Consider the following 72,089-nt stretch of genomic DNA (forward strand, 5'->3'; position numbering starts at 1 on the left):
TCATCCCCCAAACTGACACTCAATGTGCAGATATCATGCCTTTGCTCACACTGACTTATACCTAGAATACACTCTCTGTTCACCTCTATCTCTTAAAATTTTTACCTTTACACATGCAAAACTTTGCTTATGTGAAACGTGGCATAAGAAACCTCTCCTAATCACCCTAGTTAATTGCCTCTCCCTACTCTTCAGATTATTATGTACACATCTATTAATCTGATTACATATTCCATGATTTTAATAGTATATAAATTCCTTTTCTTAAATCTTTGTCACAAGAAATAGGTGATGAAAGGGGCAACCAGGTGTTTTGGTGGATAGAGAGCCAAGCCTAGCATGGAAGGTCCTTGTTCAAGTTTGACAGGATATACTTCTTAGCTGTGTGACCCTGGGCATGTCACTTAACTCCCACTGCCTAGCTCTTACCACTCTTCTGACTTGGAACTAATAGTATTAATTCTAAGATAGAAGGTTAGGGTTAATTAAAAAGTAAGCAAACAGGAAGAAATGGGTGATGATGAGGGAAGGGAAAGTTATCTAAAATTGTTATGTAAAAGTTTCTTAAATACATTATTAAATAATGTAACTTCGTTGTGGGAACAATGAAGCTATAACATTTGTCTCTGAATCCTTAAATCTTAACATAGGGCCTTGTGCACAGTAGGTGCTTAATGAATTCTGATTGCACTGGATTAGTTCAGATATATTATGTAACTTTCTTGCCTATCAACCTTGGACAAGTCTTCTGAGGATACGTGACCAGGTTTTATTTTAGTTAGTTAGTTTAAACAGGCCAAAGCACAAGGCCGTCTTGCACCTGATCATCAGTTCTTCACAGCCAATATCAAATGCCTGAACAAGATGAATGTGATTTATATGCAGATTACTGGAAGTAAGGCGAACTCCTGACCCCCATCTTCATTGTCTGGAATCTCCCCTGACTCTGGAACAGGGAATTTAAAATATTAATGCTTTGAATAATAAATCACAGCACATAGCAAATGAGGTACAGCTATAACAATTCTAAATTAGTTTCAGGTCCATTTTAACGATTGTTTGGCCATTAACTTGGGTAAACATAAAAATGCAGGGGGGAAGATGTATGATTTCCTTATTACTTAGCATTGTTTTAACTGAAGCCTTTGCAGAGATGTATATCATTTTAATTTTGGTTCCAGAGGCTTTTATGTAAATTAATTGCATTGGAGAATTGGCAAGAACATTTTATTCAATTTAGAACAGCAGTGATTATAAGCTTTACATTAATATAACAACAATTTAACAATGGTTGATAGATGGGCCACCGCCATGTAATTATCAAAAGTGAACCACTCTCTTGATCTCTAATTAGGTCTATAAGCAAATATAGTTTTGCTGGCACTAATTGCTATATTACAGGCTGCCAGTGAGGTAGCAGGTTAAGGTAGCAAGCTCAGGGTGTTGAACATCCAAAGATTTTTCCCATTTTCTGATTTAATCGGATATGTAATCCAATTATATGTGTTGGAGGGAAATAGACATTTTGGTGGATTAGAAAAGCTTTTTCCTCCTTGCTCTATTGCAACTGCATGTCTTGATAACTACATATGCCAATGCTTAGTTTAGAGAAACTATATTTGGCTAAATTTTCTTGTCCCTATCCCTACTCCCACCCCAAATACCTACTCTTTCTAAGAGACCTTCTGGAATAGGTTGACTGTGAGAATAGACTAGGATCATGTTGGTCTGAATATAGGCAGCATTTCCCCTCATATTTGACTTCCATAAAATCTTATTGGAACATATTCATTATTACTTTAAAGCATATTGTTTCTCTCTGTATCTTTCTCCTTCCCTCCTTTATTCCTTCTGTGTCTCTTCCTTTCAAAGAGAGATCATTTTAGAAGCAAGGATGATATTCAAATATTCCTTATATTTGTATCAATATGGCACAAAAATGGAGAAGTATGTGTAATAATGACCAAGTGGATTCATGTTGATTGGATATTAAAAAACACTATGAAGGGATTAGGAAAGTATTTTCACAACAGGTTGAAATTGGTGGTCCAATTTGAAGACCCCAAGGGCATCCCCTTTCCCCAGGCCTTCCTTCTTTAACTAAAAACTGTAAATTGTGAAACATAGTCCAATTTATTTTATTTTATGTGTTTTTCCTTGTGGTTGTTCAAGTGGACACATAATGAGATTTGTAAGGCAAAAAGGATGTAGAATGAGCAACTGAATTAATTTTAGAACTGGGAAAAACAGTCATGGGATCTAGAGCTGGATGTGATCCTAGAGTCAACCTTATCATATTCAATCACTAAGGAAGTAGAAGCCCCAAGAGGTTAAGTGACTTGTCCAAAGTGGAATACAATTAATTTGACTCCAAATTCTCTTATCATTTTACATTACTATGGCTTATCATATTCCCAGGTGACAAAATTGTTCTTTTCCTTTATAAGGGAGAGAGATTAGAAGGAGAAAAACATTGTGAAAGTGAATTTCAATTTGTACCATGTTTTTACATCCATGATCTTTTTCATTTCTATTTGGTCAGAACTGAAGTTCTTAATGAGAGCCTTTAAGTACTTCTATATCCTTAGGACCTAAAAGGAATGATTGTTGAAAGAAGCTCTACTATAGGGAAATCATATCATTTCAGAGTCTCCTCAATGAAGAATTTTTGGCACTTTGGGTTAGATTGGAATTTATCTTAAAAATCTAAATTAAGGCCCTCATAACACAGTTTACTAGCTATTGTTGGATCAGAGTAGGATACAGGGATTGTATAAGCTCCTTCTCTAGACATTATACTTCTTTTAATCATTGTATCGAGGAAAAAATACTAGACTTGTAATGAGAAAGAAATTGGTGAAAATTCCTCTGTGTCACTCTATCACCATAAAGGCAAGTCACTTAGCTTCTACTCTATGAGCTTTAGTTCCACCATCTGTAAATTAGTGCTAATAACATCTGTATTATTTATCATACTGGGTTGCTGTGAGACTCAATGGAAATGGGTCACTTTATGAGAAATACAGAATCATCTAGATGTCACTTATTTGTATTATTAATATAATCATAGGATCTGAGATCCAGAGCACAACATTAATGTTGTTTTATAAATAAGGAAACTGAGGCCCAAAAAGTTAAGTAACCGACTCAGAGTGACACAGTAGTTTTTCAGACAACCATATTACATAGTTTATTATTATTGTGCTTGTAATCCACTTAAAACCACCAGACCTTTTTTCATGAATTATCCAACCATATTCCATCAATACTGATTATTTTGTACTATTGATTTTTGTTAGGTCAGGTATAATACTTAATTTTTTATTTGTTCAATTTCATCTTATTAGCTTTAGTCCGTAGTCTATGGAAATATTTTGGAAATTGTTTCTATCATCTAGAATTTTGTGGTATCTATTTTTCCATCCCTAGTTCATCTACCTTATGATTAATCATTAAATATTCATTAAATGCCTACTATGTGCCAAGTGCTGTACTAAGCATTTTGGATACAAAAAGAGGCAAAAGATAGTTCCTTATCTCAAAGGGATCATAATCTAATGGGGGAAACAATAAACAAATATTTACAAACTATATGCAATATACATAGGAAATAATTAACAAAAGGAAGGAACCAGAATTAATAAATATTGAGAAAGATTTCCTGTAGAAGACAGGATTTTAGTTGAAAGAATCTGAGGAATCCAATAGGTGGAGATGAGGAATTGAAGTATTCCAGGAATGGAGGATAGCCAGATAAAAATTTGGAGCTAAAAGATGTAGTGTCTCAGTTGAGGAACTACAAGGAGGCTGGATTGAAGAATATGGATCAGGGAATAAGGTAGAAGACTAGAAAGATTACATAGTTAAAACATTTGAACAAATTGGACCAGGGGCATGTTAGGTGGCATAGAAGATAAAGTGCTAGGTTGAAGTCAGGACAATTTATCTTAATGAGTTCAGATCTGGCCTCAAACACTTACTAACTGTGTGACCTTGGGCAAGTCACTTAACCCTGTTTGCCTCAGTTCCTCATCTGTAAAATGACCAGAAGAAGGAAATGGCAAACCACTCTAGTAACTTTGCCAAAAAACAAGCAAACAAACAAACAAAAACCAAGTGGAGTCACAAAAAGTCAGATACTAATGAAACAAGAAAAGGACTGGACCAAAAAAAGTGACCTATGAAATCTTATTTGAGATCTCCCTCCCCTAATGATGATAATGATAACAATAATGATACCTTCCATTTAGCTTGTATTTAAAGTTCTGCAGTTGAGAGGGAGGGAGACAACATGGATCACAAAATGTTGTAAAACAATTATTTAAAATTAAATTATCATGCTATATAGAAAAATAATTGGAAAATATTTTTAAAAATAAAAATAACTCAATAGAATAGAAATATTGCTGCCATAGAGTTTTATTGTTAATATGCATAGTTTTCATAGTTAATACTAAAGGATCTTTATGTATAGTTTATTGGCCTCCATTTCTTTTTGAATTTGACACCACTGCTATAATCAAACAATTTAAAAATATTTGTTAAATACCAAAAAAAGTCTATGCAACATTTTATAACATTTATGTTGGATAGATAATGAAAATAATGCCTTCCTTTTGAATTTGAAGAAATTTAGATCCATGAATACCAAATGACTTGTTGGTAATCACAACTATTAACTATCAGAGCTGTAACTTAAGATGGAATCTTCTGCCTAACTTCTGTTTTTGTTCTCTGGTACATTACTCTCTCTTAAGATTGAAATATATTTTATTACAGCTATTTTACTGAAAATATCCTGCCTCATTTTGACTCCTTGCCTGGTAGACTAGTGGTGACTTTCATAGTGAATAACTTCTAATAACAGATTAAATTACCATTTCAATGGTCTAAGAACTTAAAGTCTCAGAAGTCACTGAAATTTGGACTATGGTCTCGGATACCTCTATTTTTTTCTCTTTTGATTTTTGGTAATAGTCTCATTGAGACATCTTTTCTAAAAATTTAGTTCCATTTTTTAAAGCTTGAGATAGACATCAATCAGCAAAGGCCAAGTATTCATTTATTTTTAATTTTATTTGTCATTTGATTAAGAGTTTTATTGCAGGACTTCTGGGTTAAGATGGCCCATGTGAAATGGAGATTTGAACCCTAGACTTCAATTCCCAGAAGTTATTGGTATTTCCCAGAATTCCCTATAATCTCACCTGAGTCTCCACCTGGGCAAGATCACAATGAGTATTTAACTAGCACAATGAGTATTTTATTCTCTGCCTTACTTGTGGGCCTTCTTCCATTTGCAAGGATGTAGTGTGTAATCTAAGCTCAGGGGTTTTGAATGGGCTAATCAGCCCTAGGCATGCGGTTTTCTTGTTTGTATTTTCTTTATTCCTTGATTTCTAATAATCCTTAATAAACCTCATAAAATATAATATTTCTATTACTAGAGACTAAAATTAATTTTAAAGTTTTGGCAACCACAAGATTTGGATGAGAACTTCTCAATTAAAAAAAAAAAAGATAACCTAGAAAACTTTTTTTTAAGCCACGTTTGGCCAAGGCTTTTCGCCTACCCTCCCAAACTTCTTGATTTAGATTGCTCACCTGGTCCCAGCCCTGCCTGCCCAGCTTCTGCTGCCTGCTTCTGTACACCAGCAATCTGGACCTGCTTGACCCAGATCGCTCTCCTGGCCCCAGCCCCAGCAACTCTGGCTTGCCACCCAGATAGTTCATTGCCCCAGGCCCAGCCCCAGGACTCAGGCTGCTGGTAGCTGCCCCTTGTGTTTTTGGAATCATAAAAACTGGTAAAAAACTGGGGTGTTCTTCCCTTAGGTTACAATTAGCCTCCACGTGGCAGGGGAGAGGGGGGGACAATGAGGAGAAGGAAGAGACTTTTCCAAACAGGAAGTTACAAGCATGGCTCATTTCAAAGGATATCTTTTAAGTTCACTGATTCTTTTATTTATCTCACCTGAGATTCAGGAGATAAATTCATCTCCCTGCAACTCTTTGGCCCAATTTGAGATTCCTAAAACCCACCCTCACTATGGGGGGGCAGCTCAGTGGCTTAATGGATTGAGAGCCAGGCCTAGAGATGGAAGGTCCTGGGTTTTAATCTGATCTTGGACACTTCCAGGCTGTGGGACCCTGGGCAAGTCACTTGAACCCAATTGCTTACCCCTTACCAATCTTCTGCCTTCTATAGGAAGAAGGTCTATAGATATATAAATAGATACAAAAAGAAAAAAAAAACAAGGAACATTAAAGAGACAGGAGGTTGTATTTTTAAGACTTTTCAGACTCCAGTGTTTCATAAAAATCTCTGTATTTTATTACATTTTGCTGATTGTTTTGTTTAAGATTTAATTTTGTTGGTTTTAAGTTCTTATATTAATGTATTCAATACTTTTCTGTTACACTGAATTATTTTAATGTACTGGGTTTCAACTACTGTTATATTCTGTTGCTTTTCCAATATAACTATACTGAACAAATATTATTGAATAAGCCCATATAAAAACAGCCTTTTTCTATTTTTGACTTTGTAAATTATCACATAAATGATAGATGCACTTCATCAAACTGGTTACAATTGTGTAACAACCATTGGAAAATGTTAATGAGCTAAATATATCAAATTTATTTTAAAGGGTCTTTTAGACATGATTTTTATATTTATTTTCAACAAATGATAAGGTCCATTTTAGTAGTTGAAGTGAAATACAATTATAATCCCCACCTCCCACATTTATAAAAATATGAATGGATGGGACATCACAGTCTCATACCAATGGAGCTGGGAAGTTAATCCAGGGCATGCTACCCCTGACTCCCAAAAGAGGAGCATCTCTCATTTATAACTCTTCAACTCATTTTACCCAATATCAAGAGTACAGAGGTTTGGGTTTTTCCTAAACTCCTCTGCCACATTTTTGTAATGATATCTAGATTTCTTGATGATGTTCTAGACCCAAATAAGTTTTACTTTGTTTATAAATGTATTTGCCAAGGTTGAAAGATTTGCTACATCTGGAAAAATTGTGACAAATATCTATCAGTTTATAGGTTCTTTAAATGTCATACAGGAACTTATATGAAATATGATAGTGGTTTTGTTTGCTATTGTAATTAATTAGGCTATTGTGAATTTTGGGGGTATTGATACCTACATATTTGTCCTACTGTTCTTCATAAAAAACTTTTATCTTGTAAAATTCATTTACTTGTACTCACAGTGGATCATGGTCAGGTATGAAGAAGAAATGGATCTCATTTTTGTGAAAAACCTTGTATTCTACATTTCCTTAGCTGACACAGTGTATCAATGATTACATGCTATATTTTTGAATTTAAAAACTCTTTTATTATTATATTTTGATTGCATGTGCAATATACTATTTCAGTTTTTGTTTATTTTTTCTCTCCTTTTTTATATTTGAAGCACATGTTACCAGTATTAAGATTTTCTTTAACTTTTTTGATTTAGCAGTAATATAAGTTTAAAAAACATTTGCTATAATTTCAATGCATGTCCCAAAAGCTTGAGACTGTAAAAATGATGCCACTAATTGTTAAAAAAATTACGGGACTTTGCTTAATGATTCTGTCTGATTCTAGGACAAGATATACAAAAGAGCCATTGCACAGGGTGAAAGAAGCACAAAGCTAAACCGGAATTGTGCCAAAAGAGCACACAGGTCAAAAAAAGAAGAAACCAATGCCCATGGGGTTGATGAAAATTCTAAGCCAAAACAAAGGACTTGAACCGAGTATGAGACTCAAGGTTGTGATGCTTAACATACTTTAAGATGTAGGCCTTCCTTGTATCCACACTCTTCATGAAAATACTTACAGACAAGTATCTCAAATTTGGCTCCTACCTGGCTCCTATAATCTAGTCCCTTTTCTGTCTTTCATAATGTGGCAAATATCTGTAGTCCTGACTGCAGACTAGGTAAATGCTTAATTGTTTATATCATTTTAATTGGGCCCTGATCCAAGGACATGCTATAGATTTATTTTTCCTTTACTTAGACTTTTTACACATGAGACTTTGATAGTCTATATTTCACCCAGAAATTATCTTTTTAGTTTGGATTTTTCTGATTTTTTTTAATTTCTCTTGCCAATTGATTCTTTTACCTCATAACTCAGCCACTTATCCCTAAATGATCTTTGTGTTTTTCAATCACCTTCTTCAGGGGTAATGTAAAAATTTTATTTTTATTTTAAATTGCAAAGTTTAAATTCCTTGAGAGAGAAATTTTAGGTTAAGAAACATTCTACCTCTCTGAATCCAGAAACTGAACTGTTTGGGGAAGACACCATTAAGATGCCTCCACAGACCACAAGCTGCACTAGAAAGATCAAGAATGAACTTTGGGTGTGGTTGATTGAACATTTATTTGTATGCATACTTTCATGCCAAAGGGGACAGCCCCCTAACTGGCTTTTTGCTAATGCATCTAGCAATTATTGGTTTTGTTCTCTTTCCCTCTTATCCTCAAATTATTGTAATTTCAAAGTTCAAGACACAGCAGGGAGACTAGATTTCTTCAGGGCTCAGTGGTGGAATGTAAAATGGAGATTTGAACCCTAGACTTCAATCCCCAGAAGCCCTTGGTATTTCCCAGAGTTCCCTATAATCTCACCTCAGTCTCCACCTGGGCGAGATCACAATGAGTATTTAATTGGCTCTCTGCCTCACAAGCGGGCCCTTTTCCGTTTGCAAGGATGTAGTGAATAAGGTAAGCATGGGGGTTTTGAATAGGCTAATGAGCCCTAGGCATGTGGTTTTCTTGTTTGTATTTTCTTCATTCCCTGATTTCTAATAATCCTTAATAAATCTCATAAAATATAATATTTCTATTACTAGAGATTAAATTTAATTTTTACACCCTAGAAGAGAAGCAAGGCTCTTCCTCTCCTCTCCACAGACTGATAAAAAGTACCTCAAAAGGACAAAACCAAAATCATGGTTCAGCATTAAAGGTAGGCAGAATTTAGGCATTTCCATGGTAAAAGGGGGTAAAATTACTCCTAACAAAGTGTGAGCTCATCACACCTCCTCCCCCTAAGGCTCCAGATTTGGGGCAATCCCAGAGTAACCACTAGGTTATTGGGGGGAAGGGGCATGGCTGAGGAAGCCAAAGACTTATCCCTAGGAGCAGTGAGACTTGGGATACCAGGAAGTTAAGGAACCTGGAATTTGGGCATAGAGATAGGGCACCACAAAGACTCAAAAAATAACCTCAGGGAAAAACCACTCTGGAGCTCAATAAAAAGATCACCCACCTTCCTTCCTCACTCAGACAACTGACTAGGAAGAAAGAATGCAATGGCCACTAACATCCATGAACTACAATCCACAACTACCAAAAAAAAAAACAAGAAAAAACCTTGACCCATAATATTTATGCAGAAAAAACTCCAGACTACAGAGGAGACAGCAGAAGATAACAAACAAGTAAAACACATCCATAAAAATTCCAAAAAAATGAAAATTGGTCACAAGTTCATAAGGAACTAATATTTGAGATTATAAAACAAATTAGAAAGCTAGAAGAAATTTGGCAAAAAAGTGGGAAACATTCAAAAAGAAAATAACAGTTAAAAAGAATGAAAATCCCACTTGGAAAAAGAAGCCTAGAAATCAAATGAAATGATAAGCAAATTGGAGACCAGAATTAAACAGCTGGAAGCCATAAAAAGCAGGATAGACTAAATGGAAAAGGAAAATCAAAAGATCATAGTGGAAAACCAGTCCTTAAAGACCAGAATTGGGTAATTAGAAGCCAATGATCTCTCAAGACAGCAAAAATTAATAAAGCAGAGTGCTAATAGGTAATACTTAAACCTTACTCTCAGTATACTCAATTCTGAGAGGGAAGAGCATCTAGATCCATTGGGGTATCTAAATCTATCTTATCCTACAGAAAATTGGAAAAGAAAAAAAAACAAGGGGAGGAGTTGGGGGGAGTAAAAATGGAGGGTAAGGGGGGGAGGGAATTTAATAGACCCTAAAGAAAAAAAGAGGGGAATAAGAAAGGAGGAGATGGAAAGGGAAGTAAAACAAGGGTGGGAATTAGAGGGACTGATTAAAAACAAAACACTTGGGCAGAAAGAAGTAGTGAAAGATGAAAAGGCAGGACTAGGATAGGAAATCAAATGATGCAGAATACACAGGTGATAATCATAACTCTGAATGTGAATGGGGTGAATTCACCCATAAAATGGAAATGAATAGCAGAGTGGATTAGAAATTAAAATCCCACCATATGTTGTCTACAAAAAACACACACGAGGCAGGTAGACACACAGAGTAAAGGAAAGGGGCTAGAACAAAATCTATTAAGCATCAGGTGAGGAAAAGAAAGCAGGAATCTCAATTATGATATCTGACAAAGCCAAATTAAAAATAGATCTAGTTAAAAGAAACAGGGAAGCTAATTACATCCCGATAAAAAGCAGCATAGACAATGAGGAAATATCAGTACTCAATATGTATGCACCAACTGGTATAGTACTTCAAAATTTTAAAGGAGAAACTATTGGCTCTTACGGCAGAAATACACGTGCACCTTCCTCTATCATATCTAGATAAATCAAACCAAAAAACAAATAAGAAAGAGGTAAGAGATATGATTGAAATCTTAGAAAATTGGAATTAATAGATACATGGAGAAATAAATAGGGACAAAAATAAGTGCACCTTCTTTTTAGCAGCACATGGTACATTAACAAAGATTGACCATCTACTATGTCATAAAAACATGGCAAAGAAATGCAAAAGAGCAGAAATAATAAATGCAAACTTTTCAGATCATAACACAAGTAAAATAACAATTAGCAAGGGTACATAGAGAGGCAAACCAAAAATTAATTGGAAAATAATGACATGATTCTCCAAAATCAAAGGTCTAACCATAGAAGCAATTCATAATTTCATTGAAGAGAATGACAATGATGAAACATCCTACCAAAATCTATGGGATACAGCCAAAGCAGCACTTAAAGAGGAATATCCTTAAGTGCATATATATTAATGAATTAGGGAGGTCAGAGGTCAATTAATCTGACATGCAGATTAAATAAATTGAAAGTGAACAAATTAAAAATCCTGAGATAAAAACTAAGAGATCCTAAAAATTAAATGAGAAATTAATAAAATCTAAAGTGAAAGAAATATTGAATTAATAAATAAGGGTAGAAACTTGTACTTTGAATAAACAAATTAAATAAACTAAGTAATGGTTAACATAATTTTAAAAAAAGGAAAGCAGAAAACCAAATCAATACTAGCAACGATGAAAAGGGAGATCTTATCTCTAATGAAGAGGAAATTAAAGCAATCCTTAAAAACTATTTTGCCCAATTATATGGCAATAAAAATGCCAATATAGGTGATATGAATGAATATATGCAAAAATATAAGTTGCCTAGATTAACAGAAGAAGAAATAGAATACCTAAATAACCCCATATAAGAAAAGGAAATTGAACAAGCCATCAAAGAATTCCCTAAGAAAAAATCTCCAGGTCTGATGGACTCACAAGTGACTTCTATCAAGCATTTAAAGAACAACTAATCCCAATATTATACAAAGTATTTGACAGAATAAGGAAAGAAGGGTTCTACCAAATTCTTTTTATGACACAAATATGGCACTGATTCCAAAGCCAGTTAGATAAAAAACAGAGAAAGAAATCTATATACCAATGTCCTTAATAAACATAGATGCAAAAATCTTAAATAGAATACTAGCAAAAAAGACTCCAGCAAGTGATTATTAGGGTTATTCATTATAATCAGGTAGAATTTATACTAGGAATTCAAGGATGGTTCAATATTAGGAAAACCCATTCACATAATTGACCACCTCAATAAGAAAATCAACAAATATCACATGATTATCTCAATAGATGCAGAAAAAGCCTTTGAAAAAATATAACATTCATTCCTACTGGAAACACTAGGAAGTATAGGAATAGAAGGGCCTTTTCTAAAAATAATGAACAGTATATTTTTTAAACCATTAGCAAGTATCATCTGCAATGGGGATAGACTAGAAGCCTTCCCAATAAGATCAGGAGTAAAACAAGGATGCCAATTATCACCTCTATTATTTAACATTATACTAGAAACACTAGACGTAGCAATTAGAGAAGAAAAAGAAATTGAAGGTATTAAATAGGCAATAAGGAGACCAAGCTATCACTCTTTGCAGATGATATGATAGTTTACTTAAAGAATCCCAAAGAATCAACTTAAAAGCTTTTTGAAATAATCAACAACTTTAGAAAAGTTGCAGGATACAAAATAAATACACATAAATCATCACCATTTCTATATATTTCTAATGCATCCCAGCAGCAATAGTTAGAAAGGGAAATTCCAATTAAAATCATCCTAGACAATATAAAATACTTGGGAATCTATCTGTCAGGACAAACACAGGAATTATATGAACACAACTACAGAACACTATCCACACAATTAAAACTAGATCTAAATAATTGGAAAAGACATTAACTGTTCATGGATATGACAAGCTAACATAATAAAAATGACAATCCTACCCAAATTAATTTGCTTATTCAGTGCCATGCCTATCAAATTATGAAGAAACTTTTTTACTGAATTAGAAAAAAACTATAACTAAGTTCATTTTGAAAAACAAAAGATCAAGAATATCAAGGGAAATCTTGAAAAAAAAATGCAAAGGAGGGGACCTAGTAGTGTCTGATCTTAAACTGTATTTTAAGGCAGTGGTCATCAAAACAAAATGGTACTGGTTAAGAGACAAAAAGGAGGATCAGTGAAATAGACTTGTGGTAAATGACCTCAGCAAGAAAGTGTATAAACCAAAAGAGCCCAGCTTCTGGGACAAAAATTCACTATTTGACTCAAAATGCTAGGAAGATTGGAAAATAGTATGGGAGAGATTAGGTTTAGATCAACACCTCACACCCTACACCAAGATCATTTCAGAGTGGGTGAATGTCTTGAATATAAAGAAGTAAACTATAAGTAAATTAGGTAAAGATGCAATGGTATACCTGTCAGCTCTATGTGAAAGGAAAGATTTCAAGACCAGGCAAGGGTTAGACAAAATTACTAGATATAAAATAAAGAATTTTTATTACATCAAATTAAAAAGTGTTGTACAAACAAAACCAATGTAATAAAAATTAGAATGGAAGCAACAAATTGGGGGAAAAATCTTTATAACATATACCTCCTACAAAGGTCTATTTACTCCAATTTATAAGGAGTTAAATCAATTGTACAAAATGGGCAAGGGACATGAATAGGCAGTTTTCAGATAAAGAAATCAAAACTATCACTAAACGTATTAAAATAAGTTTTCTAAATCTCTTATAATTAGAGAAATACAAATCAAAACAACTCTGAGGGACCACCTCACCCCTAGCGATTGGCTAACATGACAGCAAAGGAAAGTAATAAATGTTGGAGGAGATGTGGCAAAATAGGTACATTAATGCATTTCTGGTGGAGTTGTGAATTGATCAAACCATTGTGTAGAGAAAGAACATGAATCATGTAACTATGGAAAAATATTCTAACTTGATTAATTAAATAAATTTTTGAGTAAAAAAAGAGTTTTGTTGAAAATTGGGACACTAATATCATTTCTGGTGGAGTTATGAATTAATCTAACCATTCTGGAGGGCAATTTGGAATTATGCCAAAAGGGCTTTAAAAGACTGCTTGCCCTTTTATCCAGCCATAGCACTGCTGAGTTTGTACCCCAAAGACAATAAGGAAAAAAAAAGACTTGTACAAAAATATTTATTCCTGTGTTCTTTGTGGTGGCAAAAATTTGGAAAATGAGGGGATGTCCATTGATTGGGAAATGACTTACCGAATTGTGGTATCTGATGGTGATGGAATACTATTGTGCTGAAAGGAATGATGAACTGAAGGATTTCTATGTGAACTGGAAGGAGAAAATTGTACACAGAGACTAAGGCATTGTGGCACAATTGAATGTAATAGACTTTTCTACTAGTAGTAATGACCTGGGAAACCCAGAGGAATTTATGAGAAAGAACAATATCCACAGCCAGAGAAAGAACTGTGGGAGCAAAAATGTAGAAGAAGAAAAACATATGATCAATCATGTAATTTGACAGGGATATGATTAGGTTTTTGGTGTTAAAAGATCACTCTATTCCAAATATGAATAATATGGAAATAGGTTTTGAACAATGAAACACATAACCCAGTGGAATTGCTTGTCAGCTCCCAGTGAGAGGAAGGCGGTGGGGGGGGTGGTGGTGGTGGAGAATCATGAATCATATACCCATGGGAAAATATTCTAAATTTTAAAAAAGAGTTTTGCTTCATACCCTTATTTGCCATATTTATTTACATTTGATAATTATGTTTTTTCATCTCAATAAAGCCTGTTGCACACATCTCAACCCCAAAGAACAACCAAACAATTAGTGCATGGGTCTCTTCCTACTCACTTAGAACAACTGGGCTGTCCCTAATTGCTTAAGTGCAACTAATACCATGCTGCAAGATCATGACTGGGCAACGATAATGTACTTAGTGAAGAGATTATTAAATTTATTAAGCATTTGGCTTGATACAACTTCTCACAAATGCATTTTGAGGATATGACAAGCTCTGTGAGTGATTTAAAGACTCATTGGGGGCTGTTAGTGTGCTTGTGTGGAAGCTATGACTTTCTTGTCCAGCCCATTAGTACCTTTATGAAACAAGAGTTGTTATTCTATTAAAACACTGGACTTCAGGATGCATTCCAGCTACTTCTTGTCTATTTTAAAATTCTTCATGAAAGCTGACTTCCCTCAGCTTCGTCTGACCTCAGCTTGCTTTCTGATTCAGGGAAGTACCTTCACTTAGTAGGAATAGAGTTGGATTCTCTCAGATTCTTCAAATGTTAGAATCATTAGAGAGATTTCTTAGTCCCCCCAGTTGCTAGTGCTTTACCCTCTAAGATTATGTTTAATCCACTCTGAATAAAAGTTGTATTTGCCTAGTGATTCATTTGCTGTCCCCTTCATTAGAATGTGAACATCTAGCTGGTGAGATTCTCTTAGGCTTTCTTTGTATTCCTAGTACTTATGATGCCTAAAACATAGTGAGCATGAAGTATAAGTGCCATTGAAGTAGGTTATATATATTCACATGGGTTGTTTAAATTTGGCTCAAAGGTAGGAATGAATTGATATATCTAGAATCTCATTGACCTTTCTCCTGTGCAGATTTTGATTTGTTCTTTGAAAGGAGCAGGAGACTAAGGCAAGTAGGATAACTGCTCTTCTCTCCTCGGAGGGGGGAAATACCAGGTTAGAATTAGATTTTTATGCCTCTTCATCCCATTATCATTAGTTGAGGGCAGCTTTGGCAAATGTTTTCGAAATTGTGTCCCCAAAAAACAACTTCAAGCTGCCTGTGAGCCCCTCTTATAATTCCAGACAGTGGAGGGAGGAAGTGCTCTCATTGGGCAGCTGGACAGAGGGGTGAAGCATGCAAAAAATGTCTTTCAGGGCTGTGCAGAGGGGGAAAGGAGAAGCCCTCCCCATGCTGCTCCAGTACCTGTGCCATGGCTTCACCAACTTGAGTCTAGGGGAATATCTTTTTAGGTTCAAACTGCTTATCTGATCACTTTAAAAAAATAATTAATAAATGTATTTGCCACATTAAAGTTCCCAGGTATCTCTCTCCTTTCCTTTCTCCCCATATTAGAGAAAGTAATTTTTAACAAAAAGATATGGGTATATATAAAACTATGTCTTATTTCTATTTGTCAGTTCTTTCTCTGGAGGGGAACATACACCAGTTATTCTTCAAACACTATTTCTGTTATAGATAATGTTCTCTTGGCTCTGCTCATTTCATTATCCACAATTTCATGTAGGTCTTTCCATGTCTTTTTTTTTAATTAATGTACTTACATTTCTTGTGGTGCAGCAGTATTTCCTCATAATCCTGTGCTACAACACTTACAGCCATTCCCCAATCAATGGGCATCTCTTTAATTTCCAGTTCTTTTCCACTACAAAGAGAGCTGCTATAAATATTTTAGAACATATCAGTTCTTTTCCTGGCACCCAGCTCTCATCTATGGCTCCAAGAAAATGTATTGTGTGCAGTAGCCATAGACATCAAACTGTTTCAGCAGATCAGCTAAACTAGGTAGATGGACCTCAAACCTATCAATGAGTTAAGTGGAGTGTTTACCCCAGGAAAGCAAAGATTTCCTCTGGTGGAAAGGACAAATGAGAACAATTTGATCCAATGACCATAAAGTTAGTGGAAACAGTCATTATGGAGTGCTCAGAGCTTGATTAGATATTGAAGAAGCCAAGGTCATCCACTGTATTTCAAGCCATTACCTACCATCTTGACTTTTGACTCACCACTGGAATTCGATGACTCTGGAAGAAAGAATGAGGTTAACAATTATGTACAATTCTGCATTAGTGAAATCCAATTTATGTGTGAGTCAAAAGATACTCCAGTGATGTCATTTTGGTTCTCTTTGCATATGAAGAACAACTACTAATCAGTTTGTGGCAGCCCTTCTAGGGCTATACACATAATAAGAGGTCACTATTTTATTTCTGCTGTTGTTAAAATGATTGAAAATGATAATTCAGGTTTCCAATAACTTTTGTAGTATCATACTTTTCATGAGAAATCCAAGCCAAATCACAGGCAAAAGGATTAATACTTAAAATGAAAGTTTAAGAGATGCTGCAACACCTTGAATAGTCTTGGCAGCCATGTGTTCTCTCCTAACAGTGACAGAAAATGTATAACTTTCACCACATTAATTCCAAAAATTAGAGATATTACTAAATATCTCTAACAGAGTGTCCTGTGACATACTTGATGTCAGAAAAATTTAGATACATTTAATTACCCTTAACAATTGATAATTGTTCTACTTCCATAATTCAAGCATCTATGATATTTTTTCCAGTATAGATCATGATCTCTTTATCACTTAGTGGTTTTCATGGCTTTTGATAGGCAGCTTTCTAGTGATGAACTAGATCCTAATGGAGGAATATGTATCAACTATGTAAAAATTTATATAAATGCTCCCTAAACCTATTTCTATTATCTATTAATATTATCAGCTTGGGGAGTAATTGATTTATACACATTTGATATCATGTGGTTAAAGTCTTAAATAAATCATTTGTACTAAAAATCCTCTCTTTTAGTATTTTACATGTACCTTGCCCTGCTGAGTATAGTGTTTGGGCATATAATAAACATGCCCTAAGCCACATAAACCATAAGAGGGATCCACATTCATCTTGAAGATGACCTAGGAAAGGTGGAGAAAAATATTGATCTGAATAAAGATAGTACTTTACTTATTTTCTCTGTAATTTTGTACACATTAAGCTCTAAATCCTTTATTAGTTTAAATATCACATATTTAAGATAGATCAAGAAGAGGACAAAAACAAAGATGAAAATTGATTGCAGATAATAAAAATAAATGAAATAAACTTTATTTGTGCTAATATAATTATTAATAAATATATATTCTATTTATATGTATATTTAGAGCAAGAGAAATATAAGAGAGAGGAAGAGAAATAGATGAAAGAGAGGAGTGAGAAAGGAGAGATACATGGAGGGGTTCAGTGAGAGAAAGAGAGAGAGAGAGAGAGAGAGAGAGAGAGAGAGAGAGAGAGAGAGAGAGAGAGAGAATATTACCACATGCTTCCTAGAAGCAGAAATAATTAAATTTATGTACTGCTTTTGATACATAGTGGCTCTATAACCTGGAATAAGTCACTTAAATTCTCAGTGCTCTAGAAAATTTTTCTAAGTTAAAAAGTTACAGAGAAAATATGAATTGGTTAGAATTCTATTACTACTATGTATTTTAGAGTAAGTCTATTTACCATTTTAATCCTCAGTTTCCTCATATGTCAAATGAGAGTATTAATGCCCATATTATTTATCCCACAGAGTTATGGTGAAACTTAAATGAGATGATTTGCACATAAAATGGTATGTAAACATTGGCTATTATTATTACTCTCTTCTGGACACTCTATAGTATAATAACATTAAGTTGTTCTCTGTCTCCCAAGTATTCTCCTCCTCTGACTTTCTTCATATTTTACCTTTTGCTTAGAATGTCATTCCTCCCTTTCTTCTACTTTTATGGCTTTTAGAGATTATCTTAAATAAATGCCACTTCATAAATATATCTCACTTGGAATGTATTTATCACTTTCTTTTTTATATGTAACATTTTGTACTGTATAAGAGTGGATATCAGAGGTCATTTACATTTGACATTTACAATATTTCCTCAAAAAAATACCCTGGAGAGACATTTTGATTAAAGACCTTCTAAAATAGAGGAGATCCACTAATAATATAAAAATAAACCATCTAATATATTTATTTAAATTAATGAATGAACCTATTATAATTCTTAGAGGAGACAACTAAGCCAACTACTGTAGATTGAACTGTATGTGGTATAGTGAAGAGAGCAGTCAGCTTGAAGTCAGGAAGATATTAATTCAAAACTGACCTCAGAAAGTTGCTAGTTGTGTGACCCTGGACAAGTTATTTAATTGCTATCTGTATCAATTTCCATATCTGCAAAATGGAATAGTGAAAGGACTTACCTCACAGAGTTCTTGTGAGATTCAAATGAAATAATATTTGTAAAGAACATATTACAGTGTATTATAAATAATGGACAGTAAATAAATGCTCATTCCCTTTCCCAAATGAAAGAAAATAAAAATATTGATTAGGTCAAAAGCATAATGAAGTTAGACAAAGAGTGTGGGGATAGGTCATTGCTGATGTTATTCTATCATTTCAAGGAGGGAGTGGAGCCAACATGGCAGCTTAGCTTATTACCAGGAAAAGCCTAAACCATTCTGAAAATCCTTTCAAATCAATCTTTAAAAAGCACTTCAAAATGAGAGGATTCAAAAACAAAAAGCAAGAATTTGTGATGGGGCTCTCCTGCTGAAAACAACTTGAAAGGTAGGCAGGAAGAGATGACTTTCATGGAATAAGGGGGAACTAGAAGTAAAGTAGCACACAGAGGAGTGCTGGGTGACCACCTCCTCTTCCCCCTACTTACTGAGCTAAGTTCTGTAATTGGACATAAGTTAACTTTGGGATCCCAGGATGGGGGTGACATTAGCAAAAGAACACCTCAAAACACCCTCAACCCCACCTCCTACTTGAAGTTCTAAGCCCTGACACCAACCTGCAGTGAGGCCTGGAAGTCCATAACACTGGGCTTTGATAATGGTGATGACAATGATACAAAGTGGTTCCCTGGATATTTTCCCCATCTTTTCTAGCACTTGACCATACTTAGTAGGAATAGGTCATTATTTCCTTAAATATATGTTATTGAGTTGAACTGAATTAAACTGGCTTTACCTATTTGGGAATTCATTTCTTCCTCAGAAGATAATATGTTTATAACAGATGCCTTTTGTTAATATTGTCCATTCATTTTCAGTGATGTCTGACCTTTTGTGTCCGTATTTGGGCTTTATTGGCAATTACTGGAGTAATTTTCCATTTCCTTCTCCATCTTATTTTACAGATGAGGAAACTGAGGCAAATATACTTAAGTGTGTGAAGATTCAATTTAGCTATCTCCTGATTCTAACAATGAAGGTACTTAGCTCTTTCTTTATTGTGAAGATTAAATGGTAATCCCCTAATTGTAACAATGAAGGTACTTAGCTCTCCCTTTATTGGGAAGATTGAATTGTAATCCCCAATCTATTTTTAGATTTTAATCCCCCAAAAGGTGGTAACTCAGTATTTGAAGTAGATCTACCCATTTTAATCTACAAAAAGGTGTGATCTAACCAAAAAAGATATTACCAAAGAAGGTGTGAACTAAAGAGTGAGTAGTCCTGGAGAGGAGCATCTGCTGTGATTGGTAGACATGAAATTTAGGGGAGGTGACACAAGAGAAAAAGATCTTTAAAAAGAGAACCACAGAGGCCAGAAGATTCATTTGAAGAGATTTAAGATTGGATATTCCAGCATTCAAGATTCGTGATGGAGTGAAGAAGAGTCACTCGGAGGAGAGACTGGAAGACATACACTCCGACTTGTATATGCAATGGATCCCTGGAGGAGCTTGTACCGGAGACCTCAGATTACTTTCCTTTTAGACAGCCACCATTGGTGAGTGAAAGACTGACTTAGTGACCCTGCCTTTCTGGAGGTGTAAACCTCTCAGAAATGTCCATCATCTTGAGACTTGTTTTCCCTGATTAAGGGCCTTAGAATTTCTACCTGGCTCAAAGGAAGCCAGAGTTTTCTCTCTTTCACCCTTCCTTAATATCTTCTCTCTATTGTAAAATAAACTACCATAAATTCCATTCTACTTTAGTAATTCATTTTGTGATTTAGAAATTAAATCCCTGGCAACCACCAATTATAATATTCAAGTCCAACCACCACAAATAAAATTGATAAGTGACATACTCAAAGTTTGCCTAGGCAGTAAGTGTCAAAAGCCAGATTTGGACTCAGGAAGATGAATTTGCCTGTCTTGAGTCCAGGTACTCTATTCACTGAAGCACTTCATTAGCCTGACAAAATTTACAAAAGGATTTTGTAGGGTTAGATTAAAATAGGTCTGGGGCAGAAAAAGAAAAGAGACTGAGAATAAGAAGAGCTTGAATCATACTCAACTAGATAATCAGCCTCCAGATATCTGAGGGTTTATTCCATGAAAGTAGCCTCTGTGTCCCAAAGCAGATATCAGAGCTATCTTTTATTTGTATTCAAAAGCATTTACTTTCCAGACCTGGTAAACCATCTGCTTATAATGGCCAGAAGGAAAATACTGACATATATGGAACACCTTCCTTTTTGATCATCTCCCAGAAGAGTTTAAGCTATAAGATTCAAGAGACATTTAAGTGATGAGCCCTCAGTTTTAAAAAGATCTTAATTCATGTTGGGCAGTTGAAAGAAAACTTACTTAGAGTCAGAGAACACAAGCTAGAATCTCTGTTCTGAATCATGAAACCCTGAGCTTATCTCCTGCTTTGGATCTCACTTTCCCCATTTGTTAAAATAAAAAGATCAAATTACATATTCTTCAGGTTCTTTTCCTTCTCTAAAGTCTTTAGTCCCTTTCAACATTATGTACTTTGCCACACTAAAGAGAAAGAGAGACTAACACTGAACATCCACGGGAAGGCTTTCTGAAGACCTCAACTGTATTGGAAGTAAAGACAGTTAAGGCAGTGTGGTAGAATGGAAAGATGACTATATTTTGAGTCAGAAGACCTGATGTTGAATTATTTGAATTTTTTCTCAAAACAGTATGAACCTCTTCTTTCTCTAAAGGAAGATACTTTTAAGGAGAGGAGGAAAGACTATTCATTCACCCCTTATTTCCCTCTTTTTGGTCTCATTAAAAATGGCAAAGCTAACCCACTCAGCCATAGAATTGCTTCCTTTCTTTGGATTCCTGAAACAATTATCTATTTTACAATCTCACAAAGATGTGTCATTTACAGATTCTGGAAGGAGCACAGGAGAGGAGATGTCACAATTGTTTCCCAAGGAAATTAAGGTCACAGTATGGCCTTAGGTAAGACACTTACCATCTCCTGGTCTCAGTTTAATTGTCAATAAAATCAGGGGATTCACTAAGAAGATCACCAAGACTCTTCCAACTCTGACATATTATTCATTGAAATCTTTGCCAACTTCATAAAAGATGATGGTGTCAGAGTGAGGAAAAAGGGATCATTTGTGGTTCATTAGATTATCAGTTCATTTGCTCATTATATTTATATACTTCGATGAGTAGCATGTAGCAGGTGCTTAATAAATATTTATTAAATTGGAAAAAGTCAGGAAGCCAGATGAAGCATAGAAAAGAGTTATTTTTAGTATCCCTCTGTTTTGTTTTGTTCAGAAAGATCCTTGAAAACGGCTTGATTTTCTTTTTTTTAAACCCTGACCTTCCACCTTAGAATCAAAATTTAGTATTAATTCTAAGGCAGAAAAGCAGGGTTGCACAGGTCAGAAGTCTCTGAGACCAGATTTGAATGCAAGATCACCCATCTCTAGGCCTGACTAGAGCTAGCCTGAGTCACATAGCTGTCCCTCAGCTTGACTTTCAGTCATGCTTTTCTTCTTTGGTAACTCTAGTCTGGTTATATTTTTTTCCTTTGTTCTAAACAAGTAGCCTTGATAAGTTTTCTGATAATACTGGAAGCATTGATGATCCTTTTAAAAACAGTAGCAATTCCAGGATCCACATTTCTAGGAATATATGCCAAAGAGTTCAAATCAGAAAGGTTCTATCTATATTATAATATTCATAGCATCACTTTCTTTAGTGGCAATAACCAGGAAGAAAAGTACAGGTATCGCTTCTATATTGCAACTTTCTCCATTGCAGTTTTGATATGTTGGTTATATGCATAAAAAATCAAAAGGGAATTTTGGGGGAGTTTTGTGAAAGCTACAGATTATGCAAGAAAGTCAACAGATGACAGAAAAAGTTTAGAAACTCAGCAATGTATTAATTATATATACATATTATATTATATAGCATCATATTTCCTTTTAGTAGCATAAATACACTGAATTTTTAAAGTTAAAATAAATAAAAAATAATTTTGCAAAAAGAATATGAAAGCCAAAAAAATTTACATGGATTTGTGTGAGAGTGGGTGGTGCATTGTACCCCTAATCCCCACAATGTGGAAGGAATACTTATATCTGCTCATCATTTGGAGAATGGGTAAACGTATTGTGGTATATGAATATTAGATATTATTATTGATTCATGAGAAATAGTGGATATGAAGAATTTAAAGAAGCAAGTAAAGATAGAGGAATTGATATATATATATATTGAGATATATATATATATATATATATATATATATACACTGTATGTAAAATGACACCAATGGAAATGGAAAGAACAATAACAACAAAAACTAAGCACTATGGAATAATAATAAGCAAGGTTACATACAGAGAATAGTTGATAAATGGGATGGAAATGACAGGTGTAGAATATGTCATTCACTGTGGTCAATATCTTCCTATGTTTTCCTGAATATTTTCTTTATTTTTAATCTTTGTTAATCATTAGGAATGGCTCATTGGATAAATTCAGAAAATGTATTCAGAAATTAATGTGCCATAAAATCAAGGGGTCCCAAGATTTTCAAATCCTGAGGGGAGAAACAATGTGTTCATCTTCTTTATATTCCCTGATGAATAAATATTTATTCAATTCAAAATCAGTAAACCAGATAAGCACAGAAAAGAGTTGAGTACTCAATTTCCCTGATACTTTTTGTTCAGAAAGATTTCTGAAAACTCAGCTCAGCTCTCAATCATGTTTTTCTCTTTGGGTGGCCCTTGAATGATTAGATTTTTTTTCTTTATTGTTAAGATTTTTTGCTTTTAATTGATGTAGTAAAAGGACTGGCCAATGAAGCCCTAGTACTTTGAAAAGGAGCATCATTCCCTGCCTGCTTCTGAATATATATAATTCAGGTCTCTTTTCTCTGTCCATTTCAGAGCACATGCAGATACTTTCTGTATTCTGTTGGCTTACTGAGTGATGACAAAAATACTTTTACATTTACTAATGAACCAGAACCAAGTATGCATACAAAAGACTACAATAGATAAACTCTCTTTTATTGAGAGCAAGTGAGACAAGAATTTCTGTCGGTGTCTGAATAAAGGGAGAGCTCTTAGGTGCTCCCTCCCACCTGGCTACGATGTGTCTATTGGCACACTGGGCTATTGCTTCTTTCATCTTTGTGTACGTCTTTCCCAGTCTTAGATGAATGAATATCACAAACAGAACAGACTGTATTCTAATCTTGTTAGTTTTGAGAGTTTGAAAGAGCCATTAAAGTCTCCTCAGAAACTATAGTGAGTATTAGTAGTGCTCAAATGTGGTGAAGGCCAATTCTTAAGAAGAGACCTGCCTGATCCAATCCAAGATAAAATCAACCCAGCAGCTAAGAACTTGCCTTTGGTAAATAAAGGAGCAAGATTTCAAAATGCTGTGCCAGCAACCTTGGTTACCTCAACAAAACACAACCAAATCAGTAGCATCTTACTGAAGATGCAAAGTGCTATTATTAAGTGAACTAGCTTTTATTGGCATGACATTGCATTCAATACCCAAATGCCCAAGCTTTTAAACCATTAGGCATTAAAGTCTATAGCCCTTAAAATTGTTACTCTAAAAGATAATGGTAGTATCATAGGGAAAAGTTAATAAGAAACTCATGTAAGAATTGTATTGCTTTTGACAAAAGGTAATGCAATGAGTATCTGGGCCTTAAAACCTCAGGGAGGTTCTGAAAATGGTGACCCATTAAGAGCAATCCACAAGCATTTATTATCTCTTCAATGTGATCCAGGCACCATGCTAGATATCTGTGATATAAAAACAGTACCAGTCTTCAAGAAACTTACATGTTCTAGAAAAAAATATATACATATAAATATATATTTGTATACATACATGCATATGCAAACATATACACATATGTATATTTAACATATATGTGTGTATACTAATTCACAAGGATCATGAAAGATCTCAAGTAGGGGATCTTGATTTGAGTTTTAAAGGGAGTTTTGAAAGGTTTCTGGGAGGAAAAGTTATAGAGAAAGTAGATTAAAGGCATGGAATTCAGCCTGTCTATTTGTAACTGATATGAACTTCAATGTTACATATCATTAGATACTGTAAAAATTAAAATTAATATACAATAACTTTAAATATTATATTTTGTAAGATTTATTCATAATCACTTAAAATAAAACCACTATCCATGGCTAATCTACCTGCTCAAACAGCCCTCTCCACCAAAGTGGCGACCCAGGTAGGAAAAAGAGCTAGCCACAGAAGACCACCCAATTTATCTCCTGTCTATGTCAGCACATAATGACAGGAAGTCAGTGTGCTCCTGAGAAATGTAGTTCAAAAACACAAGATTTCTAATTACACAAAACTGTATTAAATCATGATTCAAGAAGAGAAGAAAGGGGGCAGCTGGGTATCTCAGTGGTTTGAGAGCCAAGCCTAGAAAGGAGAGGTCCTAGGTTTAAATCTGGCCTCAGACGCTTCCCAGCTGTGTGATCCTGGGCAAGTCACTTGACCCCCATTGCCTACCCCTTACCACTCTTCTGCCTTGGAACCAATACACAGTATTGACTCCAAGACAGAAGATAAGTGTTTAAAAAAAAAGAAGAGAAGAAAGCATGGCCATGATATAGCATGTCCACTTTCTTTTACAGATAAAGACATTGAGACCACCAAAGAACAAGACTGTGAAGTGATTTATACAAGTAACTTATAAATCACAGACGCACATATGCACCTATGACTGATATGCTTATAGGGACATAGGACTATTGTCCGAGATCAGACCCAAAACCAGGTTTCCTATCATTTGATCCAGAACTCTTTCCTTGATTATGTTTGTGATGTTTTATATGGAAATGGATATGGAATAGTTAATTATTGTTTGATATAGTTTTTCTAACCTAAGATTTTTGCTTTCAGTTGTTACCAACAGATTATGACTATCATGTTTACAAATTAAATTTTCAATGTATACAAAGTCCTCAAATGATGCCCCCAAACCAATAATAGCTGAATATTATAGATGGCTTGATGATAAAAACTAAGAAGAAATAGTAGGATAAGATTTTTTTCTTTTGCTTTGGAAAATCTTCTGATGCACAAGAGCATGAATAAACATACAAAAATTAATTATACCTATATTGAATGATAGAGACCTCCAAAAGTGCTGTCATGTTGAAAATCCAATCTGAAGGGGATTTTAGGTGATTGGGATTAAAATTAAAACCAGAGCACCATAAGGGAGGTCAAGAAAGGATGGGCAGTTAGGTATAGGCAGTCATAGCAAGAATATTAGGCAAAGTCATGGAAATGATTATAAGGATCCAGAGTATGGATGAAGAACTAAGTCAAAAAATTAATAATATGAGTGAATTACTTACAGCAGATTCAGGACTTGAGCCCAGTTTCCAAAGCTAATTTCTGTTCCTCAATGAGTCTTGCTCCTGTATGTGTAGAATATTCTCAAAACCTGGAAGGACATCTAGGTCCATATATATATATATATATATATATATATATATATATATATATATATACATTTCAGAATTCAGATAATCAAAAGAAACATGATATTTTTTCCCTCTGCTGTCTGTTTTATTTCTTTGGCTTTCCACCCTCTAATTTATTCCCATGTTGGAGCAAAAGAGTTTAGAATTGATAAATCCAGGCAGCCACCCTCAAAAGCCCTTGGTATTATGTTGGAAGATTAGCCTCAATATGTGTGCTGACTTAGAGAAAATTTTGCATGTGAAAATTAATCAGAGGGGATAATTATAGAGACCCAACTTGGTCCTGGGAAAGAGTTGGAAAAATATTGATTCCTCTCTTTGTTTCAGGTGTGCATGCATGTGTATGTGCGTGTGCTTGCCTCTCAGTGTACATTTGTGTCTGTATGAGTATGCAGAGAAGGGAGGTACATAGAACATTACTCATCCTATAAGACATGGTAGAAATGTCAGTCAGTTTGTTGAATTGACTTTTCTTTTTTTCCTTTAAAATTTTTTGCTAAATGAAATGACTCTGCAGGTTGGGGTGGATTGGGGTTGGAATTAGAGGCAGAATAGGGCAATATATTTGAAATGAAAATGAGGTATACACAAAAATATCAGTAAGACAAAAGTGAAGTTTCGGTACATGTGCTTTTGTTTTTTGTTTTACACTTTACAGTGACTTTATTGCTGGTGTATAACATAGGACTTTATGCCTGTTACCTAGGGCAAGTTTATGTGAATGAGGCATGAGATCCCAGTATAAGAAATAGATGAGGAATGTGGACTCCCTAATGACAGAACCCTTCTTTTGGCTGGGTATGAAGATTTTTCTTTACTTCTTGGAGGCCTTATAGCCCAGGAGATCTATTGAATGGCTAATACAACCATCCTCATTCCAGGAAATGAGCTTAACAAAAAGGTCACTGACGGCAATACCAGTATCATCCTCAAAGGTAGAAGAAGGAATGTTGTTAAAGTCACAGAATACAACTTGCTCTTTGTGTAGTCTAAGAAGCCTTTCAAGCATCTTTAATACTTGCCACATAATTTTCTAAATATTATGTATTTGACAGGGTTTTCCAGGCCAGCTCAGATCTACAATCACAAACCATTGAAAGTTAGAACATGAAAGATCATGCCCAGAAGCTCCTCATTCAGCTCAGGGATAATTTATCCATAATGCTAGCAGCACTCCTGGAAGCAAAACTGATGTTTTGGATATTTCCATGTCAAAGAGGCCATCTACAATATTCTTGGTGCCCATAATGGCACACATTATGGTAATGAGTTCTTTCATAAAGCCAAAATTGGCATGAATTGCCTTAGTCAGAGAAGTCAAGCAGTTGGCAATACAGAAGACACAACTGATAATCTTAAAGGAATTATCTTCCATGATTCACTACCTTCACAAAGCATAGGGGCAAAAGCATAAAGAGAAGAGATAATGACATGCTTATTTAGCTCCACCTTTCAAGTGATCTGTGGATTTTTTTCATGGTTGTCAAGACACGGGTGAAATCTACTACATACTGGGTCCCAGCATCCCCTCATTTGATTTTAGTGGGATCGCTTTCTTAGAAGATAGCAATGGTTTGGTCATTGATCACCTGTTTTCCATTCTCAGTCTTGACAGTTGCCTTCAAACTCATCATGGGTGGAATTATTTTGGAATGAATAAGCCATGTGAAGTTAATGAAGGAGTCACTGATTCCCACAATCTCCATTCTTCCTTAGGCCAGTGCATTCCTAATCAAAAGGCTTATAACCCAACCAAATCCATTGCCACTGACTTGCTTGTGTTGGTGATGTGGCAACAACAACTGATTCTGGCAGTGAACTTGGAAAGAGAGCTGATAGAAAGTTTTAAAGTAGCTTTATGATCCTGGACAAGTCACAACTCCAATTGTCTAACCGTTGATGTTCTTCTGCCTTAGAACTAGTATTCAGTATTGATTCTAAGCCAGAAGTTATAGGTTAAAAAAAAGTTAAATGGATAAGTTAATAAATATAGTAAGATGAATGCTATAACAGAAAATTGAACTGTGAGGGATATAATCCATTGTGGCTAGGGGGAAAAAACAACAACTAAAAACGAGTTTTAACCTGAGGTGAAAAGTCTGGCAGCTAGGTGGTACAGTGGATAGAGTGGTGGGCTTAAAGTCAGGAAAGCTGATCTTCCTGAGTTCAAATCTAGCTTCAGACATTTACTAACTATGTGACCCTGGGCAAATGATTTAACCCTGTTTGCTTTAGTTTCCTAATCTGTAAAATGAGCTGGAAAAGAAAATGCAAACCACTTCAATATCTCCATTAAAAAAATCCACAAGTGAGATCATCAAGGCTCAAAAATGACTGAAAAATGAGTTATTAGTTCAATTGTCTCTGGCTTTGTATTCTAGAGAATTTGTCTTTGTGTAGATTCTCCTTCTGGAAAGGAAACTTTTATTTTGGTCAAGACTTGAAGAAATAGGTTCCTCATTTGAAGGAGGGGGAAAACGCAGGAAAGTCTTCTCTCTGTTCTTTTGACTCTTGACTGATGTTAGGAATTTTACCTTTCTATTCAGAAGGCCTCTGGCTTTAAGCTAAAATAACATTAAATGAGCCCACTCTAATTTAGATGAAGAAATAATGTTACCAATGAGGATTGTACATGGATTTAGAATCTAGAAACATCATTAAACTCCATAACCTCATTCTCAATGGAACCTCACCTGATAGTGACCAGAAGAAACAATAGAACTCAGTAGCCTTGAGCCCAGCAGGAAAAGCAAAGCAGATACTATTCAGCTGTAAGAGCATACATGCGAAATAATCAGTAAGTAGGCTCAAAGAAAGTGGCATAATAATGCTGTACGAGTAACCTATGTTTCTAACCACACACATTGTCCTTCTGAAACTAATGGCTCTCACGTGCATTGCTGAAGGGTACGACTTTCCACATGTCTACTCTTCCCATTAATGGTTTGTGTATTGGTGAAAATCTGTGCCCAGGTTTATGGAGAGAATGTTTGATTTCTACTTTTCTTACTATGATACTTAATTAAGCACCTTTGACTCAAATTAAAAGTGTTCTCTGCCTAGAATATATGGAAACACATAATTGAGGGCTCATAAGCAATAGTTTTGAGTACACACAGATGTATCAAATGCCTTGGATTTAGTATACCTCAAGATGTTTCTGTGAGTTACCTTGGCTAGGAATTCTCTGATAGTATTCTACATTTGATAGTGTTAGAGCTTTGGCAGTAAGAACCTCCAAACTTCATAAATTCCTCCTTCCTTCAGACCTTAGCAAACAAAGCCTAGAGGGAAACTGGAGTTCTAGTATACTTCTTGGATTTACTTTCAGTTTGGTGCTCAAAGTGAAGCCTGAAAGGGTCCCAAGATATATAAGGTAGAAATTGTAACAGCCTCTACTTTCTCAGAGGATGATTTTTAATTCATTAATCTGGGGAAGGGAACAGAGGCTCACTTTCTGGATCTATGATATAAAAGGCATCTTCATATTATCTCTCCAAGCTCAGCAAAAACAAGAAAACTAAAAGTAGCATGGTCAAGAGATAAAGGAGGCAATCCAGTGAGAAGACCTTTTCTAAAATAGACTTTCATTGTTCAGTGATGGAAGTCACAGCTTATCTTTTGGCTCTAACTGAGAGAAAAGGTCAGTTCTTTATAGGAGGAGATGAAATATTTGGCTATGTTCAGGTCTATTTGGGAATTTTTTTAAAACCTCTGTGAGGTTGGTTTTTTCATTTGAGTTTGTCTAGAGGGCTAAAACTCCCCATTGGATTTGGTTTAAGGAGAAAAACAAAATCTTGACAAGGAGACTAGACATTGGAATAGCTCTCAGTTCTTTTCTTCTACCCCTGAAGAGAGTCGTCTAACTGAATTAGAAAGAAACTTTGATAGCCAATGAGAGTGACTTAAATTGGCCTGGAGTCATCCTATCATTATTTCATAATTATATCTCCATGTACAATAGATTTACATGTGTTAAGATTCATTTAGAAATGGCATAGGAGCACCTGCAATTTGGCATTCCTGTTAAGGCCCCTGTGTATCAAACACTTGATTAATAAACTCTGAAGTGCTAAAATGAGTCTCTGTCATTAATCATATTCTCTTCTACCTCTATATTACCTGAAATCATTAGAGAAGAAGAAGGCCTGAAGTGCAATCAGCTCCCAGCATGTTAATGCTACAGTGAGGACTCTCAGCTTCCAATAGGCTAAAGAAATTAAGTGGAAAATTGTACTTGATATGTTTATTGGGGGAAGGGATGAGGCCTTAGTGTAAGAAATGTAAGATCTTATGAAAATATGGTGTCATAGCATTTTAGAGCTGAAATTTAGACAAATTCTCCTTTCTATTACAAATGAAGAAACTGAGGATTAGACTGTTGAAGGGACACCTAGAGTAAGAATTAATGATCAGATTTGAACCCTAAATCACAGTCAAGGGAAGAACTTATTTCATTATAACACTTTTCCTCTTTCTACCAAGAAAAAATATGGTAGTTAAGTCAATCTATGGAACCCCAAGAGATCTATAGATTTGACCCACCAGAATAACTACTTCAAAGAGTTGATTTTCTCAGCCTGGAGAAAACAGAAAGCAGAAACTTTACCTCAGCCCTGTGTTGAGTCATTGAAATGCAACACATGACAGTAGGAAGTTTCTTTTATTTCACCTGTTATCTCATTCACATTCTTATACCTTTAATTCACTCATCAGCCAGTACAGAATAGCAAAATAATGCAGGCTGGTTGAAGAATGAATCCCACATGAATATTTTTTTTTATTTAGATTGACGAAGCCTAACAGACTGTTTAAGAAAAAAAAAAGGCATTTGTTATTCAGTACACATGTTGTACAAAGCTACCAAAGATAGACGAATATATAGAAACTTCTATTATGAAGAATGCATTTAAGTAATTTTCTTTCATGTCAAGGTCAAGGTCTGTTTGCGAAGCTATGAGAGCATGTAGAAACTACTTAAGGGAAGGGTACAGGAAGCAGAAATGCAGGAAACCAGACTAGCTAAATCATTAAGAGAGCTGGCTCATTAAGGAGAAATGGATCAGAATATAATAGGAGACTAGGTTTCAGAAAGACAATGGGGGAAAAAAAACATTCTTGGAAACCAAACATCACCTGATCACATCTTTAAAGATCACAGAAAAATAGAATTTCAGTATCCAAGAAAACCCCAAATGTCATATCCATATATCCATGACAACATATTAGAAAAGTAGTCAGTCACTCAATCTTGCCTTGAAGAATTCTAATATTAAAGGTTCCACTACTTTCATTCTATTTTGGAATATCTCTAATTGTTATGAAGGGTTTATTCGTCCTTTATTTCTTTGTTTCTTTCCTTTTTCTTTTTTCTTTGTTTTATTTTTTTCATCAATGCTAAATTTAACTGTGCAACTTCTACCCATTACTCCCAGCACTGACCCTTGGGACCAAGTAGAATAATCTTAGTCCTTTTCCCATGAAAAATTCTTCAATATTTGAAGGTAGGCATTGATCTGAGGCCATTCACCATTCTAATAAGATCAGCATATTCACTAACACAGAGTTCTCCAAACATATTTTTATCATGAACTTCTATCATTAAAATAACTTGAAAAATAAACTTGCCCCAACAATTATAAATTACATATGTATTGCTATCCTAATAATTCTGCACATTATAAAATTTATACAAAATTAATCTTGAAAAGGATGAAATAATGTTTGATCCCTGAATCAATAGGGAACAAGTACAGTTTACTAAGGAGAAGAGTAACAAAGTCAAATCTGAGCTTTAGGAAAATTACTTTGTGCTTGTATGAAGGATGGATTTGAAAGAGGAAAGATGAGGCAAGGAGAACAATTAAAATATTGTTTCAATAATTTAACATTAGAGAGCAACTGTGTGACTTTTTTTTTTCCTTCTGGAAGAGTAGAATCTGCCCCCTTCCAGATTTATTGATCACACTGCCCTTGGGACCACATCATAGTCTTCTTTTTGGAGAGCATTCTGATAAGCTTACCAATGTCCTACCAAAAAAACTTCCTAAAACTGAACTCAATAGGCCAGATGTGGTCTAAACAAAGTAAGATAAAAAGGATTATTACCTACTTATTCCTTGAACAAGTGCCTTTCTTAATTTAGTCCAAGACTATATTCCCTTTTTAGGGGGTATGAAATTCCAAAGAATCTGGTAATATTGTGTTTATAGTCCCTTAAAAACACCCTTTTTCCTGTCTACCATCTAGACATGTTGTTAGTTCTATTTAGGTTAAGATATCCTCAACTCCTCCATAGTTGCAAAATTTACACTGGTTACTTTGAATTTTTTCTTATTAAATTTTATTCATAGTATTTTCTGTTATTTTTTTGAATTCTGATTCTATAATCTGATATATCATTTCCCTTCTAGATCTGAGTCACTGGCAAATTTGATGAGGATGCTATTCCTTTAAAAAGTCCCATAGAACTGAGTATATATATATATCCCTAGGCCTTCCAATGGAGATATTATAAGCTGAAACTGAGGTATTATTGATTGATCTTGATCTATGAGCCATATATTGAAAGAATTACAAATCCAAAAGGTTGGGCTATCACTAAGCTCAAAAACCTCCATCTTCTCAATAATTAAAATATGAAATATTATTTAATTAGGAGTTTTGTTAAAATCTAAAAAAATGAGGCTACAAGATTCTGACTACCAGTTTAGTAACTCTCCCCCCCAAAAAAAAAGATTTCCCTGAAAAGAATTGTTCTTAATTAAGTCATCTAAACACTTTGTGATTACCATTTCCTTCTAAAAGATTAGCCTCTTGTTTAATATGTAATCCGTTCCCAACATTCCAGTTTTCCTTTACCCTAGTTCCCTCAAATACTTTGAGATTCAGTGATATTGGTTTTCTTGCTATTCTGCACACAATATGTCTAATTTTCCAAATCCATTCATTTTCACTGGCTCTTCCACCCCATTCCTAGCATTTTTCTCTCTATTTATCATCTACTCCTTACTTCACTGACTTCCTTCAAGTGTCAGCTAAAATATTACCTTTTGTAGGAATCCTTTCCTTATCCCTCTTCATGCTAGTGCCTTCCTATTGAAATTATTTTCAATTTGTCATTTTCAATATATTGTTTATATATAGTGTTTTCATATTAACTTCATCAATAGAATGCAATCTTCCTGAGAAGAGGGTCTGTTTTTACTTTTTTTGTTTAATATTTTCAGTGATTAACTGAGATTCTGGCACAGAGTAGATATTTAATAAATATTTTTTGTTGTCATTGATGTTGAAACATTATATAATTTGACCTAGAATTGAAAGCATGAAACTAGACTTAGTGTTTGCAGTATAAATCCTCATTGTTTTGTTTGTTTAAATTAGGACATTTGCCCTTATCCAGTTCAGCTGTGCACTTTTGTTAACTCAGCCTTTCAAAAAATGACACTGACTCAACATTTGCCAGTTCTTTCAATACCTACGGAAGTAGTTCTTCTTGAAGAGATGACTTCCATTTATCAATGGCTATTAGCTTACTTATTTTTATGTTAACTCTCTATTAGTCATTCTTTTTCAGTTCTTTCTGGTTCAAAGTTTATTCTATCTGGCAGAGGAGATATAACATAAGAATTAAGGAACTCTTTCTTCTGTTATAGGTCATTCTCTCAGATCACATTGCCCAGCAGTCACTCTATCTATTCTTTAATCTTCTTCTTTTCTCCAAATATAACTAATAACAAAGAAAAATTTTGTTACCCATAGATTTCCACAGTAGTCTAAATTTGATCTAAGCTTTAAAAATTCGAAAACCAGTCTTACGGTATCTGCCAAAATTCATATTCTTTTACTGAACTTGCTTTTATCTTCCATAAATATCTTTAAAATCTAAATTAAGTGAATTCTCTGTGTATCCATTAGTCTAATCAGACAAAATCAATTTGTCAATTTCATTAGAATTATTTTTCTCTTTTCAGAATTTCATTCTTGAATATTCCCTATCCAGACTGGGTTGATTTTCCTTACAGATTTCCATCTTTTGCTGTCTTGCCCATCCTTCATCTGTACCCTTTTAAATCTACTCTTCAATGATTTAATATACTTCTCAGACTATATGCATTTTTCTTTTTCCCCTTTTTTTCTATGAGAAACTTTAGGACAGAGACATAATTTTCCACCCATAGTCCCTGTTCTTCATTTCCTACCATTTCTTCACCAGTAACCAGTTCCTTCCTTTTTTTTTTTTGAGAACCATAACCAGAATTGTCCTTTCTTGATCCCTCTGATTTTGGGGAAATATAATTTCCTTTAACTTTCTAATTTTTTACAAATATATTAGAAGCCATTTTAAACAATATTTATCTATTTTGTGATTCAGATTTTTCTCTTCCTCTCTCCCTCCCTTCTCTCGCTGAGGTGGAAAATGGTGTGATGTACATTATATTAAGGCTGTCATGGAATACATATTTCCATATTTATCATGCCATAAAAGAAAATACATATTGCACATAGAAGAAAAAGTCATCAAGGAAGTGAAAGTGAAATGCTTTGATCCGCAGTTAGACTCCAACAGTTCCTTCTTTGGCTGTAGATAGCATTTTTCATCTTAGATGAAAAGCATCTTGGAACCTTGCATTGCTGATAATAGTTTAATCCTTTGTAGTTGTTCACCACACCATAGTTCTGTTATGTGAATTTTAAAAGTCTCCATCTTGGTCTAGCACCCAAAAATTGTGCACACCCACCTACACGGGCATGCGCTAGTCAATGACTAATCAGAAATAACTAACTGCCCACCTGGGCTGTCCTAAGCCAAGCTAGAGCCAACCATTGGATTTCTGAGACACAGGAAGAGAGGTAGGGAACAGCCTCTGAGATTGGCGGAACTTCCTGTGGAGAGAGCTAGGGGGAGTTGGTGTTAGGAGCTTGGAGAGAGAGGACGCCCGCAGACAGCTTTCCTTCAGATCGGTCACGTGAGTTAAGGACTGATTCTTCCACCTGGGCCTTTGGGCCTAAAACTCCCCCTGCCTTGGTCAGAGGTTGAGTAGCCTCTTTCCCTTTTCTCTTCTCTCCTTCTCTCCCTAACCTTTTCCCTACTCCCAGTGTGATTAAACCTCCATAAACTTCATTCTGACTTGAGTGTTTCATTTTAGGAATTTCATAAGTAAATTCCTTGGCGGCCATTGTTAAATATTATATAAATCTTGTAGCCACATTTGTAACCATTACTATATTATAACCTTCTCCCAGAAGCCTTAAATTTCCCCATTACAGTTTTGGCTAACCACTACGGGAAAAAAGAACCTTATCAGTCTTCTGATCTCCTTACTATCACCTGGGAGAAATCCCACCCCGGCTACCCCCTCTGGCTCTTGGCCCTGCCTTAGTGCTTGGAAGGTTTCTAGAACCTCAATAAATTTCCTGAATTTTCTTGCCTTTTCAACCCACTTATTGCTCACTCCCTCAGTCCTGTTACCAAATACCTTGGCTTAAAGACACAGCTGCCAGAACAGGTGAGTATAAAACACCTTTTCTCTTTTCCCTTTACCCCTTAAGTTAAATTGGGGTCAACTGGATTTTTTTCCTTCTCCTCTTTGTCTCTCATTTCCATCTCCTTTTACTTTAAGGAGGTGGCTCAGTAGAGAGAGGCAGGCCAGGCTTACCTAATCAACTAAGCAAGGAGGAACCTCAGGAGAAGGAGCTCTTAGGAGCTCCTAGCCCGCAAAAAACAGCTGAATACAGCTAGGGAGCTAACTTAAAACCCATTTTTTTTCTGTTTCCTGGCCTTTCTAGTCTTAAAAATTTAAGTGGGCTTTGCTCAAGGAAGATAGCACATGGTCATAGCGGCTTTAGCCTGAGGGCCAAAGAAGATTGCTGGGACCCACCCACATACACTTTGTAAAGAAGGAGAATTTACAATACAATAGGCCCTTAGCCTGTATAGGGTTGTAGACTCAGAGCCACCTATTGTAAAAAGAAAAAGCCTGTGGAAAGTTTGCTGCTTTGCCCTGCTCCCCACTTGCTTTGTGAAATTACAAAATATACATATAAAAATGAGTACTATATCCTTTGACAATTATAAGGCAGCTGAAGAAGTAGGGGCATTGAGGAATGAAGGATACCTCCAAATTTTTATATTAATAGGTACTGTCATTTTTGTACTCCTCAATACTATATTTAGAGATGAAAAAATAAAACAAATTGAGGATAAAATAAAACAAAATGAGGAGAAAATAAAACAAAATGAGGAGAAAATAAAACAAAATGAGGAGGAAATAAAGCAAAATGAGGATAAAATAGAAAATATTGAGGATAAAATAGAAAATGTTGAGGATAAAATAGAAAAAATTGAGGATACAATAGAAAAAATTGAGGATAAAATAGGAAATATTGAGAATAAAATAGAAAAAATTGAGGATAAAATAGGAAATATTGAGAATAAAGTAGGAAATATTGAGGATAAAATGGGAAATATGGAAGATAAAATAGGAAAAATTGAGGATAAAATGCAAGCCCAATTAGAAGATCTAAAAAGTTTCTTACAGGATCAATTGACAAACAACCACTCTACCAGAAATAGACCTGTTTCTGAACCTTTGAATGAGGAAATTTCCTTCCCTGAAATAGAGATGGAAAATACCTTTCCTATAGCCAAGTTAACAGACTGCTTCTCTCGTGTAGTGCAAATCTTGTCTGAATTTAATCCCCAAAACCCTTCCCCGGCAATCCCAGATTCTCATGTTCCTTCTCCTACAGAAAACCAAATTCCAATGCAAGAGAGATCTTGTCCCCCTAGAAAAACCTGTCCTTGTCAAACTGACCCACAGGTGCAAAATCCAACTAGAGGCCTGTTTCCTCTAAGAGAAGTACCTGAAATAGGACGAAATGGGGATGTGGTGACTTTAAGACATAGGATACCGTTTACTCCCCAAGAAATAAATGAATTTACACGAAATATTCCCACATATGAACAAGATCCTTTTCTAGTAACAAAAAAGATGGGAGACATATTTTTTCAGTATAATCCGTCTTACAAGGACGTTGAGAGCTTACTCCAGGCTTTTTTAAGTGAACGTGAAAAAAATAAAATAATTGCTCATGTCAACAAAACCAGGGGGCGTAATGCAGCACATTGGCCATCTCAGGATCCCGAATGGGACTATAACAATCCTGAGGATTATCTACAACTATACCGTTGTAGAGAGGCCATCCTCACGTCCATGAAGGAATGTGCGGACAGTACAGATAAGTGGATGGAACTGGAAAAAATTAAGCAAAAGGAAAATGAAACACCCTCCAGATTTATGGACAGAATTATCGAGTTTGGGGACAGATACTTAGATTGGGACTTAACTAAAGAGAGTAGTATAAGACAAGCTAGAAGAATCTTTGTAAACAATTCTTGCAAAGCAATTAAAAATTATTTCAAAACACAATGCCCAAGATGGTCAGATATGGACCTTGAAGAATTGCGAAAAACAGCTATATATGTTTTAAAGGGAAACGAAGAAAAGGAGAAAGAAAATGATGATGACATGGAGGAAATGAAGAAAAAAATGAGATATTTAATAGATAGGATAACTAAATTAGAAAGTGGGCAGGGTAATGAACCAACGACAATTGCCCCTCTCCAGAAATCCAATTATCAATCCATTACTTGCCACTTCTGTGAGAAGAAGGGCCACAAAATGATGGAATGTAGAACCTTTCTTAAGATGTTTGGAAGGAATACACAGTTTAATAATAGTTTTAGAAATAATAACTATAATGAATATAGAAATAAGAACTTTAGAAACCAGAATTATAGAAATAGGAATTGGGAAATTAATGACAATGCTCAAATTGAAGAAAATTTTAATGATAATACTCAACAATATATGAGAAATGGCGCTCGTCCAAAAATTACTCGAGGTACTAATGACTCTCAGAGAGGTGCCCTTCAGGGGGGTGCCCAAGGAATATCCCAAACACAATGATGGTGCCCGGGGGGGGCTAGGGCACAGGAATCAGAGGATACAACCTTTGATTTCCCGGACCCTGATGTCCTACTACCCGTTGTCCCTATCCACTGCCCTCCCCATACTAATGAACCCCATGTTACCTTAAAGGTGGGTAACACCTATTATGATTGTCTATTAGACACCGGAGCTTCCTGGTCTGTATTGAAGAGAAAACCTGATTTACAATGTTATTCTATTGGCTCAGAGAATGTAATGGGAGTATCAGGAATAACCCAGAGAGTTAAAAGACTTCCTCCTAGAATGGTGTCTGTAGGACCCCTAGAGGTACAACACTCTTTCCTTTTGATGCCTGACTCCCCTTTAAATTTGCTGGGGAGGGACCTTCTATGCAAACTCAGAGCCACAATAACCTGCTCCCCAGATGGCTCATTATCATTAGAAGTACCAGAGGAATCTTTAAAATTACTCCCTGTACTTCTCTCGGAAAAGCAGGACGCAAAAGAGCCTTCCATTTTTGAAATACCTAAAGATATACCTGAGTCTCTTTGGGCCACATCTTCTTCTGATGTAGGCTTGCTTAAATCTGCTGTTCCTGTGCAGATAAAAACTAAATCTAGCCCACCTCCTTCTATCCCTCAGTATCCCCTCTCAAAGGAGGCAATTGAGGGTATTACACCAGTTATTAACTCATTAATAGAACAGGGAATAATAATCCCTTGCAAATCTGAATACAACACGCCCATCCTACCAATTAAAAAACCAAAAAAAGGGCCCGATGGCAAGCACATCTATAGATTTATACAGGATCTAAGGGCAGTAAATAATCACGTTATAAAGAGACACTCCGTAGTTTCTAACATCCATACTATTATTTCATCTATTCCTAGCACAGCTACATACTTTACAGTAGTAGACTTGTGTTCAGCCTTTTTTTCCATACCAATACATGAAAACTCCAGACATATTTTTGCTTTCACCTGGAAGGGCTCACAATATACCTGGTGTCGGCTGCCACAGGGTTATGTCGAAAGTCCGAGCTTATTTGAGCAAATTTTGAGCCAAGACACAGACAATATAACATTTAAAAATAGCAAATTAATCAAATATGTAGATGATCTACTCTTGGCTTCAACAGATGCAAAAACATGTCAAGAAGATAGCAAACACCTTCTTTTGGAATTGCACAAAAGAGGTCATAAGATCTCGAAGGACAAAGTTCAGTGGTGTCTCCCCAAAGTAGAATATTTGGGGTTCATTCTGACAGCTGGTGCCCGCTCTATTTCTCCCAAGCGAATTGAGAATATTCAAAAATTGAGTGCTCCTACCACTAAAAAACAGTTAAGAGCAATTCTGGGAGCAACAGGGTTTTGCAGACAATGGATTCCTTGTTATGGGGAAATTACTAAACCTCTTATAGCACTAACAAGGGATGTAGTCCCTGAACCCCTCAAATTAGAGCCTGAACACCTGTCAGCTCTATCAGAGCTAAAAAAGGCTATCTTATCTGCCCCTGCTCTAGGCATCCCAAATTACAACAAGCCATTTACTTTATATGTACATGAGAGAAGAGGAGTAGCCTCAGGCGTTTTAACTCAGACTTTGGGACCTTCTCAGCGCCCAATTGCCTATTATTCTGCCCAACTAGACCCAGTAGCAGCAGGAGCACCACCATGCCTTAGAGGAGTAGCTGCTACAGCCTTACTAGTAACAAAAACCGTTGATTTAGTATTGGGATGTCCATTAACAATAATGTGCCCACATGAGATTGAAGCATTATTGGTAAAACATAGAACACAGGCATTCTCGGATCAGAGAATTACAAGGTATGAAATAACCTTATTAAATAGTGAAAATATTACCTTGAAACGCTGTTCAACTCTTAACCCTGCCACCTTGCTTCCAGATTTACCTACTTCAGGAGAACCACTACATAACTGTGAAACATTAGTGTCCATGGCAGAAAAGCCTCGAGATAATCTCTTGGACACTCCCTTAGACAATGCAGATCTGATTTTATTTACCGATGGTTCCTCTTTTATGAGGGATGGCATACGTTACACTGGAGCTGCCGTAGTCTCAGAATTTGCCACTGAATGGTCAGCTTCACTACCTTCTAACATTAGCGCTCAAGGAGCAGAGCTCATAGCTCTGAAACATGCCTGTATAATTGCCAAGGATAAAAAGGCAACAATTTATACGGATTCTAGATATGCTTTTGGCATTTGTCACTCAGTCGGGATGCTATGGCTCCAGAGAGGATTTTTAACCTCAGCTGGAAAATCCATAGCTAATGCAGAAATTATTAATGAAGTTCTTTCTGCTCTCAAACTGCCTAAAGCCCTAGCTGTAGTTCATTGCTCTGCCCATACAGGAGGCTCAGACCCTGTCTCTAGAGGAAATGACCGAGCAGATGCCGCTGCAAAACTAGCAGCCATAGAAGGACCTGGATTAATTTTAACATTAACAACCACTGATAATTTAAATTTATCACTCTCCTATAATGAAAAGGAAGTGGAAAAATGGAAACAAAAATTTAAAGCAAAACAAATTAATGGAGTATGGGTGTCATCTGAAGGAAAACCCCTGCTCCCTAGAAGTTTCTATAACCAAATTTGCCAATCTATTCATAAAAATGGTCATTTTGGTACCCAGGGCATCGTGGACTCTGTCAAGAGAGTATGGATAGCCCCTGGCATAACTACCATAGCCTCTAAAGTGTGTTCATCCTGCCCTACCTGCCAGGCATATAACCAACATGCCTTTCGTGGTAAAGCCTTTGGTGGACGTCCTCTGGCTTACACACCTTTTGAGCACCTGCAGATAGATTTTATAACGATGCCAAAGGCTGGACAATATAAATTTTGTTTGGTCATAGTAGACCAACTGACCAGATGGCCAGAAGCATTTCCTACTGCCCGAGCCACAGCAGCTTTTGTTGCTAAGGTGCTTTTAAAAGAAATTATTCCTCGCTTTGGCCTACCAGCACGTATTGACTCCGATAGAGGGAGTCATTTTACCGATTCTGTCTTAAACCAGATATATTCTTGCTTGGGGATAACTCCCAAATTCCATGTTCCATATCATCCCCAGAGTTCAGGCCAAGTTGAGAGGATGAACAAAGAACTTAAAACTATGATTGGAAAATTATGCACTGAGACCCATTTAAAATGGCCTGAAATTCTCCCTTTGGCCCTATTTTATCTTAGAAGCAGGCCTAGAGGAGACTTACATATTTCACCATTTGAGATGCTTTTTGGACATCCGCCTATACAGGCTAAGCCTTTCTCCCCGGCTTATACATCGCTATTAGGGGGAGATACTACTATTGCTTCCTATATACAGGAATTACAGCACAAACTGCGTGAGCTACATGAATCCGGAGCTGCAGTACAAGCTGGACCACTAGACTTCTCACTTCACGACCTGAACCCAGGAGACAACGTGTATATTAAGAATTTCAAGCGTACTGGAGCAACTGAACCTTCATGGGAAGGACCATTCCAAATATTGTTAACTACTCCAACATCTATAAAGGTTGGAGAAAAGGACTCTTGGATTCACTGTTCTCATGTAAAGAGAGCATCTTCTGTTGAGACTGATTGACTCTATCCTATACATGCATTGGAGATAACTATACATTGACAAGTGGAACTGTTTTATTCTGCTTTTGACACATTGAATTCCTAAATTTAATTTTTTTTTCCTTTTTTCCTTTTTTTTCTCTTTTCCTTATTTTATTATTATTATTATTATTTTTACATTATTTTATTTTTTTCCCTTTTTCTCATTTCTATGTACTTTAGGTACATATGATCAATATTAATTTTTATTCTACAATATTAGTTTAAATATATATACTTGTTGTTATTATTAATACGCACCCAAACAGCTTTAGACTATGGGAACCTGCCATTTATTGATAATTGTTGTGGGACTATGATTAATGTTTGTGTCTGATTCTAGATATGAGATCAAACAAGGAGCACAGATATAACCTGGATAATGCCAAAAGAGCTCACAGGTCTAAAAATCAAAAGACCAATCCAGGTAGGATTAATGCATTTCTAAGCCAATACTAAGGACTTGAACCTAGTGTGAGACTCGGGGTTGCGACACTTGACAGACGTTAAGATGTAGGCCTTCCCTGTATCCACACTCTTCGTGAAAATACCTACAGACAAGTACCTAAGGTTGGCTACCATCCTGGCTCCATCCATCCCTGAGAACGAAGGTAAAATCAGACGAGGGAATGACACTTCCCTAGATATAAAATAAAAATCTGGTCCTCTTTTTTCTCTCCTATAGTATGGCAACTTCCTGTAGCCTGGGCTGCAAATGGGGAAGTAAAATATACTGCATTCTGTCCTACAGACTTGTGGGATTAGAAATTACTTAACTGGACCCTAATACAGAGGCCTGTGGAAAAAAAAAAATATATATATAAAAAAAAAAAAGAAAAAAAATTTTTTTTTATTCTTGCTTTCTCAAATTTTGTATACATAGATTTTTTGATTTTGATACTGATTTTGAATTCTTTAATGTAAATATGCATATATAAAGGGTTATATTTTTTTCCCTTAATTTTTTCCCTTTTTCTTCTTTTGATTTTGATTTTATTTTCATATCGTTTTGTTTTTCTTTTGAATTAACTCACACACCCCCACAACTGAAACTTGAATCCTCAGCTGGACTCAGTGTTTTTTCAACACTTTCTTCAGGGGGGATTGTATTTCATCAAATCCAAGATTTAAATTTTGTTCGAGATAAATCTTCAGAGAAGAAGCTTGCTAACTAACTGAATCCAGAGAATGAACTGTTTGCAGAAAGATATCTAAACCTTTTCACTACAGGAAGATCCAGAATGAACCTTGGGGTGTGGTTGATTGAACATTCTTTGAATGTACACTCTTATGCCAAAGGGGACTGCCCCCTAATTGGCTTTTGTCAATGCGCCCAGCAAAACATTGGTTTGCTGTCTTTCTCTCTCTCCTCTATTTCCCCATATTTACAACTATTATAATTTTCCTCTTAGTGGGTAGAAAAAATTTTTGTATACACTTATAGTTAGAAATTTTTGGGGTGCAGTATGCTTATGTTTAGTGATCAATTGGGGAGACTAGTCTCCCAATCATCATCAGGGGGGATTGTGAATTTTAAAAGTCTCCATCTTGGTCTAGCACCCAAAAATTGTGCACACCCACCTACACGGGCATGCGCTAGTCAATGACTAATCAGAAATAACTAACTGCCCACCTGGGCTGTCCTAAGCCAAGCTAGAGCCAACCATTGGATTTCTGAGACACAGGAAGAGAGGTAGGGAACAGCCTCTGAGATTGGCGGAACTTCCTGTGGAGAGAGCTAGGGGGAGTTGGTGTTAGGAGCTTGGAGAGAGAGGACGCCCGCAGACAGCTTTCCTTCAGATCGGTCACGTGAGTTAAGGACTGATTCTTCCACCTGGGCCTTTGGGCCTAAAACTCCCCCTGCCTTGGTCAGAGGTTGAGTAGCCTCTTTCCCTTTTCTCTTCTCTCCTTCTCTCCCTAACCTTTTCCCTACTCCCAGTGTGATTAAACCTCCATAAACTTCATTCTGACTTGAGTGTTTCATTTTAGGAATTTCATAAGTAAATTCCTTGGCGGCCATTGTTAAATATTATATAAATCTTGTAGCCACATTTGTAACCATTACTATATTATAACCTTCTCCCAGAAGCCTTAAATTTCCCCATTACAATTACTGTATTGTGGAGGAGAGAAATTACAAGGCATACAGCAAGACAAGAAGCTGGAGATTGATCAGCTGTCAATCAAAGGAAAATTCCATATGGAATGTGACCGGGAAATAGTTGAAGGCAAGAACCTTTGACTTGGTTGAGGGCTCTTTTGGCTGATGGTGACTTTGAAGGAAGAAGCTGGGTTTATCTCTGGGACTTGGGATAATCAAGTTGGAGGTGGCCTTGGCTGATTTGAAGGCAGAAGAAGGACAATAGTCCTTATATCTCTCTCTGACTTGCTCTGTTTCATGGTAGTGACTGAATTGCCATTTCTCTCAATATCCTCCAACCTAAGACTCACTGTAGATAATAGGGAAATCCCACCCCTCTTACCTTCATCCTCCATATTTCCTATTTTCCCTAATAAACCCTTATTTCAGATAAAGAAAAGAGTATTTCCTTTGTAACATCATAGTTCACCCTCAGCGATTTAGAAGGAGGTTGAAGAAGAAGGGGGAAAGGGAAACTGAAGGGAAGAGAGGAAGAAGGGAGATTGGAAGAGAGGAAGAAGGGAGATATAAAAGGGAGGAAGGTAGGCAAAGGAAGATAACTACCTGATCCATTAGTTATCTTTATCCATCAAATATACCCTCCAATATTTTCTATTACAGTATACCATGTTCTGATTCTGGTTGTGAGGAATAAACAGAATTAATATGTTCTTCTTTGGGTAGATAGCCATCCTACCCCCATCAGGAATGGAAGGCTATTTAGGTGTACAGAATAACACCTCAGGGATATTTTGTTATTGCCACAGGCCCAGTGAGGTGGGAGATCTTTAATCTTACATCAAGGATGAAAGCCATTAAGTTATTCTACCTCCTTATCTTCTCATAACTTGAGGAGCCAGAGGAGCCACACCTGAGTATATGGCTACTTCTCCATGGCGTTTCCCCTTGCTAGTGGGAGTTCTTGATGAGCTCATATTATGTATCTTGCTGTTTTTGATTGGGGTAGACTTCTTGCCTAGATTGTAAGTCCTAGTCAACAGACTTGTCACCAAAAGGGGTTTTGCATTCAGGTACCTTATGTAATGTTGGTATCTGCACCCATGCATGGGCCTTTGCCCATTAGGACATTTTCCCTTTCTCATGAGAAAGAATAATGGTTTGCTTCTTCTATTCTCACTTTCTGCCTCCAGGTTTGTAATTTGAGTAATCATTTATTTTTATCCCACTCATGGTCATTTCACTTTGATTCAGTGCTCTTGTCTTTCCAGGTTTGTTTGTTTTGTTTTTATATTGTGATCCTCTTGCTTGTAATTTCTTATGAAGCAATGGTATTTCATTATAGCAATATACCACAACTTATTTAGCCATTCCCCAAATGATGAACATCCCTTCAGTTCCTAATTCTTTGCCACTACAAAAAGAACTGCTATATATATTTTTGTTTAAGTAGATCCTTTTCCCCTATCTGTGATGGCTTTGTTATACAGACCTAGTAGTGGTATTGCTGGGTCAAAGGGCATACCTTTGTGGCACTTTGGGCATGGATACAATTATCTTTGAGTCAAGTGAGAAAAAATGTTTGTTGGTTTTTTTCCTTCTAACTAGCATATTGTTTTTTTGCTCATCTTCTCCATATTCTGTGAAACTTCAACTATCAGACTCATTTTTATGTGTTTATAGTATGAGAGTCTTTGATCTAATATAAAAGGCTGAGTAAAAGTATGGATCTACGATTTGATCAGTGGAAGGGAACTTTCAATGTACACATTATCTCCAACAATTCAGATGACTTTTCTAACAGATTTAGAGAGTAACTTAGGGCAATGAAAGGTTAACCAGCTTCCCTGTGGTTGGACAGCTAGTATATATTAAAGATAGAACTTGAATTCAGGTCTTTCTAATTCCAAAGTTATTCTTCTACCCACTTTGAAGATGGATCATCTGCCAGTCAAATGAAAATTCCATTTGGAATGTTACTAGGAATAACAGTTGGAGCCAAGCCAATGGCTGCAATGGGCTGAAAGGCTTTTGGCTTCTGGTTGATGGTGGTGATTGAAGCTGAGGGCTTTTGGCTGACTGGCTAAGGTGAAAGAAGAAGCTACTTGTATCTCTAGGACTTGAATTAATCAAAGATGGAGGTGACCTGGCTGATAGGAAAGAAGAAGAAGGAGGACAGTGGTCCTTATATCTCTCTATCTCTCTGACTGACTCTTTTTCATGCTTGTGACAGAATTGCCATTTCCCTCAATATCCTCCAAACCAACACTCATTGTAGATAATAGGGAAATCCTACTCCTCTTACCTTACCCTCTACCCTTGTCCTGTCTTCCCCAAATAAACCCTTACTTGAGAAAAGAAGAGAAAAGATTATTTTCTCTGAAATCTCATAGCTCACACTGAGTGATTTGAGGGAGATGGAAGAAAGGGGGGAGGGAAAACTGAAAGGCTTCTGAAGAGAGAGGAAATGGGAGGCATTGAGAGAAGAGGGTAGGCAAACCTTGATCCATTAGCTATCTAGTATCAATCAAATATACACCCCTAATATATATTTATTACATTAGTCACAATTAAATGTTTTTTTCCAAATTACCTGTAATGCAATTTTTAATAATTGTTTTCTGACATTTTATAATCCATGTTTCTCTTCCTGTCTCCCATGTCTCCCTAATATGGCAGGTAATATGGTAGAGGTTGTACATATGTTATCATATGATTCATATTTCCATTGATTTAATTCCTGCCCTCTTCTTTTCAATCAGATTAGCTAAGGGCTTAGTAATTTTATTGGTATTTTTAAATAGCTAGATTTTTAATTTCTATGGGTTTTAAATTTCACATATATTTACCTTTAATTTTAGTGTCTCCTCTATTGTCTTTTTTTTAGGTTTGTTGACTTTCTTATTTTTTAAATGCAATTTAGTTCACTCATCTTCTTTTCTATTTTATTAGTGTATGTGAGGGTATGATTTCCCATGAGTATTGCTTTTAATGCAACCTAAAAGTTTTGGTAGGTGAATTCATTTCATCATTATTAACTGTTTCTATTATTTGTTCTTTGACTCATTCATAATTTAGAGTTTTTATTGTTAAATCTCCTTTTGGATTAGTAACAACGGAAATGGGTGAAATGCCTTAATTCCTTGGGCCCCACAGTAATTTCTCAATATTACATTTAAAGGAAAACAATCACTGGGATTTCTCAAAACTATCTTTTTTTCATGCCCCCAATAAAATCCTCTTTTAACAATGAAGTGCATTGTTAATGTTATTAAAGAAAACAAAAATCAATGATCACATCTGAAGTGTATGCCTCATTCTACATCCACAGTTCACTCCATCAGTGTCCTATTGTCTAGATACAGTGTGATTTTTAGTACATGTGAAAGAACTATATCTCCAGTTGTATATTTTCAGCTGAAATTTCTCTCCTGAACTCTAGTCTCATATAGTCAACTGCCCAGTGGACATTTTAAACTATAGGTATTAAAGACATCACTTTTCTCTTTTAGTATGGTGAAAAAAATTGGATCAAAGAAGATAAATGACTTTTGGTTGAGGTGGATTGAATGATGATAACTGGAAACAAAAGAATGTCAGTGACTAACAGGATCTCCGGTCCCTTCCACAAATAGGGATATGGTAGACTATAAGTACTTTGTCTTTGTTAGACTTCACCTGGAATATTGTGTTCAGTTCTGGGCACCATTTGGAGTGGCTAGAAGAGGGGAACCACATCAGTGAAGAGTTTAGGGTCTAAAACATATGGCAATTGATTGAAAACCAGGTTATGTTTAATCCAAAGAAGTGAAGATTCAGGAAGACAATCATTTAAAAAATATTTTAGGGGGCAGCTGGGTAGCTCAGTGGATTGAGAGCCAAGCCTAGAGATGGGAGGTCCTAGGTTCAGGTCTGGCCTCAGACACTTCCCAGCTGTGTGGCCCCCGGAAAGTCGCTTGACCCTCCTTGCCTAGCCCTTACCACTCTTCTGCCTTGGAGCCAATACACAGTATTGACTCCAAGATGGAAGGTAAGGGTTTTAAAAAATATTTTAATGGATTTCATATGAAAGAAGGATTATGTCTTCAGGCAAATTATATATATATATATAAGTTTTTTTAGACTTGCTAAAGCAAGGATTACCTTTGTATATGGGTTTTATGAGATTCCCACTGAAGTTACTTTCAACATTAAAATTCTGTGATTCCAAGATTCTTTGACTTTTCAAATTAAGCCATGATAAAAAATAAACTCACAATCTTCCTCCTCAATCACATCCCTCTTTTTAATTTTCCTATTTACTGCCAATGATATAATCATCCTTCTAGCCATTAATATTTACAACACTGCTATCATTCTCAACCTCTTACTGTTACCGACCCTGACCCCATACCTATTTAGTTGACAAATATACTGCTACATTTCTTGCTTTTGTTCCCTTCTTTTCACTCACACAGCTACTTGTCAGTCAGTCAACAAGCTTTTATTAAGCACTTATATACCAGGTACTTTGATAAGTGCTGGTAATGAAAGAAAAGAAAAAAAAACATGAGAATCTGTTCTCTAAGGGAATGCACTGGGAAAGTCAGATTTAAGTTGATTTTTGAAGGAAGACAAAGGAGCAAAGAGGTACATATGAGGAGAAATATCATTTAGGATATGGTGGATAACCAATGGAGCATCATGAAGATGGAATAATCATGAGGAAGAACAAATTTGAGTATGTGGATTATATATGGAAGAAATATGATGTAAGAAGACTGGAAAGAGAGCAAAGGGAAGAAATAAGAAAGGTCATGAAGACCTTTAAATGCCAAACAATATATTTTTTTTTATATTTCATTTAGGAGGTAATAGGGATCTGGTGGGTTTTATTGAATGAATTGTCATAGTATTACTTCCACTTTAGGACAATCTCTTTGGCAGATTATGGACCATTCTTACTCATGTCATTGTCACTATTCACCTGGATTACTGAAATACACTCCTACTTGACCTCTGCTTCAAGTTCTTTATTCTCCAAGCATCCTTCACACAAGTGCGAAAGTGATTTTCCAAAAGTGCAATACTATGTATTTCCCTGATACAATACATCACAGTAGTTCCCTATTACCTTAGGGTCAAAAATCAACTCCGCTCCTTCAAATCCACATCTTTTTTTCCTGACTTATTATTTTTAACTGTTATCTTCTGTCAGTATGAATCTTAAGACAGAAGAGTGACAAGAACTAGGCAATTGGGGTTGAGTGACTTGCTCAGGACCATACAGTCTGGAAATGTCTGTCAGATTTGAACCAATGTCCTCTTGGTTCTGGATCAGAACTGTGGTTTGGTGCTATTTAGCTGTCCCCTAGTTTTATTTTTCTTTATTATTAATACATACACTATGGTTCAATCATTTTGACCTTCTTATTATTCTTTGTATACAGTAATGAATCTCCTCATGAACCTTTTCACTGATCATATCATATCCCCTCCTCACAAATTCATTCCATCCTCCTTTTCATCCTTCACATTTCTTATACTCTTCACGATTAATTTTAGGCATCAAATTCTACATGGTTATCTTTTGTAATACCCTCCCTTTCTAATGACTTTACCTCACAAACTTCCAAATACATATATATATATATATACATAAATATATTTCATACATAGAAACATTTATACTACTATCCCTTCCTAGAGCGAAAATACTTGAGGATGAGGACGGTTTTTCAATTATTTATTTACAATCTACTATTTATCAAAGTACCTAGTACAAAGCAAATGTATATTAAACATATTAAATCAATATGTTAAAAATATGTGTTGATTAAATGCCTTTCACTGTGATTTATCTCCACATTGCCTACTTTTGGTGAAGACTTTAAGAAGAGCTTGTATTTTTCTCAGATGACATAGAATATATTTTCAGGGCTATATTTGAAGTCTTCCATTTTAGTAGAATTTGCCAATGATTATTATCTTCCAGCCAAATCTTTAAAAACTTAGGGTTATCTATGTGCTATGGTGAGAAAACAGCATAAGAATTTTTTAATTGTCCAATTTATTGTTTATTCATTTCTAAAGATTATATTTTAAAAAATATTTTTACTTCTAAATTCTCTCCTTCCAGCTCTTCCACAATCCATTAAGCAATAATCAGTTATAAGTGTGAAATCATAAAAAACATGTTATCCTATTAACCTTGTTGCCCCCCAAAACCAAGGAAAATAAATGAAAAAATATACTTAAATTTGCACTGAGTTCAGTGGTTCTCACTTTAATGTTAGATAGCATTTTTTCATCATGAATCCTCTGGAATTATCTTGCATTATTTTACTGATCAGAGTAGATAAGTCTTTCACAGTTGAGAATTTTCTTTTTTATTATAATTTAATTTTTTTCCAGATTACACATCATTAGAATTTCAATATTTGTGTCTGATATTTTGTAATCCATGTTTTCTTTCTTATCACCCCCATCTCCCTAAGAAGACATGTAATGTAAATTGTATATATGTATAGATTTATCATATTATACAAATTCCATGTTCTTTGTGTTATGAAAGAAAACACATATTGTTTTTACTAGAAAAAGATTAACGAGAAATAAAGAATAGTATGTTTCAATTTTCATTCAAACTCTTCTTTTTCTGGTAGTGAATGTCCTTTTTTTGTTACTAGCATAACATGGAAGAAAGTAATAGACAGGTATACAGTCTTCAATACTACTCTCTAACAACCTCTGGGATTTTATTTCCATCAATCATGTTAATTTGGTTTCTGGATAATAAGAAACATGTTTTCTTTCAATGTCCAATACAAAGATTTTTCACTATGAATTTTGGTATTTAGGTTCCATGATAAGCCTATAAATAATCCTCTTACTCTGGCATTATCATATTGAATCCACTATTGGATGTTTTCTTCATCAATTCTTCTGGCCTTCCAATTATTTGTCATGATCTAAGCCTGAACATGAGCTGAAGAAGTATAACAAATAATGGAGTGAAGCTAATACAATACTGAAATGTCTTCTATATCTTATGTTTAGCATACCTATCATCTTTCAGGAATAAACATTATTTAGGATCTGGGCCTTGGATGCTTTCATAAATATTCTGCCTTTTTTGTTGACCTCGTAAGAACTACAAATATCCATCCCTAAACCTTTATCTATACTGACAAAGACTCAACTTACCAAGATGCTAGTCTCTTCTGCAGCCAGGCCAAAGAATTCAGTCTCCAGATTCTAGGAACTTTTTCATTGAACTCCTTACTTAACTTTTATACCTACCTATCATAATTTTTTTTTACCTACCTATCACAATTCCTACTGGGTTTATAGGAGATCTATTCCTGTTGACCTCCAAGAAGAAATGGCATCTTCTCTTCAAAACTCATGTGAATTTAACTTTTGGACTAGATTATCTTTAATTTCATTCTAGCCACATATCCTATGGTTTATTACCTCAAGGCCATAATAACTAAACACAACAGGGAGATCATCTTTAATTATTTCAAATAATAACCCTATTCCTTAATATCCCCATTAATTCTATCAGTATTGACATATTATTCAGAAATGTTGGTGAATCAAAGGTAGGTACAAATCTACATATTCAGAGAAATCTTCTCCAGAAAGCCATTTAATTTATAACTTTATAAATATAAGAAGAAATTTTAACAAATAGATTTTAGTTCAGTATTATTCTGCTCAAGCATATTGTGTTTATATATTTTGTGGAAGGTAAACAAAATATGTTATTAGAATATCTGCCTACCACATTCTTTTAAGAATATTCCATATACATTGAAAACACAATCACTTGGGCCCTACTATTTCTAGGAATGACTTCTGGATCATAGATTTAGAACTTCAAAGGATTTTCTTTTATGTCACTTAGTCCAACCATAGCATTTTATAAATAAGACAACTAAAGTCAAATAAAGGAAAGTGTTTTTTCAAGTTCAAGGCAGTAACAGAACAGACATCTGAACCCAGTTTTTTTTTATCCTGAAATCAATATTTTTTCTATCTCAGAATGCTCTTTGGATGGATCATACAATCTCATTAAGGAAAGCAGTTTAAATAGCATGTGGAAGGATCCCTAAGCAACTTTTTAATTTTTTTAGTTGTATAAAAATGAAAGAAAGAGAGAGAAAAGTAAAATTTTCATTCATAAAATATTAAACTACATTGTCACAAATTTCACTAAAAAGGGGTAGGTGATTCTGTGAAGATTCTTATATCAGTAGGATGACATTCCACTTAAATCAGATTATTGTGATTCATGCTGTTACTTTTTGGTTACTCTTGTTTCTACCACATAATCATACATTTTCTGACTCCTTTTCTCCATATCAGTTTATAGGATTCTGGATTTACATTTACAAAAGAAAATTCACTATCTTTCCCCATCTCCAATCTCCAAACAATGTTTTTCTACACTTGCCATGTTTTTCAACAGTGCCATCATCATTTCACATATTCAGGTTTTCAAAATCAGTCACCCCCTGTGCCTCACTCTCCTTCATCTTGCATTTCTGGTCAGTTCTTAAGTGTTATCAATTCTACTTCCAAAATCTCTCTTTCATCTGTCCTCTTCTGTTTGTTCATCCTGCCAGAATCCTAGTCCAGAACTTTTATTACATCTCATATGGACTATTTTGTTGATCTCCTAGTTAAGTCTTTCTGCCTCCAGAGTTTCTTTTTTCTCGTTCAGTACTGTCAAAATGGTACTGCTACAATGCATGTATGACCATGTCACTAAGGAACTCCCTAATTCTAACATCAAATAAAAATGTATATGCTATGAATTCAACTTATATTCTCATCTTATTCTTATATTTTACTGTTCCATGATTTCTAGAGAAGTGGCATCTCAAATGTTAAAATATATCTGTGATTTTTTCCAGATTATATATCAGTGAATTTTTTGATAATCATCTTCTAATATTTTTCAATCCATGTTGTCTCCTTCCCTCCTACTCCTCCAACCACCAAAAATAAAACAGGAATCTGATATGAGTTGTACATGTATTATTATGTAATACATATTTCCTGGTTCATCATGTTGTGAAACAAAACACATATTGTTTACACTAGAAAAAATTCCTGGAGGAAATAAAAGTGAAAAGCAATATGCTTCAATGTTCATTAATGCTCTGTCAGTTCCTTCTAATTCAGTAAGGTGAATAACCTTTTTATTGTTATGAGTCCCTTGGAGTTGTCCTGTATCCTGCCTTGTGGATAATAGTTGTCATTCAGAGTTGATCATTTATATTATTGCTGTACTGTGCATAATGTTCTAGTTCTGCTCCCTTGTCTTTGAATCTTTCCGGGATTTTTATGGTCATCTTGTTTGTCATTTCTTATGGCATAATAGTATTCCTTTACATGCACAACTTCTTCAACCATTCCCTACTTAATGGACACTCCTTCAGCCTGTAATTTTTTTTGTCACCAGAAAAAAGAACTTCTGTAAGTATTTTTGTACAAGCAGGTTCTTTATCCTTATCTTTAATCACTTTGGGACACAGACCTAATAGTGGTATTGCTGGGTCAAAGGGTATGCACAGTTTGATGGCTCTTTGAGCATAGGTCCAGATCATCCTCCAGAATGGTTGTATCAGTTCATAGATACAGAAAAAGTATATTAGTGACCCAATTTTTCCACATCCTTGCCAACATTTATCATTTTCCTTTTTTGTCATGTTAGCCTTTTTGGTGGTTGTGAGGTAGCATTTCAGAGTTGTTTTAATCAGCATTTCACTAATTAATAGTGATTTGGAGAAATATTTTTCATGTGTTTAAATATAGTTTTAATTTCTTCATCTGAAAATTGTCTGTTCATATCTTTTAACCATATTTCAATTGGGGAATGCATTGTATTCATAAAAATTTGACTCAGTTCTTTGTTGAGAAATGAAACTTTTGTCAGACACTTGTTTGCCTTTTAATGTTGATTGTATTGATTTTTTATGGTTCAGTGATTTTATTAATTTGGTTATGCCCTTCAACATATTAAATCACAACTTATCCATCCCTTTCCATTCTGAACCATCTTTGATCATGTTCTCCCTATAAGCTTCTCACAGAGGATACACAGAGGCTGACAACTTTGGGCAACTCAATGTCTCTTAAATCCAATTCACACACAAGTCAAGATATCACCTCATGATATCATTGGTCTTCTTCCAAATTGAAGGCTTAACAAGAACATTCCCACTAAGGATCCACATAATGTAATGTAATGATATTTCTTCAGGCATCAGAAAAATAAGAAGAGAGGACTCAGGCTGTCCTTCACCTTTGACATATAACAAAATCATTTACTTTTTCTATCATATTTCTATGGCAAACTCCATGCATGATGGTATGATCATGTAAGGAATACATATTCACATGGGCTGTTGAAATATATAGATGTGAAAAAAGATGTATAGAAATGCAACTCATGAATAACATAAGGAGATGTAACTGGAATTTGCCTTATATTTCTCCAAGGAGCTTGTGGTTTCTGCCTGGAAAGAAATATAAAAAGAGCTATGGTTGCCTTCTTGCTCCTTACCTCGTTTATCTTATTTTTATCTTTGAGATGAGTATCAGACTAAAATTACAGAAATACATTTATCACATGTATGTGTGTGATAGCAGATGTATATATATTATACACACATCTATATATGCATGCATACAGATATGCTAACACTGATCTAGGTGCACATGGAGGGTATATGTGTGTGTATGTGAGTGTGTACCCATCCATGAATGTGTCTATGTGTAAATAGTGAGTAAATACAAGCCAGGCAAACAGTAATCTGAAAATCTCTATAGATTTTAATATATCAGAAAATACATGTGTGTGACGTCTTTAATGGGGAATGAGATAAGATATCAGCTTAACAAAGAGAATCTCTGGTCTCACACAGTGGAAAATCCTCAAGTCTTCTAATGAGGCAACCTAAAAATCTAGGACATGTTGAGATAGGATTTCCCCAAATATCTACAACTTCTAAAGTCTTTCTTCATCTTCATGTGACTTTCTCAAAAAGTCTCTCAAGTGGGGGCATCTGGGTTTCTCAGTGGATTGAGAGCCAGACCCAGAAATGGGAGGTCCTAGGTTCAAATCTGCACTCAGATATTTCCTAGGTCTGTGACCCTGGGCAAGTCACTTAAGTCCCATTGCCTAGCCTTTATCACTCTTCTCCCTTGGAACTAATAGACAGTATTGATTCTATGACATAAAGTAAGGGCTGTAAATTTTTTAAAAGTCTCTCAAACCACATATATTTCTTTCTCAAGATATTTTCCCCCCTGATTTTTCCCTTTATGCAGGTTTGCATTCATGCAATGTTGCCTTAGTATACTTTCAATCACTTAGAAATCGCATCTTTCACATAGAAATAGAATATGAAATGCCTCAGGCTTAGTTGGAAAGGCCTAGATTATATTTATTTTGATTCTTCTTTGAAGTCCCTTATCCCTACCATCTATGCCATTATACTGACTACCTTCCTCCCACAAGTCTGGAATACTCTCGCTCTCTCTTCTGTCATACCCATTGCAAGTTTCCTTTAGAACTCAGTGTTACTTTATACGTGAAGCCATACCAGATTTTCTCAATTGCTATTACACAGGCAGTGTCATATATCTATTTTTCATGTACCTACATCAGCACATATACTATATAAGCTTTATAAGGGAAAGGGCTATATCATTTTGGTGTTGTATTTTCATTAACTAGCATATGCTCATCCATAATTGGTAATAAATAACTGCTGATTCATGAATTGATATTTGATAACTTACTTATACTCATGGAGCTCTTGAGTGTCCTCTTTGTGATTTTCATTTTTAATTCTTAAAAAAGACTTATTCAATATTTCACAGCCATTTAGCAAAATCTTTAGAATATTGGTATTAAAATTGTAAGTTTTTATTGACAGAAGTGAGGGGTCCTTAAAAGAACTTTGTAATTTCTGGAAGGAAATCTGCCCCCTCTTTTCTTTCTATTTCATTATCAAGAAAACTCATTCCCCTTTTAATATACCACTTGCACTAGTAGACACAGAATTATTTGCATTTTAACAGGGTCTGTCTGAAGTATTGAGCAAAAAAACAAAATGTGGGGGGAACAGTTTCAGGTATTAAAGAAGAGGTTGTAGGCCTTCCATCTTTCCATCTTTCTCATGCACATGAAGTTACATTGTATATAGTAAGAAAGAAGGGAGAGAGGAAAGAGGGAAGGAGGAAGGGAGGAAAGGAGTTAGTGTAAAAGGGATAAGTATTTATTTAACATCTACAATATACTAGGCACTATTGTAAATGTTTTACAGAAATTGTCTATTTGAGCTTCATAACAGTTCTGGGAAGTAAGTGTTATTATTATGCTCATTTTCAGTTAAAGAAACTAAGGTAAAAAAGTTGTGGTCACAAGTGATGGAAGATAGATATGAATTCAGATTTATGACTCCAGGCTCAGTACTCTATCTTACTTTCTGTGACACCTAGCTGCTTCCAAAAGGTAGCTTCTCCTACTTTGTCTGTGTGTATAGTTGGCCATGAAGAGCCAATAAAAGGATGTTCAATTGCTGGAGATGATCTATGCTTTTACATTTGACCCTTCTATTGGTGAAACTTGGGTGAGATTGAAATACTTGGACTTTTGTAAAAAGGTACCAATAGGAAAGGAGTAGGAACTATCCAAAGCGATTGATTCATTACTAAAAATACAATCATCAAATGCACAGGAGGAAATGTGCCTGCTTTTGTTGTGGGTGAGGAGATAACACCAGCTATGGCAACATAAGGAAGAGGTGATTCCTCTTCAGAACTCTCAGCTGGGGGGTGGGAGGGGCTTTAGAATCTAGGTCCACTGGTGCCTGGGAGCCATTTAAACAGTCTTGAAAAAAAAATAACTGGAGAATCCCAAGTGACCAAAAAAGTTCAATTTATTCTTCATTAAGAATTCCATTTCAATTTCTCTCTATTACCAGCTGTAAGAAGTTTTTGTAGGTTTTAGGGTTTTAGTATTTAGCCTGAGCCAATTTGAAAGGAAAATAATAATAATATATTTTACTTTGCAAATGGAATTGGAATTATAGCCTGGGGATTGTTTTGACAAAAGAGGAAAAGCACATCCATAATAACCATGGTTGGGTGGGGCTTGAGGATAGCATATTGTCCTACTGGGAAATGCTTAGACCTCTGGCAGAAGTTCTCCACTCCCCCCACCCTAAGCACAGCTCCACTGAAGCTTGGATTCTTGTGAGACACTTAATGACTTCTTGGGTCCCATTAGTAGAAAACTCCTTCCTGTAGCCCAGAGGAAGAACAAGAAATACTAGATAGTTATACATGAGCTGTAAGCTCCTTTCATAATCTTCCTTACTTGCCTCATCCCAAATTTTCCTGTGCTGTTAAGCTTCTTAGACTTTCTCACAGGTTTTATTTTTATCTCCAGAGTGGATCATGTTGATTGGAGGCCTGCCCTGCTTCTAATAAAAACTCCCTTCTCTATAACACTTTGAGATTATGGAGCACTGTGCCCAAGATGACTCTATGAGGTAGAGGGAATGAATTGTCTAATTTATTTTAGGGTGGGGGAACTCCCACTGGGGGAACTGCTAACTGATGCTGATCTATACCTGACCTATAACTTGGTCTTACAGAGTTGTTTTGGGGCCCTGAAAGATTAATCAGATTCCCATATCTATATCATGAAATAATAACACATACCTTTAGTGCTTTAAGTCTTATAAAAATCACTTTCATCATTCTACCTCTGGAAGGAAGGTTGAACTGGTATTATTTTTCTTCTTTTGCAGATGAGAAAGGAAAGGACTAAAAAGGCTAACCAATAGTCATGAAGATGGGCAGAACAGTGATTTGAACCCAGACCATCAGAATCAAAATATCGAAATACTTAGAGTTGCAATTCATTTTTATCTGAAGTCAATACAGTTCAGGTCTATAAGGTTTTCCAATTCCTATAAAAATACATATGTTCTTAAATATTTTCTGAGTAGTTGCCCACCTATAATTTGATGTATACAATTTGAGGATATCCAAATTAATATAAATATATTGTACATTTGATTTTTTTAATTATTTTATTTTTAATTAAATATTTCCCAAATCCAGGTAAAAGAATTAACTGTTTCTTTTAAAATCTGAGGTCTGAATTCTCTCCCTCTTCTTGAGAAGGTAAGCTCTTTGATTTTGATTATATATTTAAGATCATGCCAAACACATTTCCACAGCTATGTTGCAAGAGAAAAACAAACAAAATAAAACAATAAAGATAAACAAAGTGACAAAATAAAATGATAAAAATAAACAATGTGAAAAAATTTCACCAGAATTTTTGTCAATTTTTGTTAAATATTGGGTTGTTAAATGAAATGTTTGGATCATTGTGTTTATCAAGCATTAGATTACAGTGGTCATTTACTATAGCGTATTGTGTATTTAATTATGGGTAAGTTGGTAACTAACTTTTATAAATCTAAAGACCCCTATGAGTCTTTGACTCATAAAATTTCCATGAATTCTTTTATTTAAATCCTTCAGTAAAAGTTCTAAGACAACTTTCCATTTATTTTTACATTCTGACTTCATTATTAAGATAAATGTCAATACTGAATTGGCTCAGTTATTTGGGTAATTTGTTTATCTATGTATCTATGAATCTATGTATATATGTATGTATGTATGCATGCATGTATGTATGTATGTATGTATGTATGTATGTATGTATGAATCTATCTACCTATGATTTCAGGGGGTAGGTCAATGATTTCAAAGAATACCCAATTTGTAATTATAGGAAATCTTGTTTTAGGAAACAGGAGGAGAGTGAAAATGGAGGTAGCATATTTAGATTTTATTTCAGAAGGCCAGGGGACCCAAGTAGAATTTCATCCAATTGATACGATGATGAGAAAGATCAAGCTGTTTTTTTTTGTTGTTGTTGTTTTGTTTTATTTTGTTTTAGCAATTTATAGAGGTTTAGAGAATGTAATAGGAGATATTAAACAAATCACTGAATTTGGAGGCAGAAAATCTGGTATTAGCTCCTGTGTTAGATATTTACTAGTTATGGGGTCATTTCTCCATTCAGAGCTTTAGCTTCCTTGTCTATAAAATAGGAATAAAACTACCTGCACTTTCTATCCTTTAAAAAAAATCCTTACCCCCTGTCTTAGAATCAATAAAAAGTATTGGTTACAAGGTAGAAGAGCAGTGAGGGCTTGTCTAGGGTTTCATGGCTAGGAAGTTTCTAAGGTCAGATTTGAACTTAGACCTGACTCTCAATTCACTGAGTCACCTAGCTGCCCCCACTTTCTGTCAAAAAGTGTTGTTATGAAGAAAGCATTTTTCATGATTGAGCACTTTACATGTGTGCTAACTAATCAATAGCTTCCTCCATTGTAGTTCCTATATAATATATCCATTAATATATGGCCATCACTAAGAATCATGATAGATTATAGTTTTATGTCAAAGGCAAGATCCTTTAATAGACAAATTAAATTCACAGTTATAAACTGGCTTAAATTGCAGATTAATTTGGGAGTCTCAGTCTCTCACTATGAGGTTTGAGTAGACAGGGGCAACTGGATCTTCAAGAAATTGTCTGGATAACCTGTTTTCAGTCATTCAGTCTTCATGCACTCAGACTCATTGGCAGGCTTGCAAACTTTTTTCTCCAAGTTCTCCTTTGTCTCTCTCTTTCTTTCCAAAACCAAAAGTTCCCTCACCTCTCCTAGATAATTGCCATTTCATTTAGAACCTCTCCCATTGTCCTGATTCTCATTCTTTGGATTGCAATCCAAGTCCAAGAAGTTCCATTCAGTTTGGGGAATATTAATTCTTTCTATATATTTCTGTTTCCTTGAGGAACTCAAATTATATGGATATGGGTAATAGTGTGAACAAGGAGTGTAGAAATGAAAGAATAATAAGTGTGGATAGTAAATGGAGAACAGTCCCCAATTTGCCTAGGCAGTTAATAGCAATATGCAAGAAAGTTGTAAAAGTTAAAAATAGTATTCACTTTGTGAAGAAGGTATATAGCTTCTTGAGAGTATTAAACATATAATGCTAAAATGGATCCAGAAGAAGGAGAAGAGAATTCAATCCAGAGGGAACTATTTGGAGATCAGAAAGCATGTTATCTGGAGAATGGGCAAAATGACTCATGTATTCTTATTATTCAAAGTTTTAAGCTCTTATTTTGCCTGCCTGTTTACTACCTGTGCTAGCTTTATACCAATATCAATTTAGTAGTGGTGAGTTTTGGGGACTTGGATCCAAATATCAATCAGTCAGATAATAAGAATTTATTAAGCCCCTACTTTCTGCTAGGCACTGAGCTAAGAATTGTGAATACAAAGAAATATAAAAGAAAATCCCTCTCCTCAAGGAGCTCCTTGTCTAATAGAGAGCATACATCAATAAGTCTGTTAAGGAATTTAATTCAAAAGATATTTGTGCATTGTTTACTATGTGGGGGACATTTTGATTGTGCTGGAGAAGATGCAAAGATGCATGATTCTAGGCCTTTCTCTCTTAAATTTTATGGTTTCAGTTGGAGAAATGAAACATATATAAATATTTCAAAGATAAAATAGATCCTGAGTTTTGTGTCTAGTAGGTACATGCAAAGCTTAATGTGAGATCCAAATAAGGAAAGATTATTTTTATCTGGGGGAACACTGAGGAAATCTTCATGAAAGAAGAACCATAGAGCAAGGGGATGAGAGGTAGGATAGCAATACCTAGAGGTGGGCGATGAGAAAAGCAGTGATTACTGGATATAGAGAATAGGAAAAACAAAATCATAGAGGCAGGATTATACCAGACATAAATGGAGGAATAGTTAGTGGCCCAATTGAGGCATTATAGCTATCAAATAAAAAGTAAATGAAATATGAAACAGAACAACAATGTTTAATACTGTTCAACTTTTTAAAAAAAATTCTTATATCCATTCACAAAGCTGGAGGATGGGGAGGTAGGATGAGGTCATCTACATTTTCTAAGACCCTCAAAATGATCAGAATGATTCTTGGGCTAGCAAGGCCTTGGAATACCACACTATTAAATATCCTTTGCTTCTATTGAAATCTTAAAGCCCTTAGGTATAAAGGAAAGGGAAGCATCTATCTATAAAAGACATATTACTGTGAGAGAAAAATCACAATATTTAGACCTATCTGATACATGAGGATGGCAGGGACTGAGGCAGGTGGAAAGGAGAGCAATTATCCTCACTTACAAACCTTCCCAACAGCCAGAGGATTCGTTGATTCTTTTGTAGGATAAATTACAAAAAGGAAGTTGAACACCTTACCTGATCCTGAAAAAGAAGAATGCCAAATTTTGAAATGAGACTGGCAGAATCTGTGAGTATACTATCTCCAGCATTAATCAAACATAGCAGTTTCTTTGTTACACTGTTCACTGTAGTCCTCATAGAAACTCTGAGAGCAACTGGCTGCAAAGCAATAGCAATCCTGTTAACATGACTGAAAATATTCAATATGTCTCTGGTTAAAAAGATAGGGAGTCATCCTTCCTACAACCAAGGAGTTAAGGGGCTGGTCCACATTGCTATGTTCATGATCAATAATCGGAGATGGCCTTTCAGTCTGTGTCTCTGTTCATGCTGCTGTTTTGGTCAAACTGGGTATTTAGACAAGAACAGTTGGCTTTGACTTGTGCATTATATGTAATTAGTTTAGAAAATGCATTGTGTCAAGTCTCTGGCATACAGGAGATCTTGGGCCTTCCTCCAAGGTTTGAGATTTCTTTTACAAAGAGTTTTTGGTTCGCCTGTATGCTTCTGGTGTATGATTAAATGCTATCTGCTACCAATTAACAAATAAACATTTATTTAACTAATATATACTGGGCACTATGTTAAGCACTGGGGATACATAAAGAGACAAGACAGTTCTTGCCCTTAAGGAGCTTAGAATCTAAGAAAGAGACAATATGCAAATAAATATGTACAAAGTAAGCTATATATAGGATAAGTAGGAAATAATTAATAGATGTGAACTGATTTTTAATTTAGATTATGAAATGGGGGAAAGAACATCCGTTTCTCTGACAATCCCCTGATTGTCAGCTAGAAAAAGAGCAGCAATCGCATTTTAAAAAGGCACAAAGGTGAGCAGCAAAAAGTGGGAAGAAATACAGAGCCAGCAGATGGTGCCATGGGGACCAGAAATGGGATGATGAAGGAAAGCAACATAGGGAAGAGATTGGGGAGGGGCAGAGATTATTATTTATGTCACTGTGTATTAGAGTTGGTAGTACTAGACAGCTTGGACACTAAAAAGATGGAAGAATGCTTGGGAAGTCGAGGAGTTGATGTAAATGTAAAAAACACATTTTTACATGTTTTGGGGAGGAAACAGATAAGCTCTCATATGTACTACTTTGTGTTAGTCCATTAACATCCAATTTATATCAAAGTTTTCTGTAAAACTTCAAAGTCATCATCACAAAGTTATCAATACCTTTTTGATATTTTCTTGGATTTTGTCTTGGATTTATATATCATAAACCAGAATCCTTGAAATCAGCACCTAGGTGGTTTCTCCTAATTTGGCACATATTACTAGGATGTTAATTTTAGTTAGTTAATATATGATACAGTTCATAAATTATGCTCCTTTGATCTTTGGGATGGTTTCAATGGGACTTCCTACTTTCCCCTTTGCAATTTTATTTACTGCTAAAAATTACAGATGGACCAGAACAAGATGTAATTTTAATACAAGAAGGAAAGCACTAGAATTAAGAGGAGTTAGGGAAGGCTTCCAATAAAAGAAGATATTTTAGTTGAGACCTAACAAAAGATGAGGAGGTGTCTCCCAACAGGTGGATGGAGTAATAATCTGTAATCACTTAGGGTGGTAAACCACTGGCAGAATCAGGTTTACCAGCTACTTTTGCCTGCCACAAGAGAATCAAATATTCTTAATGAAATATAACTCCTTCTGTGTTGTCTTGGGGATGACTGAATCATTGAAAGCTTGACATTAGTGAGGTGAAAGCTCTATGTAGAGTTTTAAGCCAAGAAGATGCTAAGAAAATTATCCTTCTCTCCTAGTTTCTTCAATGATGTACCATTTTATGAGATTCCATGTGCTAAATCCATAAGTATTTTCATGCCTAGTAACTTTAGGCAAATTGTAGAAGAACCCAGTGAACAAGAGTTCCCTAGTGAAATATAAAAACACAGGGAAAACCACACACGAACACACGATAAAATAGAGGGGAAACTACCTTAGTAATTAGACTATCCTGAGGTATGATGCTCTACTTAAAAAATCTTTCATCTGCTCACCTGTCCTGCTCCCAACACCATTCATAGCTCTACCACTTCCAGGTAAATGCTGTGCCTTGTTCTCCCTGCATTTGCCTATTGTCTACAGATAGTCTCCAAATAGCAGAGAGGCTGGTGCCCTCTTCAATGCAACATCTCTTCTTGCATTACAAATCAACTGCCCTGCCTTTTGATTATAATTTCAACTGATGTGACAAAATGTGGCAGGTTATTTGCACAAACTCAAATCACTCCTTTGAAGGACTTTTCTGTTTTACTGTCCGTGACTTTTATTATAGGCTTGTTTCTTCTATCTTTGCTTCAGATACCTAAGAGAGTGTGATATAGTAGATGGAGCACTTGGGTTAGAGTTAGACTGAAATGCCAGCACAGACATTTACTATCTATGTGACTTTGGACAAGTCACTTCACCTCATTCTCTCTCAATTTTCTCAACTGTGAAGTGGGGGAGGTGGATTTGAAGACCTCAAAGTCTCTTCAAACTTTAAAAGTATTGTTCTGATTCCTACTGTTGATCTCTGGCCTATATGCATAAACACACTCCTTTTACCTGAGGCCATTTCCAGATTATTTATTGAAAACCTGATATATATTTGTTCCTTCCTATTGTACATGCTTATTTGCCTTAGGTCTATTACAATCACTATATTATTGTCCTCAATTTTGCCTACCTCCTTGACCTATATTTTCCAGATCAAGCCCTTCCAAGTTAATGACATAGAACTCTCTTTACCCCCACACCCAAGGTACTGCTCTCAAGTGGGTCCAATTTGAATAAAATAAATGAAAAAACCAAGACACTTGGGATCAATTTTCTTTATTTATAATTATAGGAACTCCAGACTTCATTACAGATACACAGAATTTTTGAACAAGAAAGAATTTTAGAGCTCCCTTAGCTCAGCTCCTTCTGAGATAACTAAGTCCTAGACAGAGAAAATAACTTCTATAAGGTCACAAAATATAATTAAATAACAGAGCCAGAACACAAAGTCAAATCTTCTCTCTTTAAGTTCTGTGCTCTGCTTGCTGTTTCCTCCAATCAGTAGACTATATAAATCAATACCAGAGAATTTGTCTCAAGATCTCTAGAAACAAGTGTTTCTACAAGCTGTCTGTCCACCATCATGGTGATTTGGAACCCAAAAATTCATAGCATGTGTCCTTGGAGTTTTCCTTCCTAAGAGCCTATACTACTTATTTGCCATCCTCCCTTTAAAACAGTTAATTATCCAAATAGAGCCTCCATTCAGCCAAAAGGGGAGAGCATCTGCTATGTCTCTCTCTCTCATAAATTTCCAACTTCTTACATGGTGGCTGGAGAATTAAGTGGCCCATCAGCAGAGAGAAAATTTATGAACCTCCTCCTGAAACAGACCAGAAGTACCAGAGGAAAAAAAAAGTAATTCATTGAATGGCTAACCCATTTTTAAAATTAGCCCTGGGGTTGATTTTTTCCCCTAGGTAAAGGAACATTGATATCCTTTGGGACATGGACTGAGTAGATGGACCTGTTAACTAGGCTGACTAGGACTAAATTTTATCCACCTAAATGTACATCCTATAGTTCTTACAGGAAGATGATACATATGTTACTGCTTACTGAAATGACCTTCACATTTATGAACTGTCAGGATGCAAGTGTGTTGCTTTTCTCTTCCAGAATATGGGTAGACCTTAGTGTAGAGATAGAACTGCATCGTGTCTTACATTGGAAAATAATACAATTTACATCATTTTTACCCCACCCACCAGCCACTAAACTTCACCAGAAATAAACTCTTAAGTAAGCATGGATTTTCCTGGAAGTGAAATAAAGCATTTGATTTCTCATCTCCCTTAAGCATGATGGCAATGTTACGTGTCTGTCCTCAGAGCCCCTAAAGGAAGAATCCACATGTTTTGAATGGTTAGACAAGAAGACCCAGGAGTAGGAATGTAGTTACTCAGCTGGAAAAAAAAATTCCCTCAATTTGTCACATGCCTTTATTATGCTTAATAAAACAAAATCACAATAGTTTTCAGCTTTTGCTTTTGGGAACAGAGAGGTGGCAAACACTATCCTTGCTCCAGGCAGCTGATCTGCCTTTAGTTTACTTCACAAGTTATTGTCAACAGAGGTTGTTGGAATGGGTTATAAAAAAAATAAACAAAACCCTTCTTCATTCAAGTTATAAGAAAAAGTCTGTGGAGTTACTATAAAATGGGGAATGTAAAACAAGCACACATGGTGTGAAGTTTTGATTTCTGATTGCATTGATGCCAAAAGGAATTTCAATTCTTGACCCCTTTCTAGAACTAAATTTTGTTTCTTGATTTAGGACTCTCCTCTTTTAAGTTCCATGAAGAAGAATCATTTATGAGCATTTCTTCAACAGAAATACATGAGCTTAGAGATATAGGATTTCAATTGATGGAAGGGGAAGGGAAGAGGGTAACAGACCTCAATCAATAAGGAAATATATATTTAGGATTATTATGATTAAAATTTTCTAGAGATTGTATGTTAATTTATAATTATTTATTGGTAAAGGTTAGAGAGGGAAATAAAGATCACATGATCCTCTGGCCACCTTAATTCCTACTCTACTTTACACATGCTGCCATTGCCTCAGTTAGTCCCACAGTCTGCTTGTCCACAAATGGATGAGCACTGAGCTAACTATGTGCCAACCATTAAATGCTCCAAAGAAGGGAGTGAGATCAAAGGGTGTCCAGTAAGACAAAGCATGTTTCCTTTTCCCCCTCCTCTGTTATAAAGCCAATTTTCCCCATCTTCCTGGTGTGGTGTGCGAGTTTTAAGGTAAACCCTGAATCTAGACATATTACCCTTGTCAAGAATGACAGACTTCAATAACTAGCTTAAAAATAAAAGATATTCATTAATTTGAATGCAAGTCAAAAGGTTAAGTCAAATTGGATGGCTGAGGAAGGCAGAGCAGATGGAATGCTGCCTCCCAGAGGAGATGTATTCTGGGATTTTTATACCCTTTCAACAACAGGTCCTACATGACTAGAGATAAGATGATGATGGCATGTTACTAGGTCTCTGGAACCCAAGATTGGTCACATGATTATGTCCTATACCTCTAAGTCAAAAGGGAGTGAACTGTTCAGTTTAAAGGATAATCAGATACTTATAAAATAGATGCTTATCAGGAGGAAACTGGGAGGTGGTGCCTATCTGTGCTCATCAAGAATGGGGGGAGACCCCAGAAAGGATCTTCCTCTAGCTCAAAGTCACAATCCCTCAGCACTGTGGGAAAGCAAGGAAAAATGAATCTTTTATGTGCACTCTGACCTGGCACATGATCTGGGGTTTGGGGATATCTAGAGAAAGCCTATACACCCATATCACTGGGACTTCCTGGTTGGACAAGCTTAACTTCAGTTGGGGTCAAGTCCTGACTTTTTGCCACAGCACTGGTCATAGGCAGAGACTTTCTCCATGACTTTCCACATGCCTGGACACCAGCACAACAACATGCCAGGTAGCACAGACTTCTGGTGTCCTCCCATAGTTACCAGTCCATTCCTAGTCAAAGGGAGGGGCTGATACTGAACAAAAATGACTTTTCAAACAGAGTAAGGGAATATAATATATATTAAATTCACACAGAGTCTATTGTATGCCAAATTGGTGCAGACTTGAAATTAAAATGGAAAAAATATTGTTTCTACATTTCTCTATTTATAATATAGAGCCAATGAAGCTAGAATTAAAAGGGAAACTGGTATGGGGTGAGGGTGGGGAATCTTCCCAATAATTTTCACTGATAAGAGTCTCCTTTCAAATCTACAATAATGAAAGCTATTCCCCAGTTGGTGAACGGTTAAAGTATATGAACAAGATGATTTTCAAGGAAAATCCAAGCTATCAATAGCCAAATGAAGAAAGAATGCTCCAAATCATTAATAACTACAGAAGTAAAATGAACATAACTGAGGTTCTATGTCACATACTTCAGATTAACAAAGTTGACAAAAAGGGAAAGTGACAAATGTTGCAGAAACTGTGAAAAATAGGCACACTGTTACTGAAGCTCTAAATTGTTTGAGCCTTTCTGCAATTGGCTCTATGCTTAAAAAGTTGTGAAATTGTTCATAAGCATGGAAATAGCAATAAGACTACAAGGTCTAGGTGCCAAAATGGTTATAACAAAGAGGAAACAAAACCTATGCGTGCAAAAATAAAAATATTCAGAACAATTGTTTTTATAGGCACATGTAAGTAGAATTGTATGGGAGAGTGTTCATGAATTTGGAAATGTCTGAATAAATGATGGTATATGAGTGTGACAACCTTGTTTTATGAAACTCCCCAAATCTACCTTTGTTCCTTGGGAACTTGCCTACAAGGAACTCTCAGACTGACCCTTGTCCCAGGCTGAAAAACCATCAAGCACACATTAAGGAACCTGAAAAGGAGTGATAGAGATAATCAAATCTAAAATATCCTTTTGTCTTAGAAATTTCTCCCATTATATCTAAACCTCTTCCAGGTATTCTTTTCTAGTCTCCATGTAAGCCAGTCAACAATCCTTCCTTTCATTTATTCCCCAAAGTATATATAAAACCCCAAGTTCTTCAGGTCTTTGGAAATCACCTTGATGGACATTCCCATTCATTGTGCATTTTCCTGGAGACATTATTTCCAGTCTCAGAGTCTCAGAGCTTTGCTCAGTGGGGTATATGTTTATGACTGTATGATGGTCCTATGAATTCTGTCCTGATTAAAGACTTGATCTTTGTAACTACTTCAGTGGTTCTAGTGTTTTTCCATGTTGACAAATGTAATAGAATATTATTGGACCACATGAAATGTTAAAGAAGAAACCTGGGTTCAGAATAACCTGAGATGACTTGCATAAAACGATGAAGAATGAAGTAAACAAAAACCAGGAAAATAATTTATGTTGTAAAAAATAACACTAAAACCAAACAACTTTGAAAGCTCTAAGAGATCTGACAAATTCTTGATTTTGATGATTAAACAGTTTGATTTTAGAGCTGAAGTTCAAACTATCTCTTTCCATGACTTTTTGGGTCCTCTCTTCTTTTGTCTATATCTAAAAACTGGCAGGTAGAGCCTTACTCCTTATTTATCTGTAAATTAAGACTTGGTTAAATGATGAAATGAACAAGGTAGCCACCTGAGTTGGGGGAAAGCATATACTATACAGCAGAATGGCAGGAAGAAGATCAAGTAGGAGAGTGATTTGACATTCTGGAGACCCACCACTTCCTGGAAGGAAGTCTCTTGAGTTTATTTCCTGTGTGGCTGTTGTCCATTGAGAAGCCTCTTAGGAGGAATTGGGGAAGAGTCTGGATGATTATATTACAAGGAGGCTGTAACCTTTTTCTCCTCAAGCCTGGATGCTCAGCTGCTCTTGCTTATGTATCTCCCTATGGTAGACCCCACTAGGGATTATTTTTAACAACTGTTTGGACTCCCTGACTAGTTTAGAAATATTGAACAGTCATTAATAAAATAATATTATAAAACTAAAAATGCAGCCTCAAGAGAATTTCATTTCTCACAGTTTCCTCATCTGTAAAGTGATATAATTTGAGTAGATGATCTCTATAACCCCATTTAAGTAATAATTTGTATTCTAACACTTTATATTCTTAGATCCCTGTCAACTCTGTGATTCTACATTTTGTATGTTCTCTCTCCAACATTCAAAATTTTTTTTCTGACTTTATATGATTTTCTGATGTTTCAAACTAGTCTTCTCATCTTTAATCTGAGACATTTTTCATGTCTCTGCTCCTTTACTAAAGTTTCCTGGCCATTCCTTTCTGTGTTTTGAAATTTTCTCAACACTCATTCTTTGACTGGGAGTCTGAGGCTCAATGTGACTTCATACCATTACCCAACATAGTAGCTATGACTGTTCTATTTAATGATAATTAATTTCTATTTCTCTGCCCTTGACCAGGTCTTTATTATCTCTTGTCTGTAATATTGGACTTAGTGTTCAATAGAATTCTCAATGCTAGTAACCCCACCCTGTTGAGTAAATATTTTGCTGCTGCCAAGATTATCATTGTCAGGGTTTTGAGGTGAACCCCTGGGGTTTGGAAAGGATACCTTTTGCAAGAATGCAAGACTCTGAAACTTAGCTTAAAAATAAAAAGTAATTTATTAATTTAGAAAGTAATGTTGAGTATGGCCAGGAGGATAGTACAGGTGGAACAGCAAGATGGAAGGCTAATCCTTGGGAGGACAGAATGGATGGAAAAGCTGTCCCACAGAAAACATCAATTCTGGGGATTTAATACTCTTTACAACTGGTGCTGTGTCATGGTATGCATATTACTGTAGAGTGGTATCCACTCAGGCATTTGGTGGGGTGGAGGGTTTGATCATCTGACTGGGGTCTGCCTGGAGACATATGGAATGACCCTCATAAAAGATTCTTTAGTTTTAGGAAACAGATGGATGTCTAAGATATAGCCTGATGGTATTGAGGTACAGCCTGGAGGTGCATCTCTCTGTCCATCTTAAATCTAAAGGAGAATCAAAGAGGGTAATCCTCTCAGGGTTTTATAGGGGTTATTAGATGTTTTGGGTTAAGAGTCACGAGGATAAGGGAGCAAAGGAATTTTCCCTGATAATAGTTTGCCTGAGTTTCTGGGGGTACAGTGCCCATGCCAGTTAACTTTTAAAAATTATTTTGATGGCATCATGACTTCTTAATTATGACTTTATATCATATGACAAATAAGTCCCAAGGCCAGGGCCATCATTATCCTAAAAAATAATTTCCACCAGAAAGATAAAAGTTTATATATAATATGGACATATAATATGTATTACAAATATATAGAGAGAATTTTGCTCAGTTTCTATCATATATTATTCTACTTCCTCTTTTAGCCTTTCTGAAATGCAGCACTTTCTATTCTATCCCCTCCATTCTTCCCTATTCTTTCAAAAAACAAATTTCTTATCTTTTAAACCCTTCCTAAAATCTTGCCCTTTACCTGCTTCTACATTTTTTGATTTATAAGAAAATAATAGCAGAATGTTCTTCTATCATCCTAAATGGTTGGGAAGAAAACCCCAACTACTGGCTTTAGTCTTCACTATGACAAAATAATGTTAGAGATGTAGCTGTGATGGTAGATTGCCTTCTGAAGAATGTTAAAATAAAGCCTTAAAATGAATTCTAAAACAGCAGAAGCAGGATGGAGAAAAAACAATTTTCCAACCCAAGACAACTTAGAATATATGCAGGAAAGGTTTGTCCCACCAGAGTGAGAGTGGAGCTTAGGCAAACACAGATGAAATAAGCTTGGAACACATCGAAAAAGATAATGGCAGGCCTTGGAGGTGACTGAATCTATAGCAGTGTCTACTGGAACTCTAGGTCTACAGATAGTTAATGGCTCAGAAAATTGGTTAGAAGAATATCCCAGAGTGCCCTTTGCCGGCACTGGGAGCAAGACTGTTGCATTGCCCATGCATGGCTCAGGGAAGCAGTCCCTGGGCAAAGAGGCATTCTAGTAGAAGCTGGGACCCTGGACATAGTTCTAGAGTAGAAAAGAGTGCTTTTGGTTGTTGACAGATCAGATTACAGGCCAAGAGAGCAGTGACCACATTTCTCCTTAGATCATACCACCTTAAAAGAACTGCAAACTTATAGATCCCCAGAAATAGTTCTTTTATGGTGGAAAAGAATTGAAAATTGAAAGAAGATCTATCATTTGGGGAATGGTTGAGCAAGTGCTGGTATATGGTTTTGATGGAATATTATTGTGCTATAAGAAATGATAAGCAGGTTGCTTTCTAGAAACAAAACCAAACAAAACTGGAATGACTTACATGGAGTAAGTGAGAAGTACCAGGAGAACATTGTACATGCCAGATGATACGGCTAAAATGTTGAGCCTTAACTACACAGAGTAATAAACCAACCAATCTAAGGACAATTTTCAAATTCTGATAATTTTATACTCAGTTTGAAGTTTGTAAAGCAAATAGAAGATCTGAGCCCCAGTATAACAAAGAGGATACTCTTAGTACTATTCAAGACTGTTTCATGTGGTTTTATGTCTAACTTGGGCACATTTTTATCCTTATACAATTTTCATTAATCCTTTATGATCTACAGTGAGAGAAATGCCAAACTACTGAATTCCCACTTTTCCATTTCTGGATGTGTGTTGGCCATTAAATAATTTGCCTTTTAATTATAGTGGTATGGATCCTCATCTGGACTAATGTTTTGCTAACTTCAATTAAAAGCACCACAGCCACACACACTTACTCTTTTAATAGCACAGCTGTTTCCTTGGACAAGACTCAATGGTACATTTTATGAGAAGCTATGGAGATATTTTCTTAATAATTACTAGTACCCATGACTCTGTTATAATGGCAATTACAGAGTCTCAACAGAAGTAGGGCTAATGTGTTGAAAGAGAGTCGAAAGGTTCCTAGATTTCAGGTGGTCAGTACAATGGAAAAGGGAGTAAGGCACTTTAAAAAATTAATAATTAATTAAATTATTTAGAATATTTTCCCACAGTTACACGATTCATGTTCGTTCCTTCCTCTCTTCCCTCCCTGCTCCTGGAGCTGATGATCAACTCCACTGCATTATACATGTATCATTGTTCAAAACCTATTTCCATATTATTAATATTTTCAATAAATCATATCCCCATTGAACCATGGGATTGATCATGTTTTTTTTTTCTGCATTTCTACACCCACAATTCATTCTCTGGATATGGAGAAAATTCTTTCTCAAAAGTCCCTGAGAATTGCCCTGGATCATTGCTCTTTGAATTAAAAGTCATTCTATGAGTTAGGAAGAACCTGATTCAAGTCCTGTCTTTGAAACGTAATA

Source organism: Monodelphis domestica, chromosome 1 (assembly GCF_027887165.1).
Source record: "Monodelphis domestica isolate mMonDom1 chromosome 1, mMonDom1.pri, whole genome shotgun sequence".
NCBI classification, from domain to species: domain Eukaryota; kingdom Metazoa; phylum Chordata; class Mammalia; order Didelphimorphia; family Didelphidae; genus Monodelphis; species Monodelphis domestica.